The sequence below is a fragment of the Podarcis filfolensis genome, assembly GCF_964270895.1.
Source record: "Podarcis filfolensis genome assembly, chromosome: 5".
NCBI classification, from domain to species: Eukaryota; Metazoa; Chordata; class Lepidosauria; order Squamata; family Lacertidae; genus Podarcis; species Podarcis filfolensis.
This window is the reverse complement of record NC_139608.1, coordinates 43,118,654-43,181,517: the sequence shown is the minus strand read 5'-3', so window position 1 is coordinate 43,181,517 and position 62,864 is coordinate 43,118,654. Positions and strand designations below refer to the sequence as shown.

Below are 62,864 nucleotides of genomic sequence, written 5' to 3'. Positions count from 1 at the left end.
ATGCAAAGCCTTGCAAATGCTACTGAGGCCACAGGATGGCATTATTTTGTTCTACTGTTTGAATCTTTATTGTAGCCAACTATTAATTAGATAATCATCACCAATTTGAATGTGAACTGATGATACTATTTTGAATACAGGACCACTCCCTACCTTGGAGGGCTCCAGTTGCCCCCTCTTTAATTGTATTATGACACTCTGCAAATATTTCTTTGCCCTGCCAAGATCCTGTTTTGATTTAGCCTTCTCTCTCTTCCCTTTGTGATTATGTTTGGATAGTCAGCTCTGGTATGGGTTTGTTGTTGTTGTTTTTAAGCTCCCGGCTTTATTTTATTGTTTGATTGTGTTTGTTTTAGTTTGTGATTGCGAGCTACTTTGGAGACTCTGTGAGAGGCTGAAAGGAAGAATGGAAATATTGCAATAGATAAATAAATGAATACTACTCTGAAAGAATATCAAAGTAGTGCACCCAGGCACCATTTTCAACCCTTACTCAGTCCTTCCTAGCTCAGTTTTCAAGTGGTGTTCTTTATAAACACATGAGAGGTTAAAAACATAGGAAGATGAGATCAGGGGGCCATCAAGCCCAGAGTCCCCTTTCCTGCAGTGGCCAACCAGATGCCTACAAAAGCCCCTAAGCAGGATGGGAATGCAACAGCACTCTCTTGTTCATGGTACTCAGGGGCAAGTTACCTTTGTTTCTGGAGGTGGCATACATCCATCATGACCAGCAGCCATTGATATCTTCCCTGAAATTGTCTAATCCCCTTTTAACCATTGAGGTTCCTCAATGAAAAGATTGGCAATGGCACAGAAGCTGCCTGAAGTTAGCTTGTCCACTATTGCTGATTGTGCTCTCCATTCCATAGGAAAAGAGGGATGCTGGGCCCAATCCAGGGATCCAGGATCTGCACTTCCAGATTACGCTGAGCAACAGCCAAACTCACAGCCACAGTTGGAATCCTATATGTGAATTGTGGTGGAACCTTAGGATGGATCCCATAATCCTCATCAATGAACTTTTCACTCAGTGCTAAAAGTCTTGGTCCCTCCGTATATATTTAGTTGAGGGTTGCTCCCTTAGTTACACCTATAATTCTGCAATACATGCAAGTGCAAAAGATCACTCTGGGGTTGTTTTGGTGGGGAGCAGCATACATATCAAATCAGGTATCTTCTCTTTGAAAAGAAAAGGGACACACTCCTGTTGCTGTTCATATGAACATAACTGGATCAGACAAAGAGTCTTCATTGAACCTTTTTACCACATAGGCATCTTAGCCAGCACAGCTTTGATATCCTAGAGAAGACAAAGGCAAATGTGTTGATCGGTGACATAAGGGCCCATCCATAACAGTAACAGTATGCAGTTGTCAGAGAGAAGGCTGAGGTAGGCCTCTTATTTTTGACATGCCTTAAAAAAAACCACCAGGGAGTTTTTATACGGGGCCTTAATTAACTATGCAATCTAGCACACAATTTGATTCTGCTGCCCTTGTATTTCAGTTGGGAAACCTCATTGGTGAGACAATCAAGAGAAGGATCACATGACTTTCCCAAGGAAATTCTGTTGTGATGCCTGGCTTGTTTATCTAGGTTTACATTCTTTCTCAGGGTATGAAAGAGCCCACATCTGAGTGGCAGACAAGGAAAAAGAGGGATTGCTTATTTTGGCACATACCAGATCAAACTTTTCATCTTTTACTAGCAAATCATACACAGAGATCTTTCTTTCTTTCTTTCTTTCTTTCTTTCTTTCTTTCTTTCTTTCTTTCTTTCTTTCTGTTAATTCACATCTATATAAATTAGCATATGCCATTTTTATGCAAATACGTGCCCTCTTTAAATGCTCTATTTGGGGAGGCAGTGTGAATGTGGCTACATCTCAGGTGAACTTTGGCAGGCTGTGGATTCTGTCTTGAACCAACCTGCACTGTTTCTTTGGCAGAAAAAGTTCGGTATTTGGTGCCTGGCATGTCCTAAAGGTGCTGCCTCTTCCCATCTCACCACTCGGAAGATCCTCACTGAGAATGCCCTCTGAAACATACCATCCATGTGGCAACTAAATATCACTTTCCCCAAATACCTCTCACTTTCACAGCTTTTCTTTACAGCAAGCAGAAGGGGCCACACCAGGAGTTTCTGGGGGCGCTTCTGCTGTGGAATGTTTTGCTTTGGAAAAATCAGGCACATCTGCCACCCAAGAACTCTGAGCTCCCCCCTTGGACATGTTGATTTCCAGTTTATACTTCTAATAAAAAAAAGGATTTTTCTGCCTAGAGCCTGCTTCCTAAGTAGTCAGTGAAAAAAGTGTCTAGTTACAATGTAGTTTCTCCGTAGAGCAGAGCCAGGAGTAGCGAAGGAGGTTTCTGTTGGGCTTCACTCGTGGCCATTCAGCATGAAAACAAGTCTAGTGGCTAATCAGGCAGGCTTTGGTGGAAGTAGTACTGTTTGTGTGTGTTGAGGGGCGGGAGAGAGGAGAGGGCTAGGATCAGGGGATCATGTTTCATTGTGACATCACTGGTCCTCATTCCAAGCAGAGATGCAGACAAACTAATCCACTGGAAAAGGCAAAAATCATCCAGCTTAACCCGGTTGGAGGGGATATTCAGGACGGCGTTGGAAGCAACTGATCACCAGGATTTTGAACCAGCCACAGGCTTTGCCTAGTCTGAGCAGAGGTAGGTGCATCCACCACTGTATGGGGAGCAGAGCTGCATGATTATTTTTTTAAAAAAATATGAAATATTTTAGGACTACATTGTCTACTGTATATAGTATGCAAGGAACTGGAGAGTTCTCAAAAGAAGGAATATTCATTACCATGATTCTCTGGATCAAGGCAATTCAAGTCAGGTCTAGCATTTAAAATAAAGGAGGGTAAATATTTGCATGGTGAGACACTTTCAAATACTGGAGCTTCCTAAACCTTCCTTTCAAGGTTAAAGCATGGTCCTCCAGACCAGCTGCTCAGACTAACATTCTGACAGTAAGAGCTGTTTGATGGGGGAACAAATTCCCATTAGAGGTGGTGGATTCTCCTTCCTTGGAGGTTTACAAGCAGAGCTTGGATGGCCATCTGTCATGTATGAACTAGTTGAGATTTCTGCATGGGGGGGTTGGAGTAGATGACCTTCAGGGTACCTTCCAACTCTACAATTTGATGATTCGATGAGCTCCTTGACCATTCCTGAAATCTCAAGGTATCCATTGATTTCTGAAACTCTTGGAGTCAGTTCTGGAAAAACGAGCATTTCAGACTTGGCTCCAGGTTTTCAGCCACAGGAGATACATATCCTTGGAACCATTTAAGCATTGGTTGGATAAACATCTGTCATGGATGGGATGGGTCCAAGGAATCCTGTCTACAGGCAAAGCATGAAACAATTGGCCTCTAAAATCACTGCTCACTGTGTCTCTATGGGCCCTGACGCTTCCATTATTTCCCCTGGTCCCCTGCGCGAAGTTCCTCTAAAGATGTATCTAAAGTCTAGCAAAGTTTTCAATTAGCAGGGAGAGAATAACATTGTTGAACAGTAATATTCCTGAGGGCGTTTGGAAACTGAGTTACAGCACTTCATTCATTCTGATGTATTATATTTAGTATCATACTGTTATTTACATCACAGTCCTAGACATGTTTACTCAGAAACAAGTCCCACTGTGTTCAGTGGAGCATACTCCCAGGTAAATGTGCATATGGTTGCAGCCTTAACTTCACATCAATTGAGCCGTCATAGGGCCCATCCAAACAACTTTTTAATTGCATGTTCATGATGATTTGTGATAATGATGGTATCGGGGGTGGTCATACACAATCTTGCTTTCAATACTGTTTGCACCAGCAAATGTTTTGGGGTGTTCATACGGCCACATTTCCATTCAGTGCATATCCTGCAACTTCCTGCTGAAATTCCAAAACTTTTTATACCACAGATGTTCAGGGTGTTGTCCTGCATATGTCCCACTATAGTCTCTCCAGGCAGCAATAATTTGGTAACATTGGGGAAGCACCGAAGAACAATTAATGATATATAATAAACCCACCACTATTGTGTCAAGAATATGTTGCAAAATTCCTCTGCAATAAAATATGTTGTAAAAATCATCCACAATAAAACACATTGCAAAATTCATCCACAACCAAACACTAGAGACCTGCCCTGAGTCTTTCTCTCTCCCCCCTGTATTATTATCATCAGAGTCTCAAGACCTAGTATGTTGGCAGAAGTGTAATTTCTAGCTCACCAATAAAAGTTGCTATCATCATGGTAGCTAACTAAAGGTCTGGTATGAAATGTGCATGTTTGTGGTTAGGAGGGAGTGGGGAGTAAAGGAGAACAATTCTGGGAAGGCTTGGCTGTCACAAGATAGCCCTTAATGCCCAGGGCTATACAGAGTGTGTTTTCTATAAAACAATAGAACTCCTTCTGTTATGGATTAGTTTCATCTGAAATGCCATGCAATTTTTTCTTTTTAGCGCTTGTCTGTAAGTGAGAATATTGCTAGCAGTGCTCATTAGTGCACTTCCATAATAACAGAGTGGGGTTTCTATCTCCAAAGTTAGGGGGGGGGGAATGCAGGTTGTCATGTTAGTCATTAGGACCTGGATGGACAGAGAAATCTAGAGGAGATGGTACAAAAAGGCATCTGAAATACTAGGTTCTGTCTTCAGACCTGAGGTGTGTGTATTCTAGTGATACAGAGCAGCCCAGAGGAGTTGGGTTATTTTATTTATTGCTGAGGATATATCTGTCTGTCTATTAGACCAAAATAGGTAGGTGGATCTAGGATCCTAGCTTTTGGAGGCAAGAGACATGAAATAGACAATACCATGGAGGAGTGGGAAAGGGGGTGGTAAAGGTGATAAGAACCAAGGATAATGTACTGGGGGGGGGGACCTGCTTGACACTTAATTGGCTGCAACTGCAAGTGAGTGACAGAAATAGCAATTGCATCCCCTCTTCCTTACCCAAGGGCCATTTCTTTCAGAACAACTGTTAACTACCAGATACAATGCAACAGATGTCCCTGTCTCAATGGCAGCCGCATGGCTGAAGTCAAACAACCCCCAATATTTTGAATGAACTAGCCTAGAAAAATGATCATGGACAAGAATAACTTAGTGCTGAGTGAATATTTTCACAGCATGACTGCTCCCTCATTGACCTCGCAGGCTTTGTTCTAAAAGGAAGCTTGTACAATATACATGAAAGGCAAGCTTGGGAATTAACATTCATAGCCTTATGGCAGAGAAAGCACAGCGGCTTAAATAGACCAGGGCTTGAGTTCCTGGCTTGGGACAACAATAGCCCATAAACACCTGTTAGCTATTATATTTTTCAATGCTAAAATAATTGTAAATAAACTGTGATCTGAAATGATCGAAATGCGGTTTTACTATTGTTCTGGATATAATACCTCAGGTTTAAATTTCCTGTCTGCCTGATGAAACATCTTGCAGTTATATATATTGTATGGGCGACTCTCAACTTTCATGGAAGTTACATTCCGGCGATAGTGTGCAAAGCTAAAATAACATATAGTCAAAATACATTGGGTTCAATGGCGGGTGGGATTGCCTTTTTCCCCAGTTGATGTCCCTTGTTCCTCATATAGTTCCACAGGAACACAAGAAACTTGGTATAAGTCAGCCCAGTTGTCCATCTAGTTCAGTATTGTCTACACTGATTGGCAGGAGGTCTCCAGGGTTCCAAGAAGGGGACATTCTCAGCCCTACTTGGAGGTACAGCCACTGAGCCACAGCCCTTCTCCACACCTCAGGGATTCATTAAGTGGTTGTCTCTGAATATATCCCCCTCTTCTAAGTTCTGTTTCTTTTTTGCAGGCACTGATGGCCTTGTAGAGAAGATTGCAGTGACCGGTGCTGAGGACCCAAGTGTCCAAAGGATGTTTTTCGGCAAGGGTGATGAATGGATGCCAAGTTCCCAAAAGCTTGTGAGAATGTCTCGGCCTGCTAACTTAGTCACCTTTCTCTTGCTGTTTTTGTGCTGGGATGTACTCAGTCGAGCCCTGCCTGTTGGCCCAGATTACTTGCAGCGTGGCTGGCAGAGGCTTCTGGAGGAGGGAGAGAGCTGTGTGCAATGTAGATTGGAAGAATGTCCCACACCACGTGGCTGCCTTGCTGGGGTGGTGCTGGATGCTTGTGACTGCTGTTGGGAGTGTGCCAATCTGGAGGGCCAGATCTGTGACTTGGACAATACCAACCACTTCTATGGCAAGTGTGGGGATCACTTAGAGTGCCGCCTTGATTCCGGGGACCTACGGCACGGTGAGGTGCCTGAGCCTCAGTGCACTTGCCAATCTAGCCAGGCTCTCTGTGGCTCCGATGGCAAGACCTATGCCCAAATATGCAAATTTCAAGAGGTGCATAACTCCCATCCAGAGGCTAATCTCACTGTGGCCCATGAAGGACCCTGTGAATCAGGTAAGGCATTTGCAGGTTTTCTCTAAATTTCCAAGTGAAGCTGCAAGCGATGATTTGGAAATAAAATGAGAAGGCATTTCTCCACATTTACATTTCAAGAAAAAGGGGCATTTGGGAAATGAAACAGATGGACAGCTTTAAGCTGGACAAAAGAGAAATGGGGAATGCTTTGACAACTACCTTAAACCAGTTCAAGCTTTTGTTTTTTTCGAGCCCAGTACAATGACTTGTGGAAGTGTTCCAGGATCTCAGGCAAAGATCTCCCCCATCACTTGCCATGTGAGCTTTTTAAACTGGAAATGCCAGGTATTAAACCTCAACCTAGGACTTTCTGTATGCAAAGTACAACCTCACCTTAAGAGTGATGCATAGACCTCTTCACACTGCACTGTAATTATTTTCTATGGAAAGCTGTGAAGACCAAGATCATGGGGTTTCGCCCCTCCCAAAAGCAGTAAGTAACTGAAAATAAGGCCTCTATGGTTGTTAGGGGGCACCTCCCGATGATGACATCCCCAGTGCTTAGAGTGAACCTAAACATCTGGCCAGAAGCCTCTTAAGTGGCAAAGTGAGACCAGTCTTCTTTTTTCATTTTCTGTGTCCAGTCGTGGATGACTTTGGGGTTGCGGTGCTCATCTCACTTTACTGGCCGAGGGAGCCGGCATTTGTCTGCAGAGAGCTTCCGGGTCATGTGGCCAGCATGACTAAGCCACTTCTGGTGAACCAGAGCAGCACACAGAAATGCCGTTTACCTTCCTGCCAGAGTGGTACCTATTTATCTACTTGCACTCTGACATGCTTTCGAACTGCTAGGTTGGCAGGAGCAGGGACCGAGCAACGGGAGCTCACCCTCTCGTGGGGATTCAAACCGCTGACCTTCTGATCGGCAAGCCCTAGGCTCTGTGGTTTAACCCACACCGCCACCTGCGTCCCTCTTTTAAATATTTACTATCCCACAAAAAACACATTTCTAACCCGATTTTCCCTCGAAGCACATTTTTCTAAACATATTTTATTCTAAAATATACAGGTTGATCTGCATTTTTGTACATTTTTTTTTAACCTGGGGACTACATCACAAAATTTGGACAAAAAATAGATTGCTATTTAGTGTGCATGTTGCATAGTCTGGTCCGGAAAAGAAAGGGCGGTGCCAACATGTGCGTATCTTAAAATAGATGGAGCAATTCTGCTGGATTCCTTTGGAGGGGAACGATAGAAGAAATCCAAGGTGTTGGGGCAGGATGGTGTCACTGGGATTGCTAACATTTGGCCTCACATCACTACACTATTTGGAAAATCCAACTGAAACTTAAGAAGGTGCCTGAAATTAGCCAGAGACTCTTTAGTGAACTGATCAAGGATTACGGTACCCATTCTGCAGCTCTCCAAGGTCTCAAGTAGAGAGCTATCTATCTATCCCAACACTTGGCACCCAATCCTTTGTTAGCTGGAGATGCTGGAGATTGACCTTGGGGACTTCTGCATGCAGAGTACATGCTCTACCACAGAGCTATGGACCCCTCCCTGTGCAGCCAACCTCACAACAGGAGGAAGAGAGGGACCAGGATGCTTTAAATGTAGCCAAAGCATCTGACAGTAAAGCAGGCTGATTAGCAGCTGCCACAAGGATGTCACGTTTCTGCTGCAACATGAGACTCAAGCGACATTCCCTGAGAAGCACTTCATTTAAATGAGTATGACAAAGCTCTGGACCACCGTTTAGGGGCCAAGGGCTGTGGTTCACAGATGTGCCATGATGCAAACACATGCTTGACTAACAACTGCTGGTGGGCATGGCGAAGAGTCAGCTCAGTCATAAAAAGCCTGGCTTTTTTCTGTTTATAAGAAATAAGGCAGCGTAGTGCAACAGTTGTACAGAACAATGTGCTTAATTATTATTGTAGTGGTTGCTGCTGCGGCACCTAAAATTGCTAGTTGCTGAACAAAAATATTAAAATTACACAGGCACTGCTTGCAAGCTGACAATCGAAAGGTAAATATCACATCATGTACTAGAAAGATTACTTGGAAAACACACCTAAATCAGATCTCAGCTAGAACAAGCTGAGAGAACTGATCTATAAAATCCAGCATGAAAATGTTTTGTCTTCATATACAAGCAACCCAGAGATTATTTCTCTCAGATAGTTTTGGGTCTTTTCCAGAGCCCCACATCATATCGCCTCCCTATGACATCTGGAACATCACTGGGCAAGATGTGATCTTTGGCTGTGAGGTCTTTGCATACCCCATGGCATCTATTGAATGGAGAAAGGAGGGATCGGACATGCTGCTTCCTGGAGATGACCCCCACATCTCAGTTCAGGTGAGCTACGAGTTCTAGCAAGAGCTCAGGGGGAGAATGGCTTGTGTTTATGGGACAGGTCTGAAAAAGGATTTTTCAGCAGAAGATACTCAGATTACTCAGTTATTTGGCAGGCCTAATTTACCTTCTTTTAGCAACTGCATATCATGTTTAGCATCTTCCATCACTTACCGTATTTTTTGCTCTTTAAGACTCACTTTTTCCCTCCTAAAAAGTAAGGGGAAATGTGTGTGCATCTTATGGAGCGAATGCAGGCTGCGCAGCTATCACAGAAGACAAAACAGCAAGACGGATTGCTGCTTTCACTGTGCAGCGATCCCTCTTGCTGTTCTGGCATCTGAGATTCAGAATATTTTTTTTCTTGTTTTCCTCCTCCAAAAACTAGGTGCATCTTGTGGTCTGGTGCGTCTTATAGAACGAAAAATATGGTAGGCTGACCTTAGGTCTTCTGCCCGCCTACCACAGATATGCCACAGATGAAGTTTCATTTTATTCAGAATACAGTGGTACCTCGGGTTAAGAACTTAATTCATTCTGGAGGTCCGTTCTTAACCTGAAACTGTTCTTAACCTGAGGTACCACTTTAGCTAATGGGGCCTCCAGCTGCTGCCGCACTGCCACCGCACGATTTCTGTTCTCATCCTGAAGCAAAGTTCTTAACCCGAGCTACTATTTCTGGGTTAGAGGAGTCTGTAACCTGAAGTGTCTGTAACCTGAAGCGTATGTAACCCGAGGTACCACTGTATGTCTTTTTTGCTGCTTAAAAAGCAGTTGCATCCCTGTACGTACATTTCCTTTGTTACTGTGAAGTTCAATTATCTTCTACTTTTTACTGTTCCCCTTTGAGGAAGAATAATACACGTATCTACAATGGTAGATGTGGAATACTGTACTCACTGTGCATAACCCTAAAAATCTCACCAAGTTATCTTCAGAAGGGTTAACAGGCTTGGAGCTCCATCCCAAAATAGAACTTGAGAGGCTGTAGGGCAGCCGCTTGTATACCCTTCTATTTAAAGGGCGTGTAAGGAAGTCCTAGGAAACTTTTATAGAAACTACAAATCTTTATTATTATTGTATGGAATGTTTGGGTGAGGCGAAAACTACATCACTGCTGGATTGAGAAGCTTGGGGAAGCTCCATGTTTCAGGCAGGGGGAAAGTAGTGTTATGCTTCTGATGGCATCTTCCAGCTAGAATGAATTTCAAGTCACTTTCTGAAATATACTCAGAGTCAAGAGTGGATTTCATGCTCTTTATTCAGCTCATAGTGGTGAGGAGGAATGAATGTCCCCTCAAAGTATCTGCTTTATATACATTATTTACACAATGGGCTGCACGTGATTGGCTAATTCCGGAATTCTCCTGTAGGCCAATCAGGTTGTGGATTCACTTCCATCTGGAGCCGGATTGGGTGGCTCCTGCAGACCAATCATATTGCTGCATTGTTCTAGGACCAATCAGACTGCTGCATTCTGAATCCTATTGTTCTAGGACCAATAGGCTGCTGCATTTTGGATCCTATTGTTCTAGGACCAATCAGACTGCTGCCTTTTGGATCCTATTCAACTCAGTACATAACACTTTCCTTGACTGCATTTTCTTGCTGGACCACACATCGGGGATGAAACCCAACAAATGAAAACTGGAACCAGAAACAGCTTTTCCACAGGGAAAAGCTGAAACAATGGAATAACATCCAGAGAGAAACTCCATTTTCTGCGAGTTAATTAAAAACAGTTTAAATGAAACATTATGGAATATATCGCGCAGAAAAATCTTCAGTGTGAGGGTAGGTATTAAACCAGATGATGCTACCAAGGTCCTAATGCACCACTAAATCCCCATGCACCCCTACAACTTTAGGATTCTATCTTTAAAATGGAATGGAAATCCTAGGCAGGTGGGAAGTGGTCTTCATTGAACACAGTAGTATTTACATTCTCGCAATCCCGCACAGGATTGTGCTGTAAATCGGTCAGTCCCACTGGAGGATCCTCAGTTTAAGGTTTCCCAGTTTAATCAGGAAATCTTCTGGTTTGTGACTGCATATTTTAGTCTCTTGCATAGACTTGTATAGCTTTGTTAGAATGCAGAGAAACCTAGTTTTCATTTTAAAAGTTTCTAGACCTCATCTTAAAACTATATGTATGTAGACATATAGTTAAGTATGTAGGCATAATCTTCTAAGAGCTGAGAAATCAAAGGGGATGTGGGTGTGGCTTTCAGCAATCGAGAGTGAAGTTTTTCAGTCCCATATAAAGCTTTTTGATTCAATCCATGGCAAGCGGTCCCTCTCCTACTGACTCCACAAACCCTTCATTTTCTCCTCTTCTCTATTCCAGCCCCTGCCAAGACATTACAAATTTTGGAATTTGTTTCAGTCTTGCGCTGCTATTAGATAAGCAAATGACTATTTCAAAGTGATCTTTTAAATTCTGTGCTTTATGCATTTCTGCCCATTGGTGAGGTAACATCACTTTTTGGATGTGATTCTGTGCTCTCTGAGTCGACAAAAGAAAGAGAAAGACAGAGCCTGTACATTCACTTTCTGAGGAAAGCTGCTTGTATCCTGTTTACAAAGGAGACTGAGAAACAAGAAGACAGTTTGTGGTCACTTTCCAGTCCGTTCTGATTTATGCTCTAAAAGAAAAGAGAGAGTGTGCCACAGTACAGTTTGCTACATCTGCAAGGAATTTAGATTGTTTTCCAGTTCAGAGTGGGGGTGAGGGGAGACTTGATATTTCACAGCAGGCTGAGATGTCCTAGAGAATACACAAGTACAAAATACGTATGCGTCAAGTGTGAAATGTGTCTGCATATGTACGTCTTTTAAAAACCCAGAAGTGGGCCACCTTTCTTGTTTATGTGTACCCAAACACTCAGGATGGTGGAATATCCCATTTAAAGTGAGAACAAGGAATATGGTGGAATCCTACAGTTTCCAAATATGTACAGAGATGACAGAAAGAGACTAATTGTTTGCTCTAACTGCTGGGATTAGGAAAAGAGAAAAGGGGTCTAAATTATAGGAAGAGAAATAATAAAGAAGAAATATGCATGCCTTAAAGGTCGTGGAGACCTTTTAAAGTGAAACATTCAGTCTTTTTGGCCCTGCTTTAGAACAGGAAAATCAGTAAACAGCTTTTGCATTCCAGGTGTGGGGCTTTCTAAATAACAAAAGATGTCCTATGTGACAGAGGTAGCATTTATAAATGACAAGATATGCTCGTGCAAGAAAATATATTTCAGAGAACATGATAGTGCTTCACCTGAAAGGAGGGTAAATGGAGCAATGCTAAAACTGAGATTTGACTCTGTGCAACCAATATCTTAGATATGCCTGAATTGATTGATCTGTGATACAGAGACTGTCTCAATAACTCCCCATTGGAGATTTCAGCAGCAATCCACTTGCTGGAAAGTTTTTAACAATGGGAGGACTTCCAGGTTAGCGCCAATGACGAATGGCGGAGTTCCTCCGATCGGAGGAACGGGCTCTGTGGAAATTGGGTCTTCCCGCCGCGGCGAAGGCGGGGGCCCGCTAGAAATCCCAGGCGGAGAAGCCTGGGAATGTGGGGTTCGGCAGAGCACCAAGAGCGCCTCCCCTACTCACGAGGAAACCCCTTTTCGGGGCTCCGGAGTGAAGTGGGGTGAGCAGCGCGGTGTTGCGAACCGATCGCTATTTCCATGGAGGGAAGCCGCACAGCCATTGCCGGAGAGCGCTGACTTTTTCCTGATGACATTTGGACTCTAAATCAAGTACCCGTGAGTAAAAACGGAGAATTGGATCAAGAAATTTGCAAAATTTATGAATTAGGCACGAAGCGGGAAGGTTTAAACAGGAAGTCCGCCTTCCGCTTTTTGTATATAGACTGAAGCAAAGACCTTGCAACCTAATAGCCTGGAAAACTGCTTTAAAGTTGGAAATTTCCTGCATCCACAACTAATAAAACCCCCTTGGAAGCAGGAGAAAAGGGGGGGGGATTTGACTGTTTAATCCTGCAGGAGGAGAGTAAAGGAATTTAAATTTCCATCGTCCCAAACCTGGGGACGGAGTGTCGGGACAGAAATTGTTTGAGACATCCATTGATTGAAAGTGGAGTGCTTTGACAGATAGTTAAAAAAAGAGAGAGAGAGAAACAAATTAACTTCAACGCTACTTTCTGCATTTCTGCATTTTAAAGAAACAAAGTATCTGAAAATCGAAAGGATTTGAAATCGAAAGCAATCTCCTTTGTTGGATACATTTTAAAAATGGATACAAATAGAAATTGTGTCCCCTAGAGGGAGCCTGTCAGTTTGTTGTTGCAGCTTACTTGGAGACTCTACAGCTGCGAGATTTGGATCGTGGGACCAGCCGTTTGACCTTGAACAGAAATGTGTTGGAAGGAAGGTTTGGTGTCTGCCCTTGGCATGACAAATGCTTTGCTGGAGCAGCTGCATGAGAAAATGAACTTGATGCATGAAAAATTGGACTTGATGAGTGCTGTGGCCAGTGAATATGATTTAACAGGGAATAAGGATAAAGAAGTTATACAGCGACCAATTCAGGAATCTGGTTTGACAAGGCAAGTCCAAGGGCAGATGAAGAAGGAAGAGGCAGTGATTACTCCTCAAACAACACAAATGGAGAGATCCAAAGTCCTGCAGGAACAAAAGCCACTGCGTTGGAAGATTGAACTTGGAGAGTGCTGGGAAGTGTTTGAAGTCAAGGAAGCTTTTAACTCTAGTGGGACTATGAAACAGGTGAACAACTATCTTTTGGATAAATATTTTTTGGATTACAAAGATGATGACGGGGAGTGGGACTGGGGGGAAGGGGCCAGTCTGACGAAGGAAAATGGAAATTATTACTGGATGGAACCCTCCGGAGACCCACTCCCCAAGAAACCAACAATAGGCAAAGAAGTGCGTAAGCACAAACAAGAACAAGAAAATCTGCAGAAGGGGCCTAGAAGAGACTTAAGGGCCTCGGACATAAGAACACCAGATTGATGGACTGGATGTAATGGACAGAAAGGACTGACATGACCCGAAACCAGGAAGAAGGGACGTTGGATAAAAATTAGAGATATCAAGGGAAATTCTTTTGTTAATTTTGGAATTAGTGCAACATTAATGAAATATCAGGGAATATGCTGGAAAGGAACTAAATTGGCTTTAGCAGAAATGATTTAAGGAGATATGTATGAATATGATGTAAACTTTGAAATTTTAAGATTTTTAAGATAAGATAAGGTTAAAGAGATTAAGGTAAATTGAATAACAGATTATATTAAAAGATGGCAAGGTTATGTTGAATTAATAAATAAGATAGATTGTGAAGATTAATCATTTAAATTAAAATTGAGAAACATGGGAAGAATTTGCTGGAATAACGAATTAAACTAGAATACAAAAAGGGAGGTGTGAGGAGGTTCAATAAATAAGCAAATGAAAAGTTGTAATCTGAGATTTGTATTTTTCTTCTTTTTTGGTTTTTTCTTTTTGTTTTATTTTTTGCTGTATTTTTCTGTTTTTCTTGTTTCTTTTTTCGTGTTTATGTATTGATGAAATTTTGAATAAATATCATTTAAAAAAAACAAGTTTTTAACAATGGAATTGTGTCTCTCCTGTTGGTATATAATTAACTCTAGTTTAGGGGAGGCCCTCAGAAATATGAGGTGACCAGCTGGCTGCAGATTCAAGCTGTGCGGGTAACTGATGAAGGGACTTACCGCTGCTTTGCAAGGAACAACGTTGGGCAGGTGGCAGCTCCAGCCAGCCTCATGGTTCTCACTCCTGGTAAGTAGTTCCTACTCTTCCTCTCCTCCTCCTGACGGATTCATTGTGTTGACATTTCAGGCCCAGCACACAAAACACCCTTTGCCATATGTGAGAGCAGATCTTCAATGTCTCTTTAGTCTTCCCCTCTTCTGAGCGATCTGATATTATTCAGGCAACCGCTGATCTGATATTCTTCAGGCAGCTGCTGCTATCAGTGCTGCTTAACTACCAAGTAGTGTTTCATATATCCTGTGTAACCAACTGCATTACGGTTGAAGTTTTTTTTAAAAAAGAAGAATCAAATGGTTTATCCATAACTACTGACTTCACCAATCTAGTCCTTGGTAAAATGTTGCTAACAGTGTTTTCTAAATAAAAGGAATTCAGATATATGGAATACCATTTCCTCACACTCAGGACAGAACTACACATTACCAAAACACGGTTGCCAACAAAACTGGCAGCCCTGTGTCCATTTCCCCTAGATTACATCCTCTTTACAATCAACATTTTCCCACCCCCTTTGGTGGCAGCAAGTCCTGTGGGTAAAGAGATTTTCAAAATGCTAATGTAATGCTGTCAAGATATGAGGGTAGTTGAACTACATGCTACAAAGGAACAGGTGGGGTTCTTAACAGGGGGCTCCCAGTTTCAGTGATAACCATGTGTTTCCCGTAATGTTTAGTTCTTCTCTATGGTCACAATTCAACACAGAGTTAAGCGGTTCCATGGCAGATGTCTTCTGGGCCCAAAATCTACTTTTTGTTCACTGTATCAGGATATCCCTCTTTAGCATTCAATTTAAAATATTTGCAAAAACAATTAACACCAAATATTAGCTTAAGCATGCTATTGTTTGTGACATGTGTGCTTAGTTGATTTATTGGTTTGGTGAAAAGAAATGCAGACAAAGACATGGAGATAAAATGTTTGACAAGTTGTTTGTCAGACGAGGCAGCTGCTTCAAGCAATGGATGCTGAGATGTGGACAGGGATGGTAGCCAATTCTTTCTGAACCCCTGTCCCAGCTATTCTCCTGTGTTAGAGAATAGAGAAGGGTGTGTCATGGGACCTGCACTGAGTCCCCCAAGGATGAGTAAGATTCAGCTGTCAATCTGGTAAGTTTCTGCCCATGGAATGGGGTAGTGGTGACATCTTGTCCTTCACCTCAGGCAGCGGAACTGAGACTTGGGCCAGCCCTGATCTTGGCTGCTTGTAAAATGGACAACATCCAACTATCCCCACAGTGGTGAAGGATAGATAGCAAAGAATACAAACACTGTACAAGGACTAATAATTTGCTTTGTGCCCTGTACTTGCAGATCAGCTGAACATGACTGAATTGTCCCTGCCCAAGATGCCCAGACTAGGGCCAGACGATGACATGGAGAGTGACGATGACTCATATGACTATTACTGATGGCACATGCATGAGGGAGCTGTCAAAGTGAAGAGCAATGTACATCTATTCCATTTTGAACATTTGCCTCCTCATCTACTGCAGACCTCTGAGATAGCCAGTACTGAACCTTTGTGCTGAAAATCTTCTATGGACAGTTTGGATATCAGTTAATTTGGGGTGGGGAAGATTTATGTATTTAATCATTTGACCCCTTCTTTTGTTAGGTGAAGGGGACAACAAGCAAGTGGAAAAAGGGGTTTTGTTTTTTTTAGCTGATCCTAGAGCAAATGGGCATTAAATGGTACCTTGATCACCTTTGGAGAATATAGTTTCTTTGACCTCGCACATGTCTCAACACTCATGTAAACACCCCTTGAGGAAATGAGAGGCTTTATCCTCAATGCAGATAGCAGATACAAGAACCTTAGTTGAGAACAGAATATGGTGGGGGGAGCACCAAAAAACCCCCCAACCCCTCCACACCAGGGTCCCAATCCAGATTGCTCCCATACTTCAATTTACTTTTAAAAAACCAGTTATGCAACTGCTAATTGCATGAATGATATTTTGACTATTTTGATCAGAGACCAGGGCTTCATCTAGACAATTTGATGGCACAGCACAGACTGGAGAAAAGACGAAGCTATGAGACCCCTTCTTGTGATGAGAACCCATCCTATTTCTTCTGTTCCAGATGCTCTCCACACGCTTGTTCTCTACCCTGCCCACCATTCCTTTGTTCCTTACCTTAAAGACTCCAAGTTGTCTTCTTAGCCTTGATCTCTACTTTTGTTTGGTCTGCTTCCTCAGTTTGGATCAGCTCTTGCCCTCCAGATCAACTGCAGTGGCATTGTATGAGACACTATTCGCCATATGAGCTGAATGCCTTGACAATTTTAAAGTGAAACTACCACTCACATGTAGCAGTAGATGTGAAGCCTCTTATGCAAATACACTGGCATGATCAACTCTTCCATACTGAAGACAGTGCGGATAGGTTACAACGGTATATAGTAGGGATGCATATCCCTGCAACCCACTGAATCCTCAGGGCTCTGCCCAGGTCACAACCCTCACTGGTCCTGCTCTGTATCTTCCTCTAGTGATTTTATCTGGCTGAAATGTGTCCTTTAACTGTGGTTACAACTCTTACTTGCCTGGATGGACAGTGGTATGAGATTGAGCACACTGACCACAGGTATGCTGTCCCCAAAAGGTTAACCACAAATGAATGTGGGGCCCTTGGCCGAAAAATGTTCCCCATCCCTGGTGTACAGCAATGTAACAAGATTGACCTTTGAATAAGAACCACAATTCTCACTCCTGAAAATAAAGCAGACCTGGGAGAATCTCACTTTAAAGTGCAATTGGAAGCCGGACTTCTATGCAGCAGCTTCTCTCAAGCCTTATGGACAGATTCATCTGTGATCTCATTTGTGTGGTTATATTTCTTACTGTCCTTTGCTTTCTAACAAAATCAAAAGCAGGGCAGGGTGGAAAGCATTGTATTTCCTGAAGTGCTAGTGGACAAATCCACTTTCCCACTGCGTTTTCAAAGGTCTTTTCAGGTCTCATCAAAAGTCCTGAGGGAGCAGCTCCTGAGGATGTGTACACATCTGTTTCGTCCTTCACAGCTGAGATCCTTAGATGAAACTCTGGTTTCTGGGTGCCTCCCCCAGGAATAAAATGATATGCTCATTCAGAAGAGATGGTGGGTAGTCCCTTGCCAAACCAGGATTTTCAACAAACAAGAGAGGAACAGAATGGTCTCTTTATAGGATTCGTATGGGCTCCTTTTGATTCTTGGAAATGGATTGTTTTCAGTTCTGGAAGCAATTAATCAATTTATAAACTAGTCTCAGAGCAGCTGACACATAAACACCACATACACTATGTGAGCAGATCACAAGCTTGGAGGACTCATATAAACTTGGATCTGATGGCCATTGCTGCAGTGCGCTAAATGAAATGTGCATGAGCAATGTGCCATTCTACAGGGAACAGTATGTCTGCTCCCCCTGTTCACATGATATGGGGTTTACAATGAATGCCTGCAGAGAGATAGGATATAATCCAATCTATACACATTCAACCCAGTAGTGATGTATGGAAGTGAGAGCTGGACCATAAAGAAGGCTGATTGCCGAAGAATTGATGCTTTTGAATTATGGTGCTGGAGAAGACTCTTGAGAGTCCCATGGACTGCAAGAAGATCAAACCTATCCATTCTTAAGGAAATCAGCCCTGAGTGCTCACTGGAAGGACAGATTGTGAAGCTGAGGCTCCAATACTTTGGCCCCCTCATGAGAAGAGAAGACTCCCTGGAAAAGACCCTGATGTTGGGAAAGATGGAGGGCACAAGGAGGAGGGGACGACAGAGGATGAGATGGTTGGATGGTGTTCTTGAAGCTTCCAGCATGAGTTTGATCAAACTGCGGGAGGCAGTGGAGGACAGAAGTGCCTGGCGTGCTCTGGTCCATGGGGTCACGAAGAGTCAGACACGACTAAACGACTAAACAACAACATACACATTCAACAGACCTTGTGAACAGATCCTATGTGCATACAGATTGTATGCATGTAGGCTCTGTGTGTGTAATCTGGGACAGTACGGTAGTTCCCAAAGCTTTTTTTTCACCCGGACCACTGGAAAATCGCTGAAGGTGTTGCCAGATCACTTAATGATTCTCTCCCCCTGAATTTTATAAGCCTTCACTCTCTTTCTTTTCCTTCTCGCTGCTTCCTTCGCTTCTATGAAGCAACTCTCCACTCCTTTCCAAGTGCCTTTTCAGCCTCTTTCTCTGCTTGAGATCTTGCTGCCATGGCTTTATTCTTTTGAGTACAGCAGAGCATCCTCCCTGCTCCATCACTGGGGCCTAAGAAGGTTGGGGTCTAAGAATGATGGAGCAGCAGCTGTGTGTGCCTACAATATTCGTCACTCACACATAGCTCTGCCTCCCTGCAGAGTCGCTGCTGTGGGCCACCTGTATAAAGCTCATGGACCACAGCTGGTCCATGGACTGTGCTTTGGGAGCCCCAGATCTGGGACCTTTCAAAAAGCAGGATCCTCAACTGTGCAGAAAAGCCAATGTGTGTTTAGTTTGTACAAAGGCAGGCCCTATTGAATGTTGGAGGCAGAGTCAGTGGGTGTACTCATTCGACACCTCATGTTGTTTGTGTGTAAGCAGAGTTAAATGGCCAATTCATAGGTTTAGGTTTAGTGTGGAAACCAAGTGATCTGTATGTGTGTGAGGTTTCCATAGCTGCTACCAGACCCAGCATCAGCACCCCGGGCAATGTAGGGGTCCCAACCCTGGGAGGGCTTGCTCCTGCCCACTCAGGCCCTTTGCAATTGAATCTGGGAGCCACTGATTCTCACAGTGCCTTTGAGTGACACCTACAGCTTTGTGGGAAATTTAAAAGGCAATTCCCACCGGGCTCTGATCAGAGCTCTGCTGCCTATGTTAGGGGCCCACACAGTGTGATGCTGACATTCAATGAAGCAGCTCAAACAGTACAACTAGGGGTACCATGGGATTTTCAGGTTGGTCTAAGAGAGGAACATGTATGCTAAGCGGAGGCTGAATTATGCCAGTGTACAATATTGCTTTCACCTCTAACCTAGAAGGTTAGATTGAGGAGAGTCTGCTCTCAGAATGCAAGTTTTAAGCATATGTGCTGCCATCGGATGCACTTGCTCTCACTTATTACCTATGCTGAGTGAACAAGGAGCAAAATGACCAGTTCACACAATGGTTAATTTTCATCTCAAGCAATGAAATTAGCATTGAAGCTTCTTCTCACTTCTGACAAACACTGCACTCATCTTTAAACAAAGTTCTTTGTGACCCTTGCAAGTTATTGCAAGCAAATATGGTGCAACATGATAGTTGTATTTATTGCATGATAAACATAAATGAATTGTCCCCAGGAAATCATGTGTTGACATGCACAAACCCATCAGTAAGTATTAGAACTGTAGGACAAAGAGAAAATTATACACAGCAGCTTTCTTAACCAACTAAAAAGATTTCCCCTCTGCTTTCCACAATGCACAATTGACCTGTGGAATTGATTACTGCTGGAAGTTGCAACAGTAAGATGTGTAAAGATGTTTTTAAATAAAAAGGATTCATACTTATTGAAGACAGTGGTATTAACTGGGGTCGAGCACAGGTGGGATAGGAAAAAAGTGCACTTTCCTGGGAGAGGAATCCCAGGCTGCAACCCTATTATTATGAAGAGAAAAAATAGGCTAAATTGCACATCATGTTTGAGGATGTTTATAAAAGCTTCCTATAACTGTACAGGGTTGTCAATATCTTGTTAAGATATTGTAAAATTTTCTGGGGCCAATTATAATTCATTAATTCCATTTTTATCTTGCCTTTCCTTTAAGGAACTCAGAGCAGCACACATAGCTCCCCTCCCCCTTTTATCAATATGAAAACCCACAGACTGGCACAATGGGATCTGTGGGGATCTAAACCCAGGCCTCCAGGGTCTTAGTCTGACACTCTAGCCACTGCATCACACTTCCCCTTAAAGACTCGGTTAGAACAGAATAAGCAACATTCTGAAAAGTGAGCTGCTGGCCCAGGCCTTCCTTTAGAAGAGAGAGAGAGAGAGAGAGAGAGAGAGAGAGAGAGAGAGAGAGAGAAGTCCCCTCCACAAATTATCCCCCATGCATTCATTAATTATACCTGTGTATAATTAACATGTACGCAAGCCATATTGCCATGCCTGGCTTTAGATATAAGCCAGACAGCCAGTAATGTAAGGCGCTTAAACAAAGGGAGCTAACAGAAACTAAAGGATACCAGTTTTAAAAACAGAGAAGACCTTTCTTCTTATTAAAAAAGAAAAAAGAAAAGAACCAGAGAAATTAATGGGGGAGGAGGGGTGATTAGCTTCAGCAATGGAATGAACATATAGTAAGATGTTCAGTGCATTCATGCTCTTAAGGGTGAGTGTGTGTGACTTCCTGAAGCATCAATGTCTGTTTAATGTTTGTGTCATTGCAGCTGTCCTTCTCCCCCCCCCCCCCCGCACCCCACACAGCTACATGCGAGTGTTTCATCATACCATCACTTGACTGCATCATATTCCCCCATCCATTTATCACAACAATTATTTAAAACAAAGGTTTCAACCTTTTTGAGTCCGCAACTCCCTTAACCAACTACATTCTTTCTGCAAGAAAGTCACCCCTTGCTTGCAGAGCTGGCAGCCTCTCACCCTCTTTCGAACACCCTCCCTTGTGGAGTGTGCCCTCAGCCTCCTCTCCTCTCCCCTCTCCTTGCTACTGTCCCTGGTCTCTGAACTGCCCACCCCGCCCTACCCGCTCCAGAGAGAGGTGCCTTCTAGAAGCACCATTTGCCTGCAGAGCTTATGGCCAAGGCTGCTGCAAATAAAGAGGGGGGTTTGCCCTGCCAGACTTTAAACTTTACTATGAAGCGGCAGCTTTCTGCTGGCTGAAAGAATGGCTACTTCTTGAAAACACAGACATTTTGGATTTGGAAGGTTTTAATAACATTTTTGGGTGGCATGCATATTTGTGGTATGACAAGGTTAAAGCACATAAAAGTTTCAAAAATCATATTGTCAGAAAAGCACTATTAAATGTCTGGGTCAGATATAAAGACTTGCTGGAAAATAAAACTCCAAGGTGGCTGTCGCCAATGGAAGCTAAGGCAGTTAAAAAGTTAAATATGGAGTCCAAGTGGCCAAGATACTGGGAAATTTTGGAAAAGGAAGGGGACAAATTGAGATTGCAGAGTTTTGAGAAATCAAAAGGGAAGGTGAGAGACTGGTTGCACTATCATCAAATAAATGAAGCGTTTAAACTGGACAGTAAAATTGGCTTCCAGGTGGAAAAATCAAAATTGGAGACAGAACTGTTAGAACCCAGTACTAAGAATTTGTCCAAAATGTACAATTTGCTGCTGAAATGGAATACACAAGATGAAACGGTTAAATCGGTCATGATTAAATGGGCTCAGGACATTGGTCATAATATTTTGTTTGCTGATTGGGAAAAGTTGTGGACCACCGGGATGAAATTTACGGCATGTAATGCCTTAAGAGAAAACATTATGAAAATGATATATAGGTGGTACATAACCCCAGTCAAGCTTGCAAAGATTTACCATTTGCCTGACAATAAATGTTGGAAATGTAAAGAAACTGAAGGTACATTTTTTCATCTTTGGTGGACTTGCCCGAAGATTAAGGCATTCTGGGAAATGATCTATAATGAACTTAAAAAGGTATTTAAATATACTTTCCCCAAGAAACCAGAGGCCTTTCTCTTGGGTATTGTCGGCCAAGGGGTGTTAAAGACGGACATAACTTTCTTTATGTATGCTACAACAGCAGCTAGAATACTCATTGCGAAGTACTGGAAGACGCAAGAACTACCCACACTGGAAGAATGGCAGATGAAGGTGATAGACTATATGGGCTTGGCAGAAATGACGAGCAGAATCCGAAACCAGGGAAGAGAAGCAGCGCAAGAAGAATGGAAAAAATTCAAGGACTATTTAAAGAAATATTACAAAGTTAATGAAAGTTAGAATGATGTTGGACTGGAAAGTAAATGGTTACTATTAGTAATGGTTAAGACAAGGAGAATAAGGAAGAATAGTCTAAATTTAAATTAAAATAAGGGAAGATTTGCTGAACAATCGATAAGAATTTGGAATACAGAAAGGGGAGGCATGAGGAAGTCGGGGAAGATAGGATATGAAATTAGGATATGAAATGATACATGTTTTTTGTTTTGTTTTTGTTTTTGTATGTTTATGTTTGTTGTATTGTGTTTATATGGAAAAATAAAAATATTATTTAAAAAAAAAAAAGGCTGCTGCAAATAACAGCTGTGCAAGCCTTTGGGAGGCAGAGAGACAAGAGGGCATCAGAGAAGGGAGGGAAGGAAAGAGGGACAGGTCAGCGTTGCCCACGGCACCCCAGACCATCATTCAAGACACCCCAGGGTGCCACGGCACACTGGTTGAAAACCACTGATTTAAAGGTACAGTGGTACCTCAGGTTACAGACGCTTCAGGTTACATACACTTCAGGTTACTGACTCCGCTAACCCAGAAATAGTACCTCAGGTTAAAAACTTTGCTTCAGGATGAGAACAGAAATTGTGCGGCAGCGGTAGGAGGCCCATTAGCTAAAGTGATACCTCAGGTTAAGAACAGTTTCAGGTTAAGAACGGACCTCCAGAACGAATTAAGTTCTTAACCCGAGGTACCACTGTATGTCTCTCATAGACGGTCCTAGGTCAAGCAAACCTAAAAAATGTGCCTGGCGATCCCAGACCTGACTCTATTGCCACTGACCAGCTTCCCAAATAACTAAAACCTGCCATACCCTTCCAGCCTGTGGTAGGAATAGAGTAGTGGCTGAGGCATATAAAGCTGATTTCAGTTCTTTCCCAGAAATGCCTTCATTCCATCACTACCATTAAAGTCTATCAACTGGGGAGTTCATACAGGATGCTGAAGACTGCTCAGCCTGTTCTTTTGCTGCAGAGAGAGTCTCAAGGGTCACAAATCTTCCTTGTTTCAACACCACTTAAAAATTAAAAGAAGAAAATAACCTTCTCTGCACCGGGCCTAAGGTTAATTGTTTGGAATCTGTCACTGCCACAGAACTTAATTAAAGTTATTTGTTGTTACTTTAAAATATGCTGGTTTGGCACTCCTTCTGGGACAGCGAATGGCGTCCAAATGGTGGCTTGGAAGCTTCCATTAACCCTGCAGTGCCTGGGCTTCCCTCCACCTACCACACTACTTCTGTTTACCAACAAATTTAAACTAGGGTCACGGAACCATTTTTTAAAAAACTGGCAAGATTTCCCGTGTGACAGGCAGATATGGAACAGGAGAAGCATCTCTCAGTGCTGCACCTCTGTGGTGGGGCAGGGCAGAATCTTCATCTGCTGAATTTATTCTTGGCAATCAGGTTTTAAAAGGCACAGAAGCCTTTCCAGGAGAGAACAAGTAATGTCAACCTTAGTGCTACTTCACTCCCCCTCTTGCTATTATAATAGCTGTATGCTGCCTTTGTGTTGGCATTGGGGGCTCATAGGAAACCAGTTCCTGCTCAGTGTGTTCCTCTTTGCTATGGCTCCTCCCTCAGGCACCCTAGAGTCTGCCATACACCAGGGAAGGCACAGCTCTCTCTCCTTCATTTGAATCCGTTTTCCTCTGGGCAGTGGACCAAAATAAGCATTGCCATAATAACTGTCTGTTTTGTCTTAGTTACACTTAGAGGAGCTTGAAAAAGTTTTTAATCATGCCCTAGGGAGGCTCACTATGGTAATAATGTTCAAGAGCCGTTGTTCAAGCTTTAAAAAAGAAAAAGAAAAAAGCCTTTAATGTATTTTCCTCATTTTCAGTCTTTAATTCAATAACCGCAACAGGAGGGGGTGAAAAAAATGAGAGAAAAATGAACACAGAGAGACTCTGTGCCTATGATGCTGTGCGGGCTTTGGACTAGCCACTCGCAGGTTGTGTGTGTGAAAAGGCATCATTTAGGATGTGTACAATGTGGAACCTTCTAGAACAGTTGTTTAATCGAAGCATCCTCACCGAAAGGGGACCATATATCACATCTCTTTGCTCTGGGTTTCATCACTTATCCAGCTACACAGCAGTTTGCCAAAAAAGAAATATAGGCCAGGGAGTCAGAGATCTCCACCTCATAGCTAGAAACATAGATTTATGACTCAATGCATATGGATCAGCCTTTGGGGGAAAACAGCCATTTTATCCTATGACAGGCCATAGTTTCAGTGTCAAGACTGGAGCACAGATGGAGGAAGCAGTGAGTGCATTACTCCATTAACAGAAGCCAAGGAACTGCTCCTGGTTTCCTTCAGGGCAGAACGTCCTTTCTGGCAAGAGTCAACAAAGCAAAACAGCCAATTAATTCAGATGAGATGCATTGTCTTATAAACATTGGTCACATTTTCTTCTTGTCTTGTAAAAAAAGAAGAGCTTGGAGGATCCGGGTTCTGTTGTTGGGTCACAGAGATGAAATGTGATCAAGTGCATCTATTGGGCTTCCAGACTTCCCAGTCATACTCACTTGTGGAACTCATGGCAGAAAGTGGAAGCTGGTTTCTTTTTTAAAAAATCCATCCAGGTCAGAACCATCTTCTCTGATTGACAGCAGCTCTCCATGGTCTAAGGAAGAGGTCTCTCCCCTTATTTGCTTCCTGATCCATAGCTATCTGATCCTTTAATTGAAGATGCCAAGGTTCGATGTTTTAAGTTTCAAGAACAAGACTTGGAACACTTCTCTTAAAAAACAGTAAAAAAATGAAATATGTCTGTGGTGATTTTGAAAAGTGCTTCAGATTCACTCTTCACACAGCACAATTCTAGGATCTCTCCTCCCACTACCTGTTTGTCAATGATTGTCCACTAAATAGTGCCATCTACTGGCAATCTCTTCAATCACATTGCAATCTTCTGTTTTGTGTTGCTTGAAGCTGAAAACCTTTGAAACTGATGGATGCGGTTTTTCCATCCATCAGTGTGTTGGAAACATCTATTTGCATTTTGTGCTGGCAGAAAATAATAATAGTAGTAATAGTAAATAATAATAATAATACATTATTTATACCCTGCCCATCTGGCTGGGTTTCCCCAGCCACTCTAGGCGGTTCCCAACAGAATATTAAAAATAGAATCAAACATTAAAAACTTCCCTAAACAGGGCTGCCTTCAGATGTCTTCTAAAAGTCAGATAGTTGTTTATTTCCTTGACATCTGATGGGAGAGTAGTCCACAGGGCGGGCGCCGCTACTGAGAAGGTCCTCTGTCTGGTTCCCTGTAACTTTGCTTCTCACAGTGAGGGAACTGCCAGAAGGCCCTTGGCGCTGGACCTCAGTGTCCAGAATTTTTTTCCTTTGGATTCTCCATCCTTTACAAGGTTCTTGTTGGAAACCCACATAGTCCAAAGAAAAATTGCCTCCTTCTTGCCTCCCTATCCACCCTGGTCCACTCCAGTGGCGTAGCATGGGTTATCAGCACCCGGGGCAAGGCAAGTAATTTGCGCCCCCTAACCCGTGGATTTGTGCCCCCTAACCCGTGGATTTGTGCCCCCTAACCCGTGGATTTGCGCCCCCTAACCCGTGGATTTGCGCCCCCTAACCCTAACCCCCAGATGTTGCGCCCGGTGCGGCTGGCCCCCCCTGCACCCCCCACGCTACGCCACTGGTCCACTCTGCCATCCTGGCCTTCCAGATAAATGTTATGAATACAGAAATACATGTTTAGACTTAGCCCTGGAAGTGGTACACATCTGTACCTGCACTAGGTATAGAGTACAGTGATTGTAGGGAAGAATCTTTCTGTCTCTGCCAGGCTGGAGATTAATTCATTGAGGATGAAATCATAAGTTACACCTGGTCCTTTGTATTCACTGGTCATTAGAAGTCTATCTTTGCTCTAGCAGGTTTTCTTTAAAGAAAACCTCTCTTCCAGCATCCCCAACAATTTCCTGCTTAGATGAACCACATTCCTGTCAACCTGCCCCCCTTGTTGGCTGTCTTATGTTGTATGTTTTCCAATCTCCAAGGGCTTGTTAAAATACTCTTCATTGGAAGCATATAGAATGTTTTCAGACACTCCTTCTTGGATTGCATGCTATTTCATGGGGAGGGGAAAGGGGGGGTTGCATCATATATATGATGATATTATAGCTCATGGGAGCTAAATGTGCAGAGGGTAGAGAAGGGAATGCAGGGTTTTGCCACTTTCCCATCTCCATCATCTATTTGGATGGTGAGTACATTCAAATATCTAAAGAGCAATGGGAGGTGGCCCAACCAACAAGCACTCTAAATCACCACATCACAGAATATTTGGCATCTTCCTCTTGCATCTTATTTCAAATATTCTTCTTAAAATTCCCCATTAACTTTAACCAGAGGCTCCGCTCTGTAGCTGTAAGTGACATGCCCATTTCCCGCTTGAATACTTACTTTCTAATTTCAGTTAAAAGAATAAGCCACTTTATCTCTGTCTCTTGCTGGCACTTATTCTGTCTGGCAAATAAAATGGGGAAGGGGGAAAACACCTTTTGCAGTTGAAGCAAAGGGGCCTCATGGGTGAGGGGGGCTGAGGGGGGCTTCAATAATTCACAAGGCTGCAGCATACTGAGTGAGCAAGCTCTGGTGGGTTTTAATAAATGCAGCTATAATGTGACATCCAATTTATTATTAAACTTTAAAAAGGAGAGGAAACGGCAGAGTTTAATAAAAACGTTCAAATGCCTGATATTAGTCATGGCAAATGGATGAAGGCTGTGGATTTGGCTGAGGGTTTTAATGAATAATATCTAAGTTGGTCCCCTGATACATGCAAGGGAAAGGAAGGATATACTGGCAAGACTGTGGTGGGGGCAGGGAGGAGAGACCTGGTCTCTCTGATACTAGCGTTCTCCATAATGTGGGCTGGACAAAATAACTGTTAGGGGGATTTATAGCTGGTTGACTGACTGAGCCCAAAGAGTGCCCATTAATGGTTCCTCATCATTGAGAAAAGTGGCACATGGGGTGCTGTAGGGTTCTGTCCTGGGCCTTGTTGTTGTTCAATGTCTTTATAAACTTGAATGAAGGAATTGAAGGGATGCTCATCAAATTAGCAGATGACACCAAACTGTGAGGGGTAGCTAATACAGCAGAAGACAGAATCAGGATTCCAGATGACCTTAACAGATTGGAGAACTGGGCCAAAATGAACAAAATGAATTTCAATAGAGAGAAATGTCAGGTTCTACACTTAGGCAGGAAGAACCAGCTGTACAAATATAAGATGGGGGACACCTGGCTTGTCAGTAGAACACGCGAAAGGAATCTAGGGGTCTTATGAGACCACATGTGTTGACAATGTGATGCAGCAGCAAAAAAGTGACTGCTATTGCAGTTTGCCTCAACGGAGGTATAGTGTCCAGATCAAGGGAAGTCATAGTACTGCTCTACTCTGTCTTGGTCAGAACCCACCTGGAGTACTGTCTGGGCACCAGAGTTTATGAATGATATTGACAAGCTGAAATATGTGCAGAGGAGGGCTACCAGGATGATCAGGGGTCTGGAAACCAAGCCTTATGAGGAACGGTTGAAGGAGCTGGGTATGTTAAGCCTGGAAAAGAGGAGACTGACAGAAGATATGATAGCCATCTTCAAACATCTAAGGGGATGTCACATGGAAGATGGAGCAAGTTTGTTTTCTTCCAACTCTACAATTCTATGGTCCTGTGTTTGAAACTGTTTTCCCTGCTGGCTCTTGCCACAGACTGGGCTGCTAATCCAGAATTTTACCCCTCTAGTCTTGAACTCAGGTTTGACCATGACTGGATAAGCACACCACCAAGGAATTAAGCTTGAAAAGTTGTAAAATGTTGCTGTCAGTTTAATACTGTTTTGAAATCATGCCACTATACATTACATAAAACTGGTGCATCATGCACAAACAACTTTTCTACATTAAAATGAATGAAAATCAGCAATGAAGTAGAGCAAAGTTAAATCCTTTTTAAGTGCTTTGAATCACTGTCAAAACCAACAGATTTAAGCACTATGTTGACTCTCCCCTTGAAAGCAATAGAGCTTCAAAATACTTGTTTTAGTCTATCTCCATCATTCTCCTAAAGAATGTGACAATAGAGTAAGCAGCCATAATTCATCTGCTCAATCTGACATGATGCTTTGCAAGATTTAGAGAACTATGATCATTCCAAAGTGAATTGGGTCTGTCACATTTTCAACCTTGCAGTCACATTCCACTTGAGGAAGACTCTACAACATGCTATCAGTCCATTTCAAGTAATGGCTGAATAGTTGAGGCAAAATGAAGTGGATCTGACAATGGGGTTGGATGCCAATGAAAAACTCATACAGAAATACCTAGAGTGCAATTGGGGTGCTCTGAGGACAAGCACCCATGGTCCTAACATGGGAAATTGAAAGGATATGCTTACTTAGATAATGCAGGGCTTATGTTGTTAGATCCTCATCTCAGAAAAAGAGCAAAACACCAGCAGAACCAGAAGAGATTCACACTGCAAGAGTACTTTGACCAAAATAAAAGGAGGTGTTCCTACCACATTATCCTTGCATTCATCTGCACTGCAATCTATTGCAGCTCAAGATTACAGCGGCTGCACAAGCTTTGTATATTTTATAGAATCCCTTAAGGGATTCAGCGTGGTGCCTTGCACAATAGCCAGGCTCTAATCCTTCCTTAGTCATGAAGCTCACTTAAACCTTGACTACCAGTAGCCAGTCCAAACAAATGGCTTCTCGTGGTTTTTCTACATGTTCTAGCTTGGATAGCAAGTCTCAAAGGGGAAGGGAGGTCTTAAATATGGAGCAGCCGTGAAAAATGCTTCTTCTCTATGATCTCAACATGGCATATTGATAGTCTTACTGAGAGGCAATTGTAATTTGTCTTGGAGATTGGGTGATAGGACATGGAGGGAAGTGACAATCAAGCTGCTACAGTTTTTTTTAAAAAAAAATCAAAGCCAAATTTAATAGAACCTATATGGCGGATTCACCTTTTCTTTTCATTGATACGCCCCCCCCCCCACCATTCCATTCCATGGAATGATGTGTTGTTTGTAACATATGTTATTTATTTTGAGTTCTTCCAGATTCAGAATAATTTTATATCAGCACTTGAATAACAGGTGGTGCCCTTTAATACCAGCACTGATTAGGGCAGTCATGACACAGTTATTATACAGTAAATTACCAAATGAAATTGTAACCACAAAGATCATTATTTCTCTTGTGTTCCCTGTGTTACTGTCAAGAGATCATTATTTCTCTTGTGTTCCCTGTGTTACTGTCTAGGTCAAACTTGCTAAGAGAAATGTGGCACAGCTGATTTTTGTCTTTCCTGGAGGGAAATGGACTCTAAGTGGTGATAGGATACAGGGCAATAAATTGTCAGTGGACAAAAAGGAGAAGCCCGTATTTGCATGTGGTTTGGCTTAGGAGTCAGCTAGGAGTACACCCATTCAAAAAATCAGTAGTAGCTCTGGCTTCAGTCATTTTTGACCCTCAGCTCCAGGTTATCTCCTTGAGTAATGGGACTGTTTTGTGGAGAAAGAGCTTATCAGAAAGCAGCTTAGCTGCTTGTTGTCTTTCCTCACATTCATTTCCACCCTAGCCATTGCTATCTGTTACTGTCCTGGTCTGTAGTTGCCTTTGCCTACGGTCTGTCACTTCGTTAAGATTAGGCATTTCTCTTGCTCCTGGCCTGCTTTGAACTGCATAGAAAGACCACAGCTCGGTTCAAAGCAGGTGATATACTTACAAAACATGTTAGGTAGAGAGGCAATTTAAACCTGCAATTAATTTGAAAGAGTTGCATTTCATCGCTTGAGCATAAAGGGGCAAAACAGAAGAGGAAAAAAAGGAGCAGCAGCATTGGTATGTTGAACCACGTCTTTTTAAATAATTATTGACAAAATGTAAGAATATAGCCAATATATTGCCTGGGATCATAGTACTTGGGAACATTTAATGGTGTGATCCTACTGATGTATCTCACTGGCAATTGAGGAATGCTGCTAATGGTACAAATGGTTCTAAGAGATAGTCAACATTCAAATGAGCTTTGTATCATTCCTAAGGAGTTTAACCAATGAGAGTTTGCTTTTCCTCCCAAGAAGAATGGTACAAATCTTACTCATCTTAGACGTTGTCATTGCTCTGTTGTGCCAATGTTTGCAATTCTCTGAATATTTAAACATGACATTTTAAATGCTGCTTTATTCTATCTGTTTTTGAAGGTTGTTAACATCTATCCCTATACTCTTCTTTTTGGGGCACTGCTTCCTAATCTTAAATCTGTACAAATAAAACAATACAAAGCAAAAGATGTCTAACTAGGTAACTGCACTCTGAGACAGTTGCACAGCAATTAGATTAGACAGACAAATATCCTAGCTAGCAGATCACTCTTGTTTTCTGCATGATAATTCATTAATTTGCCATTAAGCCAAAATTACATGGAAATTAATTTAATCAGAGTATATCTATGCAGTCCCAGTAGACAAAATAACAACTACATCCAGTAAAACCCTGAGCCCCCTCTCCATATTCTGGTTCCCCTTACCACTTGCCTGGACTTTTTAAATCTGCCAACTGTGAAGAGGAAAATCCAGCCACTTCCTCTTGTTAACAGCTGACAAGGAACAGATCGCACACTGGGGCAAAACTGGATAGTATTGTGTGCAGTGATGGGGATGAGCAACAGGCAGGTCTGGCAGCTAAAGCAGCACTACAACAGATCCAAATGGGGATTTGTCCGGCCCTTGGGACATCTCTGGCAAGTGCTGCAAAGAGAGATCACAAGGTGATTGCTTCAGAGTTTTTGGAAACACATCCCCTTCACTGCACCAACAAACCTGGCATGGATGGCCTCCCAAACCCATATGAACTGAAGCATACTGAGTAAGAAGAATGCCCTGAAAGCAACAGGACAGCTCCTTGGAAATAGGCCATTCGAATGCAACAGGCGATGCTAGTAGTTAGGAAAGATCATCAGGCTCAAAAACACATACAACACAGATAATTAAGAAGGTGGTTTTGGATTTTTCAAGATTGCTGTTAGATTGCTAACAAGTAAGTTAGTAATTTCAGAGTTGTGATACTTCCCATATATCAACAGACCACTCCACTCATCTTTTTTTGAATTCTTCCTTCATTTTGAAGATCCTTGAGAAAAGGTGCTGGTAGCGGCAACATTTTGGCTGGTCTGTTGAATCTCTTTTATTTTACTTGTCAAAGTCTGTCTTGTTCAGTGCTTTCTTCTTTTCCTCCAGGAGTACTCAAGGGTATGCAGTACAGGCACCTTTTTGTTGTTAAAAATGTTGCACTTACTGCAACAGCTTCATGGTGAGTACAGCAACTATTTTTCTAGAAAAAAAGCACTGCCTATAAGTCAATACATATTCCCCAAACTACCAATGCTCTTCCCAAAACTACCAATTTCCTTCATAAGAAGTAAATGAAAGCCAACTCAGTTCACACGGATGGACTCTTATGTGGGCATGAACAAAGTGTTGGGGGAATTGGGCCAGAGTTAGGACAGTTCAGGATCAGAGTAAGAAGCTACATTATCATACATTCCAAGCAATCATGCAACACGTAAAACAGCCTGTGACCTCTTCATCGCCTAAAGTCTATATTAGCACAGGAGAATACATAACTAGCATTTTTTCCCCTTATTGTAATGACTAAAGCACAGGCTCCTGCTGAAGGGGCATCTGTCTCTCTTCTTGCCAGTTCCCTGTGTCTTTCTGGCAAAACAGATGAAATTGTGCCCCTCACACTGAGGCCTGAGGGGATAGAAATCTGATAGGCCTGAGTACTGCTGGAGAAAAGGCCCATCTTTTAAAGCAGAATCCTGTAGGAGTTGGTGGGTGGGAGAGAGAAAGAAGGCCTTCAAGGTGGGGGGACACACCACTGTCCTGATGCTGATTTAGTTTAAGTCTCCCCTGACCATGAACTTGCAAATGGTCCTTAGGTTCTTCTTTAATTAAAGTTTGAAGGGTTTTGCACAAGGTAACAGCATATGGGCCTTTCAAAAAAGGGAATTTATTAAAATTCTGTTTCAGACTGGCCAGATTTTAGGTGGAAATGTGGTTGGTCCAGTAGCAATGAAAGAAGGACAAGAATAAATGAAGTTTGGTAATAAAGTCTCACTAGTCTTCTGAAGGTACAGGATAGGACCTACTTGTTAGGAACTCAAAAGAAATCTAGCCCTTCAGTGGACAAAGAAATACAAATATTTCTCCCATGTTTCAGAGTGAAACACTTGAATTTCAGAGATGCCCAGATTAGCAATTTGCTTGGACTCTGGTGTTCAGAGCAGAGAAACTTAGTGCTGGCAAGTTTTTGCATAATAAAACTAAATAAACCACAGTGTTTGAAAGAGGGCTCATTCACACTTCCCCTTGCCTTGTGCGTAGAAAAAGCATGGATCTGAGTGGTTTTCTGCGTTTCCCATCATCTGGCCATTATGTAGTCCTATGACATCTGGAGGGCACCATGTTGGCTACCTTGAGTTATGCCACCATTGCTCTCCTGTTTATATGCCAACAAGGCTCCCTCCCCCCATATTTCTGAAAGCCTATGGAGATTAAAGAGGAACTCCTAGTGCTCAGCAGCAGGTTCTGTGGGACTGCTGCCTCCACAGCATAAAATATCTGATAAGTGTTGAAAATAGGTGTCCAACAGGGGGACATACTCACAGAAGCTTCTCAGCTGTTAATTCACCAATCCAGATATATTCCAGAACTAGAAGAGTTAATGTTTCTGCACAGGAGCCCCCACTCTCCAGTGCTCTCAGCTCCTCTCGAATGATGTAGCCAGGCCTGGAGTTCATGGGAGCTGTACCTGTGCTTTGTCTTCATCTGTCACCTCTACTGACAGTCAGATCCATCTTAAATTGGGAGAGAGTCGGGGTGGAGGGAAGCAATAATTAGCCTCTGTGCAGTTTGCTCTGCTGAAATACCGTAGCCCAATGATGCACAAGGAGACAGTCCTGACACTTTTATTGCTGCCCGGCTGTCCCTATTCATCCTCCGTGTAGGAGGGGATTCTTTAGAGCTGTGCTGCCTAGGATAGAGACCCAGCAAGGGCTTCAGTTTGTTAGAGAAAAGACTGCCACTGATTCATCATCACCAGGGGATCCAGAACACGTTGCCCAAACACTCTACAATTCTGCAACAGTACAACTTAACATTCTGTGATGAGAATAATTATGTAAACAGACCTCTTTTGGCATCCCCATGCCCCTTTATTGAGAAAGCATACATTTATTTTTATTTTTGTATGAAATATTTCACTTGCAAACTCCCCCCCCCCAAAAAAACCCCACACCACTGTGGAGATGAAGGTTGCAGAACTTGAGTTTTTTTCTGGCAGGGACTGGAGTGCACAAAGAAGAAACTGGGAAAACCAAAGAGTGCATGATGTGTGAGTTTCAGAAAACAGAATGCTGTAGTCTCTTTTTCTGACCACTGGAAAGCCTGCAGAAAGGACAAGTGTAATCTTATTTACCTAGGAATAAATCCCACTACTTCTAAACCACTTAATTAACTACTAGCTATTTTTGTCAAAAAAAACAACCACACAGTTTTCTGGACCAGTTTTTCAGATTATATATCAGGTGAAGGATAACAGAACAAGAGTTCATGCCTCTTCTCACTAAAGGTCTGAAGATTTTGAAATTCAAGGTGCTTAGATTTATAAGAATTAAATTGTTTTAGACCCACCTGCATATCAGCTCTGCCCCACTCAGCAAGCCACTTCTAGAATATACAAAGTCTCTTTTGTGTAAAATCTTTATGAACTCTACTGTCATTACTCCCCCCTGGGGTGGATAACCTTACGCTGGGGTCTGACTGTGGCCCTCTAGGTTTCTCTAGGTCAAGAGCACTGTGTAAAATGATAATCAGGACAATAACAAAGAAGGAAAAACTAAAAAAAAAAGGCAATTGGATTCAGAGAATAAATGAAGACAATACCATCAGCCAATATCAGTTATTCTTAAATCGCCATGAGTTTGAAGTGGAATAAAAGTTGTTTTCTTTATTAGAAGTGAATTCAATAAAAATCAATAAAATGACACCATGTTTTTTTCCAAATTTGTCTGACTCCTTGCTTTTCATAATGATTTCATTTTATGTGCTATTTTCCCATATATATGGTTGACTAGATTTCTTGGAATCAAACTTCCAATAAACCCAAATGGGAAGCTTTCCAATATTTTGCTATTGTTAATCTAGCAGCTGTCAATTTGTGTCAAATCTTACCTGCTCAACCCTGCAGTAGTGTGAAGGAAGCTACAGGTAGGATTATGACAGATAGAAAGACAAAAGCAGAATTTGGTTCTGAATGCTAAGACTTGTTTTGTTCTGGGAAAACCATTTGAACTTGCTTCCAGGCATCAAAACATTTTGGGCAAGCACTGTTCAACAGTCTCGTTTAGGGAACATAGAAGAAGGGACAATATGGCAGAAGTAAAGATCTTGTAAACTCTGGTATCTTTTTGCTCTGTATATTCTTTGTCTTACATGGGACCTTTGCAACAAAGATGGAAATTGAGATAATACATTCCCTATCACTCTCCTTTCCTTGAGTCAGCATAATTGAATTGTTATCTAATTAGCACTTTCTTCAAGAGTATAGTTTTGCTCAACAACAGCTATGTTTAATGTTATAAGGAGTACCTGTGCCTAATGAACAGACCTGTGTGGTCTGAAGTGTACACTGGTACCAGAAAAGATTTTTTTTTTTTTTGCACTGCAGCCCTTTTGAAAAAGAATCTAATTGTGGTAGCTGTCCACAGTGCTGAAACATGAGACACTCTACCCCTAATGGAAGCCTTGAACGTCTCTCAACAAAAATGTTCTTCATGTAGTTTGATTAGAATACATAGTGCTAATTCATAGTTTTTGGAGAGGGTTATCTTGAACAGTGCTGAGCCAAAAGAGGGAGACACATCTTGCAAACATTTCAGCACACTACAAAAACTTCTTTCCTCTTTGTGGAAGAGGAAGCCCTCTGATGCATTTTAAATGGATTTTTACATCCTAAAGTAAAGTATTGTTTTAGCCTGTTCACAGTCAGCATACTCTGCTTCTCTTAAAACTGAGAATATTCAGTGATGGTTTCCTTAATTCAGAGAAAGGGGATTTGTGCATTTGTTTGGCTAAGCATATAACCACACAACCTCTCAGGAAGGAAAGTTAATTCCCAGAATTCCCCTTTCTCAAGAGCATCCTGTAAAAACCGGTTTCCTGGCAACACAACATGCATTATATCGCAACATCATGAAATGTGGTGCTAAATGGATGTATCAGTAGAGGTTAAATGATTTGTAAACTGCTCAGAGACTGTATTGGAATTAAGCAGCATATAAATATATTAAATTTTAAAAATAACAATAGTGATGGAGAAACTGAGGGACCAAGGTGAGAAATACATGAACAAATCTAATGAAAAGTTTAAGTATAAAAAGGACATCTGTGAAAGCAAGCTGTTGTACTTGCTCTTTTACAAAAGGGGTATTGTCATAGTCTATGCCTTCTTATTGCATATATCACTGTAATAGGATTCTCCCCCCCCCCCTCAGTCGGGGATATTAGGTTTTTTATCCAATTTCATAATACTGAATTTATTTTTAATGCACCCATGTCACACTATTGGGGATTCTTGCCCAAGACTATTTTAAAGCTTTGTGACAGAGACAGGAACCCAAATATTCTAGGTCCCTAGACAGCTTCTTGACTGCCCATCATGAATAAACCTTCCTGTCTTTAAACAGGTGTGCCACAAAAGTTTCTAAGATTAGAAATTATTCTAAACCTTAAGTGTTTTGTAAAGCCCCAATCTGCTGTAAATGTTACACAAATCAAACATTTCTTTGAACTCTGCTGGCCTTTTCAATTTGGCCCTGATGCACTGAGCCCCTCTGCTAACCTATTTTTCAATGAAGTATCACTGAACAGGCCAAACTTCAGAGATATTTTGTACTATGTTGTGAAAGAATGAAACACAGCTTGAAATTCCCTGGGGTGACAGATGGGGGCAGCAATCCTAGTTTTAAAACAAACCTGAGAACTAGTTAGCACAGTATTTGCTTTGGCAACGAAAAGTAGGTATTACCCTAAGAGACATTGATAAGTTGGATGTATTAATAACAGACATCCTTCCCCTCCCGCACAAGCATCCAGTTTCAAAACAGTAGTCATAATAAACCCTTCAAATGTTGGAAATGCACAGATGGGATTTTAATCAAGCCCAGTTTGAGCACATGGGTGCTCAAGCTAATCTAATTCCAGTCAGTTCATTAGGAAAGATATAAATCACTCAGTGATTGACAAAAGGCTGTAAGTCAAAGTGGATTCTAAGGAGCTATGTCAGCATTGGAACTTATCAGATGGGACATTGCCCAAACTTTTCAGTGCTCACTTTCTGCTGTAGAAATGTTCAGAATGATAGCTGCAAGTTTATTTTCAATTTGATTTTTAACAGATAAAATGTAACCCTCTATTTTTCTAAATGTAATTTTTCAGCATTGAGAAACTGCCTTTTTGGCATTTCCAATTAGTTAACTTTCTTCTTCGTTAGATTGTAAGATCTTTCAAGAAGTGAATGGCTCTTATCATATGCAGTAACATAGGTGATATTGTCATAGTGCGATCTTATCTGTGCTTACTCAGAAGTAAGGCACTCTGAGTTCAGTGGGACTTACTTCCAGGTACATGTGTCTAGAATTGCAACCAGAAGCATTTAGGAGGTAACTTCAAAGGTCAATGGGACAACGTAGGATAGAGGTCAATTTCCAGAATGATCTGGCAAAAATTTAACAGGACAATGGGATGTTTGAAAGAAAAGAAAATGACTATAAAATATTATTTAATAAAACATAGAAATATGTGAGTAAGAAATGTTAATCAAAACCAAATAATGGCTTCTTTCATATTTGGTGGGAATGCTCAATAATGAAACTCTTTAGGAATAAGAGGAATAAGGTAGACTTTCTGCTGGCAAAGTCCAGGTACATCACTCCAACCATCATTACTGCTCAAACCCTCATGAGCATTTTTGTCTGCAGAATCATACTGCAGAGGCATGCAGAACATTACATTACAGCCTCAATGGAGAAATATATTCACAGCCTCTCCCTTCCCCACATGAGTGGGGAGGATAAGACAGGAAAAAAGGTTGAACACCTGGATGCCAACACTCACTATTCTCACTCACTTACTCCCAAATGTTTTGGACAATCCAGTTCCGTGAATACTTACTGTTACTCATTATTCTTTATCTATGTCTCACTTTGCTCTCCGCAGGCCACTCTCACGGGAACAAAATTAATCTCATGCCTGGTTCTGTCCTGACCAAGAGGGAGACCCACCCCATGACCAGCAGTAGTGAGTGGGATGCTTCTGGCTGTTCCTTCATAAATGTGTTAGCTACTTGTTCCAGACAGCCTCCCACACTCTTGCAAACTCTGTGGCACATGGTTATGCAGCAGGTGAAGATGCTCCTAATTCACTTGTACAACACTGGATTCTGCCATTTTTTATATGAGCCTACACAAAATCAAGTCATTTGCTCTCCTCCTCATCCATCCTTCCAACATACAACCAGGTTCTTCTCCTGGGTGGCCTCTGTTCCCACATCAGGCTCCACAAAGTCCCACCCCAATTCTACCAAGCTCAACCACCAGATTTGCCAGGATCCACCCCTTCAGCGGCACCTTCGGGAGACCCAGCACAGTACTTCATAGAATCACAGAACTGTCGTGTTTGAAGGGACCACAAGTGTCATCTAGTCAACATGGGGCTTTTTGCTCAACATGGGGCTCATATCCATCACCCTGAGATTAAGAGTCTCATGCTCTACTGACTGAGCTATGCATTTCCTTACCAAATAATCTACCATGGTGCCCACATAGCTAAGAATTATTGTTCATGATCTGTAATTTTTGTTCTTATCAAATTCCATCTTCCAATTTTCTCTCACGATCCCCCAACTTTTCACTATAAAGTCATCTCCCGGCAAACAGTTCCTTCTTGTTCGTCCCATTTCTTGCATACAAACATTATATATTTTTAAAAAATCCTTAGACGGCTTTTCTTTATTTCACTTCTTAAAAAAAACCCAGCCTCACCAGCCCTTATCTTGGCTGTGTGTCCGTGAGCACACACACACTCTCTCTCACTCTTTTATGGTGGCTCAAAGGGTGGAGCTCTCTGAGGCAGACCAAGAGGAAGCCTCAGCATCAGGCAACCCCACTATTTGAATGGGAATGGCAGGAGCTCTTTGATGGGAGTAATCTATCTCCATCACTGTAATGACCATTCCCATTAATCGGCCATAAACTAATAAAGTAAGCACTTTCCCCTCTGCACCCCCCACCCTTCCAAACTTCATTAAGTCTTTAGTACATTAATATGTCTTACTTAGTGTCTGTTAAGCCTCTTTTTCTCTGCGTACCTGATGAAACACCTCCCGTGGGACAGCTGAAGCCTTGACAGCTCAGGCCTCAAGTTAGAAGCCATCACTAGGCCTTGTTGTTACGGCAACACCACCCTTGCTACATGCACAGTGGGTTGGGGAGGGGGGGACGATGATGAAGGGAAGGGGGAGAAGAGTAAAAGAGCTGCTACACCTCCAAATTAAATTTGCGATGCCAGGCATCAGATGGGCCCACAGCCAGAGATTAATTCGCCTGATCAAGTTATAAAGAGTGCTGAGGCTGGTAATCAATCTTGTAGCTGTCAGGCAGATAGGCAGTGGTATTAACCTGGCAGGACTCACGAAAATGCAGGCCTCTTTCATTCTTTTCACAATGACTATTATTTCCCTGGCCTGTTTTGTCTGGTTGCGCTGGTGGTGTCAGGGTGGGATGGTGTGGGATTGATGGCTGTCCTCCCTCCCTCCCTCTGTCCAAGAAATAATTCTGCATTATTTAGATTTCGGTTCCAATTTAACTTGACTACTGGCTTCCACTCAAACATTTGCCTAGGAGTCAGGAAGGTGATGGTGGTGAAGCAGGGAATGGACATCAGGGCCTAATTTTTTTCCATGATTGTGAACAGGCAACCTTTTTTGGGGGGGTTTAAGGAACAATCACTTCATGTTAATTTGCTGCCCCATTAGTATGCTTTTAATTCTCAGGATCTTGGGGGTGATGACAGAGTAGCAAAGTGTGGCCTTTTTCTACCCTTTCAATGGGTGAAGTGTGACCTGTGATTGTAAATATACAACAAGAGCATGGTATTCCAGGTTAATTACTCTGGTGTAAATGTGTGATTAATCCAGTGACAATGGTTTATTGCCAAAGCCTAGGTATGGATTGTTGTGATGATACAAAGGTTAATTAGGAATTAGAAATAATTAATGAGGTGGTGCTGACTCAGGCAGAGATATTGAATTGGAGTTAGCGGTGGGACTGAGCAGCAGTGATAACTGTTAGCTATACATCTAGATTAGCTAAGGCTCCGAACATTGTAGAACTTCCCTTCCTGATCATCACTTTACATCCTTTCCTACCTTTCTTAATGCCATCTGCTTCTCAGCTTAGATAGTGAGCCTGAGTAAAAGCAAGAGTACACATTATGCTGAGTTTTAGGAAACATTCCCCTACTTGAAAAAGAAAAAGAAATTAGAGGAGGAGGAGTGATGGAGAGAGGTGTTTAACCTCAGGATGCTTTTCCTCTCAAAATTGTCCCCAGCTGCCTTCCTTCCTTCCTTACAAGTTCTTGTATCTTTTCCTCTGCAGAGATAAAAGCAGTTTGAGGTGACCTTAGAAGGAAAAACAGTTAGCAGGGAGGAAAAGTTAATCACCTTTTTCCACATGGGGGAAAGGATACATTGAATTTTGTGCTATATGTTGTGCAGGTGTGTGGCCTTCCATATGTTGAGGGACCCCAATTCATTCCGGCCAGCATGGGATTGTGGGAGTTGCAGTCCAACAACATCTGGAAAGCCACAGGTTCCCCACTTTGGTTGTTGAGTTTTCTCCTTGTCCTTGCAAGCAAGAATCAGATTCATTTTCTAGTGGTAAGGTTGTAAAACCCTAATTCAGGCTGCAAATAGCATTATCTATTTTGACTGCCATTATTTCAGCTGGTCTGATGTCACAGAGGACTCTGCCATAAGCATTTTCATGAAATCTTGAAGATGCATTTAAGCAGAAACAAGTATTTATGTTGCTTATAGATTGCATGATTATAAATAGAAGTAATAAACTGTCCAGCTTTCCAAAAGTTTTTAGATAGAATGCTGTTATTCTAAGCCTAGTAGAAATCCTTGGAAATTTAGTGTCCGTCTTTCCAGCTGCTGTTCTCCTTCTACACACACTTCTGCTGATCACAAACAGCAAGAAATGAAGGAAAGACAGGGGGTTATAGATGCAACAAGCAGGGGGAGTGAGGACTGCAATTAAATGTATATGTAAACATCTATACAGTGGTACAGTAGGTTACAGACGCTTCAGGTTACAGACGCTTCAGGTTAGACTCTGCTAACCCAGAAATAGTACCTCGGGTTAAGAACTTTGCTTCAGGATGAGAACAGAAATCACACGGCGGCAGCGGGAGGTCCCATTAGCTAAAGTGGTACCTCAGGTTAAGAACAGTTTCAGGTTAAGAACGGACCTCTGGAATGAATTAAGTTCTTAACCTGAGGTACCACTGTAGATGCATCCCAACAGCACTTGAAAACAGAAGGTTCAGATATTCACTTATAGCTTTAAAGCAACAAATGTACAAATGGTGTACAGAGAGCAATTTTGAGTTTCTCACAGCTCTTCTCGTAATACAGTTGCTAATTCTGCAGTGGGGGCATTTGTCCAATACACTTCTGTGGGCATGGGATTTCCAAACCTCTCCATACAAATCAATGGGTTGAATACTACTTCAACAACTTTTTGAGGGATAGTTCTCCATTCCCTAGGGAGAGCACTCTATTCAGGAGCTGTAAGAGGGCAAGGGACACACTTATGGCCACAATTTACCTTGAAAGAGATCTTCATTTTCTGTATGGTTCCTGTTAACAGGAGGTTGATGTTTCTGGCAAATACAGATGTTACTGCTCTGATCTTTTTTTTTTTTTTGCAACTATTAGGGTCAGGATGCTAACTGCTCTTTCAAGGTCACATATGACAGGAGCTTGTACCAGGGTCATGAATAGCTCATGAGAGGTGTATTTTATATGAAAGTCATGTCAGCTGTTCTAATACCATGAATCACAGAAATAAGCCATGTAAAATGTCCAGACTAGCCCCCATCATCATTACACCCTTAACATGGGTCTCAAGGTGATTTACAAGCAGACAAGAAAAAAATGTCAATAGTTGTTGAAGCAGTGCAGAAATAGGTTTAAAAACAATACACAATAAACAGATATGATTTGTTTGGGGATAATGTCTCCAACTGTTTCTAGAAAGTACAAATGGTGGTTGTCCCTCATCTTTCAACAGCATTGTTGTTCCACAAATCGGGGCAGCCACACTGAAAGCCCTGCTCCAATTTGTCGTGGAGAGAGCTTCTGATATTTAGGGACTTCAAGAAGAAATTCTTCTGCAGAGCACAGACCTACTGGGTGCATAAGGCCATGTCAAGCTTTTTTCTAGCTCAATGCTTTTTGTTTCAAGTGGAGTCTTCCATAACAGGCATACTCTGTATGTGGGAGATGCCAAATCCTCTGGGAATTGCAGTGGAGGTGGAGGATGTGTGGGAGAGAGTAGCCACAGTTCCAAAGCTATGTCAAGTCTTTTAAAAGCTTCCCATTTCCTACTTCCTTTCCCTTAAACCACATCTTATGAGCAGTCAGTCATGATATTACATCTTTTACACAAGCAGCTAAGTAAGATAAATGCTAGGATATGGGAACTTCCTGTTGAAGACTATAGCATGTGGGAAGCTTGCAAAGATATCTGGCTGTTTGTTGTTGCAAACATAACAGTAGACTAGATGAGCCTTGTCCTTGGTCCATCAAGCCACAATCTTATGCCGTGGCCCATTTTCTGTGATATTGTGGAAGGGCCCTTTAGGAACACAGGAGGTTGTCTTATACTGAGTCAGACCATTGGTCCATCCAGCACAGAATTGTCTATGCCAGCTTTCAATTGCTGTCCAGAGATGCTGGGAACTGAACACAAGAACTTCTGCATGCAAAGCAGATGATCCGCTACTGAGCTGCAGCCTTCCCTATGCTTCATTCAGTGGCTTAGCACATGGGAACAATGATTAAAACACAGTGGCTCTTGTATACCCTTCTGTCTACTTATACACCTTTTCCAAATGAAACACTGGCTGAGTGGGTATATTCTTTATATAAAATATTTATTATCTGTTCTTCACTGCACAGCAATTTCAGAGTGGTTCACGACTAAAGCAATTTCAAATTCAAACTAAGGCCACATCCACATCATATACCTAAAATGCTATTAGACCACTTTAACAGCCATGGTTCCCACCTCCCAGAGACTCTTGGGAGTTGTAGTTTGTTAAGAGTGTTGAGCATTGTTAGGAGGCCCCTATTCGCCTCACAGAACTACAATTCCCAGAGTGCCAGATTGATTGTTAAACCACTCTGGAGGGAATAGGGGTTTCCTATTCTCTGGTGAAACCCTTAACTGTTAAAATGGTTTAATAGTGCTTTATTCTATGAATATGGCCAAAGCAAGTACACGGGTAATCTGGTCACAGTCTCCTACACTATGCTGAGCTATATTGTACTTCTGTTTAAATTCTAGCAATTATTTCAAAGTGCTTATTATCTCTAAATTTGCATCTATCAATATAAATCAGCATGGGTACATTTTATACAAATTTGTGTCCTTTCTGGGGTGTGATGTACAAGTGCCCCCTCCCTGGCACAGCTTATCTGTCTTGTCCAGAAGCCATAGGGGCACCCAGTGTCACCTACGCCTCTCTCTATATCTCAGCTGCTGTCAAAAGGCTCTGCATACACAGTGCCAGTGAGTCACCCTTAGCAGGTGCTGCTTGTATGGGAGCCAGGAAGCTCTTTGGCTTTGATTGGCACTAGATGGCAACCATGTTAAATTTGTGCAATGCCCATGAGCATCTGATACAGCTATACTGGTGGGCACTTTGGGCAGCACAGTGGGAAATCTAACAGGGTGGCTGCTCAGTTTATGTGTGGCCTAACACTACATCTGGGAAGTGTTCTGGGTTTGATCAAATAAGGTCTCCTAAAAGGAGATAAAATGATACTGCTCTTATGTAGCCTTGCAACAGAAAAATAATATGGCCACAATCACAACTTGAGCAAGGGAGGCAGGAATGAGCCTAACTTGTACTTGGCCTATAAAAACAATTACCAGAGAGGTAAGGGTGCATCACTATCCATGAGTAATCTATTAACCACCACTAGAGGGGGCTTATGTGCTGTAACTGCTCTCTGAGCTTTCCCCCCCTTTTCTAGTGGGTGGGGAGAGGAATGGGTGGTTATTGCTTTTAAACAGAGCCTAGGGCTTGCCGATCAGAAGGTCGGTGGTTCAAATCCCCGTGAAGGGGTGAGCTCCCGCTGCTCGGTCCCTGCTCCTGCCAACCTAGCAGTTTGAAAGCACATCAAAGTGCAAGTAGATAAATAGGTACCGCTCCGGCAGAAAGGTAAACAGCATTTCCATGCGCTGCTCTGCTTTGCCAGAAGCGGCTTAGTCATGCTCAGCCAGTAAAGCGAGATGAGCACCGCAACCCCAGAGTCATCCACGACTGGACCTAACAGTCAGGGGACCCTTTACCTTTACCTTTAATCTAAAATAACCACCATGGTTCTGTAATCACAATCAGCAGCATTAATTACAATACTGTTCCATAAGCATACAGTGAAAAGGATGGGGAAAGCCTTACCACTCTTAAACTGCCCTAATGGGAAGTATGGCAGGGTGGTTAACTGTTCAGACTAACTAATGCAACTTAAGGAATCTTGAGCTTACTGTACTCTGAGGCTCAAAGAGCATAAGGAAATTATCTAGGTTTACCCAGAACTATAGAACATGGAAATGAATTATCTCCTGATTTCCAGTCCAAGCCATATCATCATCAGGATATGCTAATGATGCCATGGAGATAATTCTCAGCCAAAGAACACAGGAGAAGTCAACTGCTTCTTCCCATCTATCAGTTAAGTCCAATCTCTGATTAATAGCTGAACTTTTCTTCTTAACTACTCTGCAACTCATCAGACACCTGTTTTCCCCACATTGGCTGTATCTAGTACGCTACCACCATCCTCCAAAGCCAACGGCTGCCATGGAATGTTGAGGCCAGCCGTGCTCCATCTCAAAGTGCCAAATGTGTACTGCTTGGACATGCTCCAGTGTATTTTGGAGCAGATCGTTGCCAGCGCATTTGCTGATTAATTCCTACCCTCCTCTCAGTCCAGGATAGGCCCCATCTATCTTAGAAATGTTCAATTGGGTATATATAGCAGAAGTAAAATATTTTTCCTTGTATCTTCTTCCCCTTTATAAGACCAGAGGGTGTGTGTGTGTGTGTGTGTGTGTGTGTGTGTGTTGTGTTGTGTTGTGTTGGATATGATTATCAGAGAGGAAGATGCTGAGGCAATAATAAAATCAGTAGAAGCAGCTCTGTTGTGGCAGGCCATTACATGCACCAAGCTGTGGAAAAACTTGGTGATCTACAACTTCCAGATTTCATGCATCTGACAAAGTAGGCTGTTGGGGGGCCACTAGGGGCGCATCGGAAGATGGCTGACAATAACATCTCTCCGACCCACACGAGGTAATTTGGAGGCTATGATGGGAGTAATTAGCCTCCCTCCCCCCCCCCAGGATGGTGGGGGGGACTGCCCTTGCCTGCTGTGCCCTATACCACCCCCAAATTTGTGGGGATGGGGGCACCAGGCACAAAGCCCTCCTGTGGGATTCCGGCGCTCCTGGACGCCGTCCCTGATCCGCACCACTAGCTGCAAGAACTTCAAAAAGAAATAATTTGGATGAAGGAATGCACATATTTCAAGGAAGGAGGGGGAGTAAAGACTGCTAATAGAAGAGATCTCTGATAAAACAAGACAAGAATAAAACATGAGAAGATACGCCAAGATACGGTATGGCAAATGACTGATGGGGGAGGGGGGAAAACTTTCCTCTCTTTCCTTATGTGATTAAACAAGAATCCCCTCCCCTCACGAGTCAGAAATGTCGTTTTAAGGACTTAAGCTGTGGATTTAAGGCTGTGTGGAGATAAACTTTCGAACCAAAGCATGTTTTAAGAAGAGCGTGGAATGTATAAGAGCTTTGGAATGACGCAGTTAAAAATGCCGTCGCCATATTGGGAAGTTCTGTCGGAGGTCTTGAGTCTGGGAGGAGAAAGAGAGAAATAGAGCTGTTTATATATTGTGGGTGAAACTCCTCAGAGGGACTTAAGAGCGACAGTTTTGCGAGATTAATGATGGAAAGAGCGATGTTATCTATGAAGGTGATGATATATGGAAACCATCTCGATTTGAGGATTGGAAGAACGGAAAAATTCACACAGGATTATTATTGGTGTTTATCGGCTTAAGGAGACTATCAGAAGAGATCATAAAGAAAAAAGAGAAAATATATGAACAAGATGTGATGTGGAAACAGCAAGATAAGACTGGATAGAATTATGAACTCTGTTTGGACTGATTTGGATTGATTTGGACATTAACGCAGTAGCAAGAAGATGATCAGAATCCCCCTTCGGATCTTGAAATATGGGTCCCCCCAACAAAATTTAAAATTCGGCTTTGTAATTCGGAATTTATGTGATGTGATTTAATTTGATTTGATTGGCCGGTTAATAAAAATTATTTAATAAAAAAAAAGACAAAGTAGGCTGTTGCCTATGGAAGTTTGTTGTGAAATATGTTTCTTAGCCTTTTTAAATTGTCAGAACCTGGTGTGTGAGGGTGTGTGTGTTCAAATCAAACCTTCATATTTGTGTGGTTGAAGCTGGATCATTGCTAGTTAGCCATTTCTTTTGTCCAACAGAAGACACACACACACACCGTGTCTACAGTAAAGAAATTAGAGGACAGCTTTGCCTGTTGCCTGCCTGTCTGCCAGGGCTGTGTTTTGGTTTTCTTAGGACTTATCCAAATTTTAAGTAATTCCAATCACAGATATGAACCTTACTGTGAAAAACCGTTCAGCACTATTTTAAATACCTTTGCATCACCTCTGCATATGTCAGCTAAGTTGCAGGGCAAATGGACCCTTGCTGCATGACTCACAAGGTAATCTCTCTCACTAAGGACCAGGAAAAAAATGCTCTGTAAACATAATTGTGGGAAGAAGGGGGAAGAAGCTACATTCTGAGGTCAAGGGTTAATGCTGATAGAGCTACTAGTACAAGCAACTAAGAAAACAAGGATTTCAGCCGTTGATAAAGGAAACCACCAGGGAGCTGATCACAGCAAGGCAGGGGAAAGGGAGTCCCAGGAAGAGAGAGTGGCTGAGCAAACACATTGATCTGTCCAGCCTGGGCCATTCACCTAATGCCTGAATGTGGGCTCTGTCTGGTAGACTTACAAAGAATGTGTTATCAATGGTTGCCACTTTTATTCCTGACAGAGGCTCTGGACCTTTAAAAGAGCTGCATGGCAAGCGGAAATTCAACAGGTGTAACTGCTCCCATAACTGTGTCTGTCTTAAACTGGACAGACAGATGCCAACAACAATGTGCTTCCAATAGATATTTTGCTACAGTAACAAGTGGCAGTAGAAATCATCCTCACATCTGTTTGTCATTTGGATCAGTTTCCTCCACTTTGTGTTGTGCCATCCCAGTTCTTGTAGGAAAGTCCATGTGGCTGTAGAACCTTCCATTGTTTCTGAATCCATAAACACTTGCACATATTAAATTTCTCCTTAACACTGCTTAGTAGCACTTTGCTATGAATCAGAGCATTCCTGCCTGGTGTTAAGAATGTAGCTCTAGGAGAAAACACACGAGGTAGGAAAAGTCACAGCATGTCAGCACCAAACAGGTAGGAAGTGGGCAAACAATGGAACACATCCAGCTTCCCCACTTGCCACAGATGCCATTATTAATCCTGGGGAGGGCTGAGCGGAAGCCTCCAAACGTAACAACCTGCCAATTATTCAGCCTGCAAGTCTGATGAGGCATGGGGTGCTGGGACAGGGTACAATCTTGCAAGGACCTTGAAGGCTTTGCAATGGAATTCAAAGTGATTTGCGAGTACAGGAATCAGTGCCTGGACAAGCACCACTCAATACATTCCAAGGCATTAGCTAACCAAACCAGTACCAAACGCTTTACCCACTCACCCACAATCTGTATCTAGCTTGCATTAACACTGCATATCCTACTGCTTGGGGATATATATGTTATAGGACAGGATGGAGGGGGCTAACTTGTTTTGCTATTAGCAGGCTAATAGGGTTCCTTAATGGGGTTTGAAGGAGGTACGCTGGATAAACAAAACAAACAAGGAATTAAGGGGATGAGTAACTGCCCTGCTGTCTACAGCTCCTAATCCCTCCTGGGTTGGTCATGGGAGCCTGAGGTTACAGGATTTGCAACATTTACCTGGGACAGCAAATGAATCCATAGAGTTTGGGTCTGAGGTCTGTGCAGTTTGCCAGCAACTCTTATAGTAGCAAGCTCCATTGGGCATTCTGCTTGGGTTCTGAAAGTCTATGTAGAAAAAGCAGCTGTGGGTGTTTCTTTGTTTCCCTCTGTAATGTGGGAATACAGGCTCTCAACAACAGGAAAAAAAATTAGAAAAGGGAGGACATGAGTGAAAGCATATCTACACTTTTTTGTTTTGCATTGTTTAAGGCAGTGTGCTATAGTAGTTAGAGTTCTGAGCTAGGACTGGGAAAACCAAACATTTGGTTCAGAGACTAGGTCTGGCTTGCATGCACTGGGACTTTTTCAATCATGCCAGATCTGCTGAGGTCATTCCCTGTCTTCAGTACCATTCCATCCTGACACATACCTGATGCCTCATCTTGTCAGATGGTAGAAAACTAACTACATTTCTCATTGCATAGTCACTTCTGACTCCTCTCTGCTTCAGCAGTATCCTTCTACATGAATGAGAAGGCTACTTCATGCAGAAAGCTATCAATGTCTGCTAGTCATGGTAGCTGTATTTTACCACTATGAACAGAGGTGACATCTCTCTCAAGTCCCTGGGGAACAACAGCAGATTTTGCATTGTATCTACTTGTAATCATATAACTATATATGAAGTCTCCCAGAGCTATCATGTCCTTACTATGCTGTTAAGGCTGCAACCCTGTATTCACTTATCTGGGAGTAAACCCCACTGAAGTCAGGTAGACATTTGTAGATTTATGCTGTAAGACAGAGGTTTTCAACCTTTTTGAGTTCACGGCGCCCTTGACCAACTACATTCTTTCTGCGGCACCCCTGTGGGGCCTCAGGAGCCCAGTTATGTCACCCCTTGCCTGCAGAGCTGGCAGCCTCTCATCCTTTTTCAAACACCCTCCCTTGTGGAGTGCATAGCTGTCAACTTTTCCCTTTTCTTGCGAGGAATCCTATTTGTAATAAGGGAATTTCCCTTTAAAAAGGGAAAACGTTGACAGCTATGGAGTGTTCCTTCAGCTTCCTCTCCTCTTCCCTCTCCTTGGGAGTCCTCTGGGCTGCTCAATAAAATTTGAGTTGCTCACACTTTCTTGGAAAGGTCATGTTGTGCTCCCAAATGTAGCATGTAAAACATTATCTTAGCATCAAACAGAATGACGAGGAAAACTTTATCAGCAGAGTTCCTTTTTGTCATATACCTGCTAAAGGTTTAAGAAGTCTGCTTTTGGACAGGATGAGTTAATCTATCTACATAGAACAGAGTATTCAAGAAAGCAGTGGTTCTGAGACCAGGGTGCAAAGTGTCATTTCTCCAAAGATACCCATTATCAGACTCTATTTCATGGTGTACACAACATGAGGCTAGTGTGCACCCTATCAGGATCTCATTATGGTCTTCCTGTGTGGAGTTTATATACATGTAGTGGTACATGACGGGGTGCTGAGTTTCACCATATCCCAGTAGTGAGGAACATGTGGCTCTCTACCTGTTGTTGGACTCCAGCACTCATCAGCCCCAGCCAGCATGCCCAATGGTCAAAGGTGATGGGAACTGGAGGGCCACAGGTTTTCTACCCATGACATATCCAGTGCCCTGTCATGGCAACATCGATGATGAGGGTTGGCTACTTTTCTTCTTTTAATCTCTCTTCCCACTGAAGTCCTTGGGGGGGACATTTTTTTTGCACCAGGTCTGAGGCTGGTGTAAAGTTATGCGATCACTTGGGGTCTAGGGTTTGGCATAAGTGTGCCCCTATCCTGCCCATGTCTTCTCCTCCTTGTTCAGCTGTTCCTCCACCATATATTTGCTGGTGAAATGGCTTCTCCAGCCTTGTGTTCTGCTGCCAGCATAAATATTCTGCCATCAGCATATCTGGCATTGTGTCTATGGTTTCTGCTAAATCCTAAAGCATGTCAGCCAGTGTAATTTCAGCAAAGTATTTAATTGTATGTTAGTACAATTAAAATATTCTGACTTTAAGGTGAGATTTCTTTTCTACTTTAATGCTTACAAAGCCAAGTAGGAACAAATGTTCTCATTAAAAATACAAAAAGGCCTCGATAACTCTGTAACTGTAAAATAATAATGAAATGAATTAATTGCAGTTGCTACTGATCAAATAGAACCTCTCAAAGTAAAGGAATACAAACAAAGACTGCAAACCTTACCCCCTTTACCTGGGAATAACCCCCAAGGAATTAAACATGACTTACTTCTGGGCAGGCATGGTTAGGATTGCACTGTTAAATACTTATCAAGAAGCAACCATTTGTAGATGTTATTTGCAAATTGCAAGAAGCCTATTCATCCTACCCCATTTGTGAATAATGATGATGATAAATAATAAAATATAAAAGTGATTGTTGGAGGGAGAGAGCATTTCTTTAACCTGGAAACCTAACTGCTGTTCTAAAATAAGAACGACAACATGGCCCAGCTGTTCCAAGCATGCACAATGTGGTGTGTGTGAGAATAGTTCAGTGGTCCTTTGCTCCTTTGGCTTTTAGATGTCTCCTTATGGAGATTGATTTCTATTTGTTGCCTCCCTTCAGCTCCAACAGTGCAGGGTTTGAGTTCTATGGAAACTTGGGCACTTTGCTGACATTGGGGGTGTTTCTGTGGAATGAAGAGGGCTTGGGATACAACTTGGTTCCACTTGGTATATGACCATCTCTCTCCCTCTCCCACTCACACATACAGCTTCTTTTTCTAAAAGGAAGGGAGTTGATATTTAATTTCCCCTCCTACTGTTTCCTGTTATTCAAATAAATTCATCTTCTACCCCAGTTAACCAGATGTTTTATGCCATTGTTCTCCTGACAGTGTGTCTTTTCTGCCCCTTAGTCCATGAACAACTTTCCCTGGTGAATCAATGACTGTTCTTTCCTCTAGCATCCAGGCAATCCAATCTGGGCACCCCCAGTTTCAATTTACCTTGGACAACCTCAGTCATCAAAAGCCAAATACTGAAGCATCACTTGTCCTATCCCAGCAAGGATGGGGAACCTGTGGCCCTCCAGATGTTGCTGGACTCCAACTCCCACCACCCCTGAGTATTGGCATGATGGGAACTGAAGCCCACAACATCTAGAGGGCCACAGGCTTCCCATCTGTGCAACCCATTCTGAGCAAGACCATTTAAGAGCTTGTAGCTGTGCATCTGACTCCTGTGTGCAGTGGAAGCAGAATTGCAATAGATCTTCTTTGCTTGTAAAATTGCTCATGCTAATTGTAGTCTCTGATTTATCGTTTCCTTAGTCTTTCTTGTACATAAATAATCCACGGCATTAGGGAGAATAAGTTGGAGCAGAGCAAATGAATGAAATGAAAAGTTCCATTTTTATTACTGTTGCTCTTGGATTATTTATTTCATTTATGCCTATGAGGCACCTCAAACCAATTTACAATGCAAGGAAAACAGATACAAAACAGTTGCATTTATAAAATCAATTTCAAATCCAATACAGGTGCCAGCTGGGATAATAATCTGCACACAGAAGGTTTGTTGAACAAGGGACGTTTTCAACAAGCACCTAAAAGGCAACAGAGATGATGCCTTCACTATTCTGCTCTGGGTGCAAATGTGGGGGTCCACTTCCCAGTGACAACAGAAGCTTGGTCAGGGAAGAAGGGGTTTGTCACCACCCCAAGAGCCATGAGTTCAGCTGCATTGGCACATCTTCATTGCAATCCATGATATTTTGTTTCTTGTTCCTATTATCACTGTAACAGCATGCTTTGCCACCGTAACAATTTGGTTGTTAACTGGCCAGAAAAAATGTCACTCACGCTATTCATTCTTGCGCCTTTAGCTAAAGCTTGATATGCAGGAACCAGCAGATTAAGCTTTCTGTGGCTTGGAGCGTAATGCATTTTAAAAGCAAACACTTGCCTATACTGCTGTTTATAATGTAACACCCATCACAATGCTACATTTGGACCAACTGAAATTTCTGAACTACAGTATCTTAATGAGCCGCTCCACACATACTGCATTACAATAGTCCAGTTGAAACTAGTTTGTATGCTCAACTTTACTCCTCCCTGAAACAGATGCAAAAGTGGCTGGGGCAATCCAATCAGATGGGCAGAGTATTATTATTATTATTATTATTATTATTATTATTATTATATCAGCTGTCTAGGGGCACAAAGCCTTAAAACAGCAGAATAGCCAAGTGTTTATTATTTTAAGAGCATCTCAACCATATAGAATAAAAAAGAAAAGATGAGCCTTATTTCAGACCAACTATCTCATTGTTTATATCTTTGCTTATAGTTTCCCTTTCATACTCTACCTTTTCTATTATTATTTTCTGGTCCTGAGCTAGTTGGTTGAGCATAAGCATGGGGTTATGTTATCAGACGGATGCCTGGAAGGAAATAGCATGATGGCATCCTAAATTGCCAAGCTCTAGGCTGAGGAGTTCTTCCATCTCTTCAGACTCACCTGGCCAGATTAGTTTTGTAGCTGTGTATTTCTGGACAGGCTCTGTCTACATCCTTTCTTCAGGGATGTGTCCATCACTGCTGGGCCCCTTTCTCCCTCCCTAAAGAGTTGTTTTCCTTTGAGCCCCAATTAAGCTCAGACTCATACCAAAACAAACAAGTTACAGGTCTCTGAGGTGCATGCCAGGCTCAGACTGCCTGGTGCCTTGGCCAGTCCGGCCTCGGGGGGTGATAAAAGAGTTTGAGAAGCTCCTGACAAAGGAAGCTGGAGCTGCAAGTATATCACAAAGTTTCTCTTGACAATTAATCACAAGGGAACACGAAGCATCAATTCAACGAGAGAGGCAAGACTTTTTCCAAGCGGATTTCCTTTTGGTTGTGAAAATGTCCTTAACTTCTTCCACCCTATATGCAATTTCTCAGAAAATTGGTGGGGTGGGCGTTGGAGAAATTTTGCCCCAGCTCTGTCAGATTCCAGCCTTTCAAGGCAACTGGCATAATCACATAGAACATGTTGGAAAGGCTGAACAAATGAGAACCACAAGGGACTTCATCCTCACTCTGAAGTATCAAAAGTTGATTGTCAGCCATGACAACTGGAACACTGTACACAAACACAGAAAATATCATATTTTAGTGGATAGACTTAGGTTTGTGGAGAACTTCTGTTGGCATTTGTAGCCCTTTGGGTCAATATATTATCTGAATATGAACTGTAAAAAAAAAAGTTAATTAGTATGCTATTTATTTGCTGGTGTGTGTGATTCCTTGGGCTTTTTTTTAAATCACTTTAGAGAATTAAATAGAACAGAACCACATTGAACACTAAATCTAAAAGGCAAGATTCTAGGAAGACCTCCTTTAAGATTACAAGTTTGCACATTCTCCTATTATTTCAGATTGTCTATGCTGGTTTATGCAGATCCAAAGGGGCAAGATGATCCAAAGGGAGGGAAATGTTGTGGTACAGGTGATACAGCTTCCATTGGAAGCAGGATGCCATGAAGGGGAAGAAGTGACCAGAAGGGAAAGACTTACACACTTGATACTACATCTGTTCATGCAGTATTCATATACATTCTGTAGCTGCATGGTGGAATCCCACCAAAGATAAATACCCCTTCCGTCACATGGAAGTGTGAATGGAGCTTTTCTCATGCTAAAATGTGGTGGTAAAATGTAGCTGAATGCTGGGAGTAAACATATATGATATACCTGTTTATGAAAGCAGCAGTATTTATACAGAATAGGTACTCTCTGCAGAGGGCAATAGAGAAACAGCCCCTTTGACAAGATGCCACCTAGTCTCACAAACCTACTGGAATAAAGACTGCTATCCTACTGCAAGAGGGACGCGGGTGGTGCTGTGGGTTAAACCACAGAGCCTAGGACTTGCCGATCAAAAAGTCGGCGGTTCGAATCCCCGCGATGGGGTGAGCTCCTGTTGCTTGGTCCCTGCTCCTGCCAACCTAGCAGTTTGAAAGCACGTCAAAGTGCAAGTAGATAAATAGGTACCACTCCAGTGGGAAGATAAACAGCGTTTTGTGTGCTGCTCTGGCTTCTCTAGAAGCAGCTTAGTCATGCTGGCCACATGACTTGGAAAAACTGTCTGCGGACAATGCCTGCTCCCTCGGCCAGTAAAGTGAGATGAGTGCCGCAACCCCAGAGTCATTCATGACTGGACTTAACTGTCAGGGGTCCTTTACCTTTACCTTTTTTTATCCTACTGCAACAGGCTTGAATGATGTTCCACTTCACCATTATAAATCCAGCTGGAGACATTAGCATAGTAGTCATTATTCAATGAAGACTTGATGAAAGAATCAAGGCACTTGCTATCATTAATATATTTTATTGGTCAACCATCTGTGAGGGTGCTAAGACTTTTAAATGTAATAGAATCTTTCTAAAGCTCCAGCCTTTGTTCTGCCTCTGTGCATTGTTGGCAGAAAATAGCTTACCTAGCTGCATTCAACCATCAACTCTAAGAAATGGCAACTTTTTTTCCGAAGGGAAATGGAAAGGGTGGAGGAGTTGAGGGTACTATGGTGACACAGATTGTCAACATGCATCATCAGCTATTGTCTCCAACAATAACACTGGCCAATCAGTCTGTCACTCAACCATCCAGGGAATATTATTATTATTATTATCATCTCCTTAACTAGAACGTCACCCTCCTTTGTGCAAGGGCCATCTAAAGTTAGAGAGGACACACATTTCCAGGTTAACAATATTGTTCTCTAGGAAAGTTCTTAGCTCCTGGATGCCTGAACAAACAATGAGCAGAGTGTGCGTGTGCGTGTGTTTTCAGAATCCAGGCTACAACTTGACTATTTTAATGTTAGTGTGCTGTGTTTAGAAAAAACATATTATATTAACCCTTCTGTCCCTTGCCCATTGTAAATCTAAAATTTGAAGGGGAAAAAGAAAAGGGCTATTTGTAGACGTGTTCATTGTTGAATGAGTATAGAACCCAGTAGGGACCAGCTACAGCAATTTTCTCTAATTTTCTTTGGCTCACTTACTTGTTAGGATATCAAAATAGCATATCCACAAAGGATAGAAAGCTAAAACTCTAAAAACAGAACATATTGGGATTTAATGGTTGACATACATTATTACTTTTCCTTGGCAGTAATGTCCAGCACTCTAACAGAGAGCAGGCTAAGCCACACATTTGAGTTATGGGTTATGGGATTTCCCCTGACTCCAATCTGAAAACTGTGTTACAACTGTAAAGGAGGATTTCCAAAATGTTTCTATCCTTGCATGCTATTTTAATTCACATAATAACTAATCATATTTCTTCCTTTGATACATTATTGCAAGAATACATTATCAAAGCAAGTAAGGAGATGGGTAAATACGGTAAATATTAGTCTATATACCTTGATTTTTGCAAGGATAGAAAAATATGCATATGATTTGGGGAACATCACAGAACTAATTTTGAGGCAAAGTTTGGTATGTGAAACCATAGGCAGAAACTTGTCTTTCATCACTGATGGCACTTTCTGTTTAGGGCTGGTGAAATTTAAATAAAACATAGGGTGGCATTTGAATAGAATGTATGAAGCCTAAGGTGATTTTTGCAAGATGTTAATATACACTTTAAACACTATTTTAAAAAGAATATAAAAAGGGCAATATTTAGATGCTTCCAAGCTGGGTCAGTGCTGCACCCGTGTTTCTTAGAAGCAGGAATATACCAACATTTTGCATTGGCACATTAATATTTGCAAGACAGCAAGTATAGAGTTAGTATTGTTCATATTACAAATAAGAATATTTCAGTACAGAATAAGGAAGTGAAGTTTGTGTTAGTTTTTCACAGATGATTAATACTTCAGTTAAGAGCAGAACTCAGACGCCACCTGTACAACCAACCTGCCTGGATCATAGCTCCACCTTTCCTCTAAGGTTAATGTGACTACAGGGATTTCAGATCAATAGAACCATTAGGCTGCACTGGCTCTGTCTTCTGCATAAAGGTATTGCAAGTCTTCTGCTTTAGATCCTTGCCAAATCAAAACACACCAACATGGGATCATTTAACATGTGTCAAGCTTGCTGCAGAAGCTTGTCCAAAGAGGCTTATTGCACTTTAGTAGTGCTGCTCTGAGAGCATAGTGAAGTTTTTGGGGGGACAGCTGCTGCTTCTTAACAGGCGAAGAGGATCAGGTGTCGATTAGTTGCTGTGTTTTGAATGTGAAGTGATTTAGGCGGAGAGGAAAATTGTTTCCATTATGGCAAAATGTTGAAATGGACATGGATGAACAGGAGACCCTGGGACCAAAGTAAATCAACAGTTGACCTTCCACCTTTGGAGGTCAAAGATCAAACACAAACTATGGCTGATGTGAGTTCAGAAGACTCCAAACGACACCACTCTATACTTGTTGGGGTGCATTTTCTCTGTCCCTGCATATGTAATCTATATGAATGCAAGGAGGACTCTTTGCCCTAGGGGAGTCTGATCCAGTGACTGCTCACTTGGATGGGGCCTTTAATTAGCTATCTGATGGGATTTGTTCTGCTTTCCTCAGCTCCACCAGGGCTGATTTCCTTTCTTTCCCACAAGGCTGGCAGCATAGCTTCATGGCTGGGGACTGGGCATTGTGGACCCTGACTCTGGGCAGACTTCAGGTCTCATGTGAGTAACAGGTTCTCTGCTATGTTTTGCTCACATGTTACATCACTACTTGTCTATTACCTTCATGGGCCTTCTCCTTCTTTCTATTGTCTTTGCCCCTTGCTGCTTTCAAGCCTTTGTTCTCCTTTTAGCACAGGCTTTCCAACTCCATTCTTTTTACAAAGGTGCAACAACAACCATCTGGTTTGCCTTTGCCTGTGATTCTTGCTTCTTTCTTTGCAGAACTTCTGCCAGCATAGCTCTGAGTCACCAATCCTACAAAGATTTTGCTCATTGAGCCTAATCTGGTAGGAAGCAGAGAATCTGTGTATCCATCCTAATCTAGCAAGGCTGACATACAACATGTGGGCTAGGCTCCTTTGTTGTGAGGAAGTGCTGGACTCCTAGTGTGATAGGTTAGGTCCAGTCGTGGCTGACTCTGGGGTTGCGGCGCTCATCTTGCTTTATTGGCCGAGGGAGCCTGCATACAGCTTCCAGGTCATGTAACCAGCATGACAAAGCAAACCAGAGCAGTGCACGGAAACGCCGTTTACCTTCCCACTGGAGCGGTACCTATTTATCTACTTGCACGTGCTTTCAAACTGCTAGGTGGGCAGAAGCAGGGACCGAGCAACGGGAGCTCACCCCGTCACGGGGATTCGAACTGCCGAACTTCTGATCGGCAAGTCCTAGGCTCTGTGGTTTAACCCACAGTGCCACCCACATGATAGGTTAGTGATGTGTAAAAATAAAAGGCACCATAACTTGATGCTTAGTTAAATATACTGGATAATTTAATTTCTCAGGTCACATCCATGCATGGAACAACATGCTGTCCTTCTGGCACTGGATATTTTTCAAGAGAGTCCAGCAGTTGCATCTCATTGTGTGAGTAACAATAACACCTACATAATTTTCTTTCCCCAGGTTCATCCTTAACACCTATAATATGAAAGTCCAGTTTTGGGGGTGGAGGAAATGCATTATCAAAGTAGGTGTGGACTAACCTCTTATTTAAATGTAGACCACAAGATTGGCTGCCTCTAGCTACATTTATGATGATACATTGCTAAGATATTGGAAAAGGGCAGGAGAGGAAGGATACAAAGAAATATCATTTGAGAGTAGTCCTCATGATCGAAATAAATAGGAAGTTACATATGGTCTTTCTTCCCACTTAGCCTTCTCATTTGTGGTTTTTTGGAGCTGGAAGACTGCACTGCACGGTGAACTTCTTAACCTGGACTATCTGAAGTCATGCAAATCTGCCAGTGTTTTAATGGGCAAGCTTCCTTTCCCTCTCTAGGTATTTAACAGCTACCATGAAATCTCCAGCCTCCTCTTGCATCCTGCAAAACCTCAGCATCTCATTGAGCTGTTATTAATAGGGAGTTTGTCTTGTGTCAGAACACAGACATAAAACACATTAACATTATCACATAATCTTATTTAGTAAACACTTGGTGCTGTTTCGCCTTTGGTAATTGCATTTGCTAGATGCAATATTTATGAAAGGGGAAGCGGAAATGTCACAGCTCATCTCCATGGAGCTGTAAAAGTCCTGGAACAAAATTGCATTAGGAAGGGTTTTATATGAGCCTGGGAAGGATACCATGGCTGCAACTAGATAGCTATATTCTAGTAGAACATCTATCTGAATAACTTTTTGGCCACTAGCTTTAATTTTCTGGAATTTGGAGAATCTACAATACAGGATTCCCAAGTACTACAGCAATAAGTTTTCTTTTCTCTCTCTGATGTTTATGTTTGTTTAATTTATTGTTTATTACTTTGCACAGACCTTAGAATCAGGAAAGGGCACAACCTTAGCCAGTGTTGTGCAGTGGTCAGAATGTCAGGCTCGGACTGGGGAGACCCAAGTTCAAATCCAGGGTTCTTGTGATGAGATTGTCTTATCCCTTATACACCCAGTAGATTGCTGTGGTATGCGGGAGTGTTTCTCCTGCAAGTTCCAAAGATCTCAGAAGCTTGCTCTGCTGTAGTTTGAAGCAGGGCTTTTAGTGTGGCTGCCCCTGTTCTGTGAAATACAATTCCTGTTGAGATATGGCAGTCATCCACTATCTGCACTTTCTGGAAACAACTGAAGACATTTTTGTTCTGCGAGGCTTCCCAGCTGGGTTCAATGGGTCTTTGCCATGAGTGCCTACTTGGTATGGGTTTAAAATGTATTCACTCTTTTTGTGTTTTTAACTTTTTAATAACCTTACATGCAAATTGCTTTGACAGAGTTAGACGGTAATTCATGATAATGATAAACGTAATTATATTTAGCTCATTGGAGGTAAGATGGGATTTAAATGTAATAACAAAACCCCTAGGAGGAGAGCCTGGATACTGTTACATTTGATAACAATGGCAATTCCTCTTTCTAAGATCAATTCATTAATAGGTACCAGTAAGTGAGAAAATACATTTAGCAGATGGAAAATATATATATATGCACCCATCAACTGGACTCTTGGTGTTTAAATTGTACTTGTGGCCCCTCCAACTTCTATCATCCTCAGCCAACATAGCTAATGGTCAGGGATGTTGTAAGTCAACATCTGGAAAACCAGTAGCTTCCCATCGCTGTTCACCAAGACCTTATATTGAATGCATCGTTTCCACGGGCAGTGAGAGTAAGATCTGCAAGCATACCTGTGGTGACTTGGGAAGACACTCCCATTTTTTAAAAAAACAAACAAAACACCACCACTGAATGTGAACAGAAAGCATTCTTAGAACCTGTTTTGAAAGAGCACAGAAAGAGCTGTGTGAGAACTTACAAAAGGCCACTGTTAGCAAGCTTAGAATTTACTTGTGTTTTCCCAGATCTTAGCCATTGTCATATCTGACCCATTTCTCATGGCCACCTGGCTAAGAGCTGCCATGGCTGCATAGAATGAGTGGAGATCTGGTTTTACCTGTGTTTGGATGCTTTTCCCAATACCTCTGGTCTCCAGAAGTTAATCTTAGATTTAGGTTCACCCCTTTAGTGCGCTTTTATTGTTTTGCATGCTAATTAACCTCCATAAAAATTAAAAGATTCACCGGTGAGAGTTTATCATCCAGCTGTAAACTTGCAATAATTAAAACGATAGGCTTTGATTTGCTTGGCAATTAGGAAAAATGCTACCTTGACAGTAGCAGAAGCCCCAACAGCAGCAGCCTCTCACCAGCGGTGGTGTCGTCGTCCTCGTCGTCTTCCCTACCTGAATGAAATGAGTCTTTCCTTTGATCTCCTGGGTTGCTGTTTGGGGAGCAAAGTTCCGTTGGCAAAACAAGGGTCGGCTTGATTCGGGCCACAAACAAAGGCGGTCATCTGACTCCCCCGCCGATCCCCACGGGCTGCTGCAAAGACAAACAAACAAGACTGTTCATAAGTCAACAGAAAGGCCCGTTGGACAGGGGCGCAGGCGCCTTCTCTTGAAGTCCGCGGCCCTGAAAGGTGTTCCATTTCAAGCCAGCCGAAAGCCTGCAGAGAGCTTTAAAAAGATTAACAGGTCTCCGGAGCCGGGTTTAAATAAGGTTGCCAACTGCTGCAGTGCCTGCAGGAAGGGAGCTTTTCGCGAGGTGAAGCTGCACAGCATCCCTTCTAACTAGGGTGGCCAGATCTACATGGCTGGATAGCTCAGTTGCTAGAGCATGAGATTTTTAATCTCAGAGTCGTGGGGAAAAGATTCCTGCTTGGCAGGGGGTTGGACTCGATGGCCCTTGTGGTCTCTTCCAACTCTATGATTCTATGATTCTATGATTGCTCCTGGAAACTTAGGCATGTGTGGAAAGGCCACATGTTCTTAATGGGAGACAGAAAACAGAAGGGAAAGGAACTTGCTTAGATCCCGGTGTGCATTCAAAGCAGCCCAGGAACAACTACTGCTAAACCATCTTGCGAAAAGGCGCATTGGACGTCTGATCAACATCACCGTACAGTGGTACCTCGGGTTAAGTACTTAATTCGTTCCGGAGGTCCGTTCTTAACCTGAAACTGTTCTTAACCTGAAGCACCACTTTAGCTAATGGGGCCTCCCGCTGCTGCCGCGCCGCCGGAGCACAATTTCTGTTCTCATCCTGAAGCAAAGTTCTTAACCCGAGGTACTATTTCTGGGTTAGCGGAGTCTGTAACCTGAAGCTCAAGTAACCCGGGTACCACTGTATTGGCAACCTCCATGGGCGTAGCCAATGGGGGGACATGGACGGGCAGGTCCCCCCCATTAATAAAATTCAATAAAAATACATAGCAAACTGAGGTTCTGCCCCCACTAACAAAAGGCCTCCCCTCCCCCACAAAAATCCTGGCTACGCCCATGGCCACCTCAGCCTATCCCGATTTCCTTCCTTCACAAAGGAAGGCCGGCGCAGCAGCTGTTCAGGAAGAGCCATTCCCTCACCGTCTTGCATCGTCCTGGAGTTATGCACTAGCGTACTAATAAAGCTCTTATACACATTGCTGCGCTGTTTATGTAGGGCCATGCCTGCTTTTTACAGCCGCGTCTTACATAATCAAGTGTGAGTTCTCCAAACAGGTATTTGAAACACCTGTTTGAGTTCATAGGAGTCAACTTCTAGGGGCCGAGGGGTCTTCGCCTCCCCCATAAAATATTTGAAGCTGAGCGTACATCTTCAATCGCTTTTCCCGGATCCATTAGCCTTAGTCCTTACCTGTGAATTAGTTTACATCACAAAGCAAAATACTTTTTGTTTGTTTCAGAACTCCTACATACTTATCTAGGACGAAAAAAAGAGAGCCCCTTCATATCTCATGAGTACATAAGGATGGTTCTTCTGGATCAGAGCAAAGACCCATCTAGGTCAGCCTCCTGCTTCTCACAGACAGTGGCCAACCAGGTGCCCATGGGAATCCCACACAAGCAGAACATTTGTCCCTCTCCATCAGGAAGCTAAACTTGCGGGGTTAGCCAAGTCTACTATCTGCAGACCTAACAGCTTCCAGAAGAAGAGAGGAGGCGACTGCTGTTGGATGGCAGGGTCTTCTCTAGGAGCACCTGGGAAAACATGACATGGCAGCTGAACAGGGTCTTGACTGTGTCGATTTCACAATTACAGTGGTACCTCGGGTTACATACACTTCAGGTTACATTCGCTTCAGGTTACAGACTCCGCCAACCCAGAAATAGTACCTCGGGTTAAGAACTTTGCTTCAGGATGAGAACAGAAATCGTGCTCCGGCGGCACGGCAGCAGCAGGAGGCCCCATTAGCTAAAGTGGTGCTTCAGGTTAAGAACAGTTTCAGGTTAAGAACGGACCTCCGGAACGAATTAAGTACTTAACCCGAGGTACCACTGTACACTGCTGCGTAAGAGGGTCGTTCACGTGCGCCGCTCCGCTTTGCATCCGGTCCTAGCTGGGATCGAGGAGGGAAGGAAGGCGGGGCTGCTTGATCTCGCACATCCGTTGGGGGGATGAGGAGGGGGCGATCTCAAACAGCTGTTGGTTCTGGAAGGTTTCTGGCTTTCTTTCTCTCCTCCCCACCCCCTTCGGTTCAGGCGTCTATCCTGGGCGTTTGTCTTTGCGTCTGGTCTAGAGAAGCACTTCACACAAAGCCTTTCCCAACATTTTCGGTTCAGCTTCCTTAGTATCAAATCCCTGCGGGGATAGCAAAATCCGGGCGGCCTTTCCCTTCAACCCGAGCCCCAACATTGAAACTGTTGCCGGCTGCGCCTCCGTCTCGCGAGGGGCGTTGTGTGCCATGATCTTTCCTCCCTCTCCCTTCCCTCCTGGGATTTAGCTTAGTTAGAAATCCCCAAAGGACACATGGCAAGAGATCCGGGCAGGATCGAGTCCTATTGAGGGAATCTGACAGCGCAGACCTATGATTGCCTTGCCTGTCTATTCCGAAATAAGACCCATTGAATCCAACGTGTTACTTACTCCAAGGTAAGTGTGCAGAGTATTGGGGCCTGAAAAGCAAGCAGTTAAGGAAATAAGTTGCCCTTTCGATGGTCGAAAAAGAGAGGTGGGGTTTTTCATAAAGTACCTGGGGCCGTTTTTTTCTATCCTGCTAGGGAGGAGCGAGAAAATGGGGGATACTATGCGCAGAGATTTCCTCGCATTATCCGATCGTTATTTATTAGATGTATAAAAACCAGGTATGGTGCTCTAACAGTTTGTCCTTGCTATCAGTTGTCTTTCTGAAGCAAGCTTGTTTTGGGAA

The 62,864-nt window shown here is 42.6% G+C and overlaps 1 protein-coding gene across 1 annotated transcript; it reads left to right on the top strand.

The window, feature by feature from the left end:
- The first annotated feature begins 2,483 nt into the window (after positions 1–2,483).
- KAZALD1 (Kazal type serine peptidase inhibitor domain 1) lies at positions 2,484–16,265 on the top strand. Its single transcript, XM_083615356.1, has 5 exons — positions 2,484–2,681; positions 5,849–6,448; positions 8,617–8,777; positions 14,416–14,563; positions 15,868–16,265. The coding sequence occupies exons 2-5, from the start codon at positions 5,911–5,913 to the stop codon at positions 15,963–15,965; spliced, it is 945 nt and encodes a 314-aa protein (XP_083471482.1). The 5' UTR covers positions 2,484–2,681; positions 5,849–5,910; the 3' UTR covers positions 15,966–16,265.
- Positions 16,266–62,864: the final 46,599 nt, after the last annotated feature.

Bases quoted from the DNA above. Each gene is read 5' to 3' on its own strand.
- KAZALD1 (XM_083615356.1), top strand. From the start codon at position 5,911: ATGTTTTTCGGCAAGGGTGATGAATGGATGCCAAGTTCCCAAAAGCTT. The intron at 6,449-8,616 runs GTAAGGCATTTG...GGTCTTTTCCAG, and splicing joins TGAAGGACCCTGTGAATCAG to AGCCCCACATCATATCGCCT. The intron at 8,778-14,415 runs GTGAGCTACGAG...AATTAACTCTAG, and splicing joins ACCCCCACATCTCAGTTCAG to TTTAGGGGAGGCCCTCAGAA.